Raw genomic sequence first — 72,089 nt, forward strand, 5'->3', positions numbered from 1 at the left:
TTCATTAGGTTGAGGGAGGTGAGAGGAAATTTGGAAAGGTGTTTTGCTAGTGTGTATTAAAACATTTCAGCTTATCTATTGCTCTATATATTATGTTCATTTAACTTTCCTGTACTGTACATATTGTGTATATACTGGACAAGTGAGTCTTAATTTTATAATGCCTAATCTCTGGATATTAAAGAGGTTGCCAATGTGTGACAAAAATAGAGTCAGTAGGCCAGGCATGGTGGCTCACACCTGTAATCCCAGCACTTTGAGAGGCTGAGGCGGGCAGATCACAAGGTCAGGAGTTCAAGACCAGCCTGGCCAACATAGTGAAACCCTGTCTCTACTAAAAATACAAAAAATTAACTGGGTGTGGTGGCTGGCGCCTGTAATCCCATCTACTCAGGAGGCTGAGGCAGGAGAATCACTTGAACTCGGGAGGCAGAGGTTGCAGTGAGCTGCGATCATGCCATTGCACTCCAGCTGGAGTGACAGTGCAAGACTCCAACTCAAAAAAAAAAAAAAAAAAAAAAAAAAAAATTAGTAAACGAACATAGTTTGTTAAAAACAAAAAAAAAACAAAAAACAAAAAAATTGAGCATGCTTGGAGTTTGGCATTCTCTGTCATCAAATAAGGGCAGATTCATTAGCTTTCACAATCAGCAGAGTTAAGGGAAAGGCTGACCTCCTTAGTTGAGGAGCACGACTATGACAATGTCTAAAGAGAAGGCTGCACCACCCTTGCATGGAGGTAGACAGAGTGAATACTACATTTAGAATGTAATTTCTAACTAGTTTCCATGTAACCTAGGGAAACTGGGTACAAAGCTATGAAAATTACACAAAACTCTGAGTGCAATCAAAACCTCAAATTTTTATACTGGAGAGTTGCATCTTCGAAAGTTTATTATTCGGAATTCCAGTCCAATGATCTACTCTATGATAAAAAGTGTGTACAGTGTATCTCCTTCACCTTGGACATTCCCAATTGCATTACATATTAAGGTTAAAGAGAACCCACTGATCAAGTCACGTAACTGACATTGTTGCTCTGATTTCTCTAGTGTTATTTCACCATGTAAACTTTTACCTCCTGTCATACTTAATGTAACTAGTGCTGTGCAGAATGCAGCTTGGAAAAAAATTCTCTAACTTTAGTCCAGAATAGTTTTAAAGAGGTTATAACCAAATGACATGTTGGTCATAAAATTATAATAAATATTCACAAAATACTTAAGTTCCTCATGAACTTCCACAATATACCATGTTTAAATCTACCTCTTGGCACATGAAATGAATTCGCTTGCATGTGGGAGTTAGCCAAACTCTTAGAGAACACACTCCAGATATGAAGATTTGGGGCTCTATAATAAGTGATACCAAGCCATCCTTTCTTGCTATAAGTAGAACTCACCAGTTGCTAATTAATGCCATTGTTAGATCTCCAGTAAAACAATTTTATCTGCATGAAAGAAATAGTTATGTTTCTTAGTCAGAAGGTTAAAAGTAAGGAAACAATTCAATTTGTAATTTGTACATGTGGAGAGTTTTGGCTTCATCTTTTCACTGACTTATTTTCTTTATATGTTTACTCAATGAACAAAGTCCACATACTTTTAAGATAATATAGATTGTAACACTGTCCATCCCTCAATTAACTGGGTGTTTGAGTTTTGTCCTTTCTACCTAATGCTATTATGTACAAAAATTTACATAAAGGGACAGTGTTCTCATGTTTATTTTGTTACGATACTATAATTTGTATGGTCATTAATTATTCATCATTTGAGTTCTTTCCAGCTTTTCATTTGTTCTGGTGAAACAATGATGATGTAAACTTTGTTGTACACATTGCTTTTCATGATTTAGGAAAATTTCCTTGGAGTATACTTTGAAGATGAGAGATTAAAAACTACACATTTTTCTAGTTCTAATATTTTATTGCCAAATTGTTAAACTTTTCAAGAAGTCAGAACATCACCTTTTCTGGGTTCCTCTAACCAGATACTAACTTCAATTCCTGAAAACATAAACCTCATTAACAAGGTCCTTGTGGCTTAATCTAGAAAACAGAATCCAGCAATATGAAGGAAATTCTGTTATATTTTGTAGTTTCTTGCAAGTGGCTGGGTTTTGAAGGGAAGACTGATTATGTCAATTATAGAAATAATAGGAGTTATGGCCATAGAATTGGTGTTTCATCCCTGAATGCTCCTTTTCCCTGAGGTCTTTATGGTCTTCTAGAATTGATTTATGGAAACGCCTGTGTGCACCAGTTTTTGAAAAAGAGTTTTGAAGCTCCAGCAGGTTCGTCTGAGGCTTGGCCACTCCAGCTCTAGGAATCCAACCAAGAATAGGTCTTGTTTCTTCGTTGTTTTCCATGTTCAAGACCAACTCTTCTTCTGGCTTACTTAAAAAATGTTCTAAAGTGAAAGCTTCCGTGTCTCGTTTATTTTGTAAAATACTAGGTTTACTAAGGCTAATAGGGTTTGGACCCATATTATACTGATCATGTAGGGGAGATTTAAGATTTTCATAGTGAATCCAGTGGTTTGGTTTACAGTAAGGTGTGGGATGGGTTTTTAATGACAGCTGTCTCCAGTATAAATCTTCTGTGTTTTTAGTATCTGTGATTTTTGGAAATGGCTTTATGTCGTAAGTGCTAGTCAGATCTTTTGTTGGGTAAAAAGATGGGAGTTCACAGGCAGACAACAAGCTCTGTTCTTCTATAATCTTCTCTTCAATATCCTGGTTTTTATGGGTCATACCAGCTGGTGTGTTATCATTAAGTGCCATCATTTCTTTAGAACTGGGTACAAAGGTATGAAAATTACACAAAACTCTAGGAGTACAATCTGGACAAGAACGTGGTCTTTCCTGGACAATAGCCTCCAGAGAACGCCGGTTCTGAATTAATCGGGCAATTCGTCCTTGCAAGGGTCTGGGAGGTTTTAAGACAGGATGGAATTTTTCTTGCTGTAGTTGTGGGATAAAAAGGAGAAAAAAATTAATCAGGGATATTGCCACAAATGGTAGGTCAAAAGTCATACCCATTTTCACTGTCTAAGTACACATGAGATGGGTGTAGAAGTGTACACTGCAACACTCTTTGATAGGATTTAAAGACGTTAATTTAAACACTCTTTGATATTAATTTAAAGAAATTTGGGTCCAAATACATCTTCCTCCTTTACTGGTTTTAGCAAATGTGAAAAGGGCATGTTTTTAATTTAGCTATACAGAACTCTTCTATGTGGCAACTCTGCTTTTAAATTTCAAAGATATAAAGGAATCACTGGAATAAAACTTGTGTCCATCACTAACAGATGGCATTAGCAGTGTGTGCAGTTATTTAATCTCAGCCACAGTCTCCTTTCTTAGGCCGAAGCTGGTGCCCTTAAACCTTGGCTGAATCAGAATCATCTTCAGAGCTGGCATGAAATTTCTAACCTCCTAAGACCCTCCAAGATTGTGAGTCAGAGGGTTTGTCGTGGGTGATAGGAAGCTCAATTTTCTTTCTTTTTTTTTTTTTTTTTGAGATGGAGTTTCGCTCTTGTTACCCAGGCTGGAGTGCAATGGCGCGATCTCGGCTCACCGCAACCTCCGCCTCCTGGGCTCAGGCAATTCTCCTGCCTCAGCCTCCTAAGTAGCTGGGACCACAGGCACGCGCCACCACGCCCAGCTAGTTTTTTTTGTATTTTTAGTAGAGACGGGGTTTCACCATGTTGACCAGGATGGTCTTGATCTCTCGACCTTGTGATCCACCCACCTCGGCCTCCCAAAGTGCTGGGATTACAGGCTTGAGCCACCGCGCCCGGCCAGGAAGCTCAATTTTCAACAAGCATCTCAGGTGATGGTGAGGCTGGAGATTTACTATGGTTTGAGAAACGCTGGTCTGAGGTGTCATGTCTGTGCTTCTTTTTAAGTTGTTTTATAAATATGAACTCGATTATGTCTCGTAACTGCAAACATAGTGAGTGTATTTACAGTGCTATTAACAGATACATGCTGGGTGGCGGGAGAAGGATGGAGTTGACTGGGAAGGGGCGTGAGGAGAGAACTTTTCTTGAATGATAATATGCTATGTTTTGATAGGGTTTGGGTTACAAAGGTGTATGTCAAAACTCAGTGAATGTACACGTAAGATTTGTGCAATTGCATTGAACTTCATTTCACCTTAAAGAAAAAAATGCAAACAAATATTGAACTCTGGTTGATCATATATATACATGTTGAATGTTTAGGAGTGAAGTATACTAATCTCTGCAATTTAATCTAAAATGCATACAAATAATATATTTTTATTATTTCTGGAGGATGGATAGAGGGATGGAAAGACTGATGGATGGTTAGAGAGATGGAAAGATGGATAGATTATGTTATAAAACAAGCACAGTAAAATGTTAGTGGTAGAATCTAGGTGGTGAGTATATGGGTGTTAATTATAAAATTATTTTTACTTTTCTGTATGTTTCAAACATTTTGTAATATGTTAAAGTAAAAAAACTACAAAAGAATGTATGTATAATGATGATAGAATTGACAGCAGAGATAACACAAATGAGAGTGGTGAGAAAATAATCACCATAGCTTGGATAAGAAAATGGACTTAAGAACATTCTTTGGGAAGCTAATGTGTTCATAGTCGGAGAATTTCCATACTGAGGTAACAAATTTGTTACAGTTTGAGTAATCGAGTTTGAGTAAATACTATGATAAAAAAAAAAAAAACTAAAAACTCCAGCTCTTTGACGTGCTTTGTTAAATTTGTCATAAAAATTATCATACCGTCCAAGCACTTTGGAGGCCAAAGTGGGCGGATCGCCTGAGGTTGGGAGTTCAAGACCAGCCTGACCAATATGGTGAAACCCCGTCAAAAAAAAAAAATTATCATTAAACTGTTCTTTGACCAGTAGTATCATATATATTCCTGTGTGCAAGAATCAGTTTTTAGTGCTTTTATTTTACATTACTACAATAAAAAACTTCATACATTTTTTTATTACCACTAAAACATGTTTTCCCAGTCTGTTCTTTATGATGTAAATGGAAAGCAGCAAGATTCACTAAAGCTTTCTTTTATTTTTATTTATTTATTTTTTTAAGATGGGGTTTCACCATGATGGCCAGGCTGGTCTTGAACTCCTGACCTCAGGTGATCCACCAACCTCGGCCTCCCAAAGTGCTAGGATTACAGGCGTGAGCCACCGCGCCTGGCCTAAAGCTTTTTTTTTTTTTTTTTCCTTTTTTTTTTTTTTTTGAGACAGAGTTTCGCTCTTGTTACCCAGGCTGGAGTGCAATGGCGCAATCTCGGCTCACCGCAACCTCCGCCTCCTGGGTTCAGGCAATTCTCCTGCCTCAGCCTCCTGAGTAGCTGGGATTACAGGCACGCGCCACCATGCCCAGCTAATTTTTTGTATTTTTAGTAGAGACGGGGTTTCACCCTGTTGACCAGGATGGTCTCGATCTCTTGACCTCGTGATCCACCCGCCTTGGCCTCCCAAAGTGCTGGGATTACAGGCTTGAGCCACCGTGCCCGGCCAGCTTTCTTTTAAACTTCCAATTATCTTAGGTATATTTATCTTGTTATTCATAAATATTTAAGAGTTTATTTGCTTGCACAATTATTTCACATATATTTGGCAAATATCTTTTTTTTTTTTTTTTTTGAGACGGAGTTTCGCTCTTGTTACCCAGGCTGGAGTGCAATGGCGTGATCTCGGCTCACCGCAACCTCCGCCTCCTGGGCTCAGGCAATTCTCCTGCCTCAGCCTCCTAAGTAGCTGGGATTACAGGCACGCGCCACCACGCCCAGCTAGTTTTTTTTTTTATTTGTAGTAGAGACGGGGTTTCACCATGTTGACCAGGATGGTCTCGATCTCTCATCCTCGTGATCCACCCGCCTCGGCCTCCCAAAGTGCTGGGATTACAGGCTTGAGCCACCACGCCCCGCCCGGCAAATATCTTGTATATAATGAAATACGTATTTTGTATATACCATACAGGGTCGAATCTCTGGAAATCTGGACAGTTGTTGAACACATATGACAACATGTGTCATGTGTTCATCTAATATTTTCTTTTTTTTTAGAGATGGGGTTTCTCCTTGTTGGCCAGGCTGGTCTCGAACTCCTGACCTCAGGTCATCCGCCCACCTTGACCTCCCAAAGTGCTGGGATTACAGGTGTGAGCCACTGCTCCCGGCCCATATAGTATTTTCTATCCTTAGAGAATGTTCATTGCCAAGTTAAACAAAAATCAATAAAAATCCTTTAGTGAATTATAAATCACAGTCTATAAAACTGCTCCTGGTGTTATGATTTTACATCACCTTAGGAAATGATGAAGCTAATGTAAAATAAGTATATTCAGCTCAGTTTTTATTTTATTTTTATTTTTATTTTTATTTTTTTGAGACAGAGTCTCGCTGTGTCACTTAGGCTGGAGTGCGTGGCATAACAGCTCACTGCAACTTCCATCTCCCAGGTTCAAGCGACTATTCCCACTTAGCCTCCTGAATAGCTGGGACCACAGGCATGCACCACCATGCCCGACTAATTTTTGTATTTTCAGTAGACACAGGGTTTCACCATCTTAGCCAGGCTGGTCTTTTTTTTGAGACGGAGTTTCGCTCTTGTTACCCAGGCTGGAGTGCAATGGCGCAATCTTAGCTCACCGCAACCTCTGCCTCCTGGGTTCAGGCAATTCTCCTGCCTCAGCCTCCCGAGTAGCTGGGATTACAGGCACGTGCCACCATGCCCAGCTAATTTTTTTGTATTTTTAGTAGAGACGGGGTTTCACCATGTTGACCAGGATGGTCTTGATCTCTTGACCTCGTGATCCACCCGCCTTGGCCTCCCAAAGTGCGGGGATTACTGGCTTGAGCCGCCGCGCCCGGCCCTGGAGTTCTGCTCTTAAACCTAGGCTGGAGTGAAGTGGCACCATCTTGGCTCACTGCAAGCTCCACCCCACTCCCCTGGGTTCAAGCAATTCTCCTGCATCAGCCTCCTGAGTAGCTAGGATTACAGGTGCCCGCCATCATGCCTGGCTAATTTTTGTATTTGTAGTAGAGATGGGGGTCTCACCAACATGGTCTCGAACTCCTGACCTCAGGTGATCCACCCACCTCAGTCTCCCAAAGTGCTAGGATTACAAGTGTGAGCCACCATGCCTGGCCCAGCTCAGTTTTTAAAGTGTTCAAATTGAAATAATCTTGCAGTTGTTTTTTCCATGTGTTTTTCACAATTTACATCTTTTTAAAATGTTAATTTCGTTTTCAAAATTTGTAGTCATAGAGAATAAAATTTAGGTCCCAAATAAAACAACACATATGCAAACTATTAGGTCATTTCAGGTCATTTACATAATTAAGCCAACAGATTATACCTTTGCTCATTAAAAGGCTTATTTCTTCCAGGCCATTTCGCATAATCAATTTAAAAGTCTCTATTGATATCTACAGAGAATGTATTGGCTTTTAATTGTAATTCAGGCAGCTCTCAATTATTATGATATCAGGAGGAAGCCTTTATCTCTTCAAAAGCCATGGTAATGTACAAGATATATAAATATGCAAAGGGCCTGGTGGGGTGGCTCACGCCTGTAATCCCAGCACTTTGGGAGGCCGAGGCAGGTGGATCACGAGGTTAGAAGATCAAGACCAGCCTGGCCAACATGGTGGAACCCTGTCTCTACTAAAGATACCAAAGTTAGCTGGATGCAGTGTTGCATGTCTGTAATCCCAGCTATGAGGGAGGCTGAGGCATGAGAATTGCTTGAACCCAGGAGGCAGAGGTTGCAGTGAGCTGAGATTGCCCCACCACACTCCAGCCTGGCAACAGAGCAAGACTCTGTCTCAAAAAAAAAAAAAAAAAAAAAAAATACACACACACAGACACACACACATATGCAAAGATCTCATTAAATTAGTTAAATTATTTTGTAAACTGCTTCTTTTGTAAGTTATTTCAGCAAAAGTAGCATACTAGAAAATCTGTTAAAAAAAAAAAAAAAAAGGCACTCTGAAGAAGAAAATAAATCTTGCTTGTTTTTCCAAATAGCAGACAAGGTATTCAAACCAGTTCAAATCAGCTCAGAATTCACTTCTAAAATGAGTTAAAATTTCCCTTTGCTAGTTTGGTTGCCAATACCCATGACACAGAAAGTGGCAAAGCAAGAAGCCCAGTGCTCTCCCCACAAATAACTGAGAGTTGACTGCAATTACTTACAGGCTCTGGGTCAAATCCTATCTGTCCTGATAACTCTGCTACCACCTTTTCATGGTAATCATCCAATTCAAGGTGATCCATGGGCCCCAGACCTTAAATGAAACATCATCTTATTATTTTGTTAGGGTAAAGGAAAAAAGGCACTTAAGTTACCCTTTATAGGAAAACTTACCCATTCCCTTTGTAATACAATTGGAACCAATAAAATGAAAAACAACCTTACCTCCCAGCTACCCATGAAGAAAAATTTAGCACCCACCTTAATTCCTATTACTTAGGATTTAAATATTTAGATTGACAAACAGGCAAAAATATGAGAAGAAAAAGCTTGTCATAGCATTTGTTAAATATTACAATTTTGTTCCAATTTTTACTTGTATGAAAGTGAACTCATACCTGTAAAATCATGGGTGTACGAAGTGAGCCAGTGGGACCGCTCCAGATTTCTCTGTATGTTTGCTTCTTTTGCAGAGCAAATAGGGTCCCACGAATTTAAAGAAGTGTTAGGAGCGAAGGTTTTTGGAGGTTTTGGGTAGAATACTGGCTTATTTTTCTCAATACCTCTAGGAAACTAAAATTTGAGCATAAAAATTACTGCTGTTAATGTCATCTAGTAGAATAAGAGCTGATTCATCATCTCAGCAGGAAAGAGGCAAAGGAAATTCCAGGCTGAAGTCAGATACTGTTTTTTTCCGGCATTAATTACTAGTTAATTACTAACTGCTATAATTGGAACCATATGCAGAGTTAAATAAAATATTCTATCAAATAAATTGTAAGGTCTTTTCTAAAGTCTTTTGCCTTAGCAGGGACTTTGATGTATATTGGAGAAATGTCCCTGAATACTCTTACCTCCAGTGAAATTTTATTAGAAATACAAAGAGCTCTGAGCTGCTCTTTTGGTTAAGTTTAGTCAAAATTGTGTGCCTTCTACTTTTCCTTCCATGCCTGAAATGAACCATTTGATGTCTTTTATGAATTTCCAATGAAATTTAAATCATTCAAATTCAAATAAAATTTTCGTTCTTCAGAAATAACTATAAAATTTTATATTTTCGAAAGGGCTATGCATGTAAACATGAGTGAGTAAATGAGTTTAATTGCAGTGTTTTTGGTTACTTAGAAATTCACCTTTTCTCAGTATCTCTCTTATGTGTGATACTTAATATTTACTGAGCACCAGTATTTGCACAGTAGCATCTGGAAACAAGCAGAGATCTGAAACAAATCTTGCCATCCAGGAACATATCGGCTAGTAGGGGAGATAAAGCTTGAAACACAAATGATAAGAAGACTTTTTTTTTTTTTTTTTTTTGAGACGGAGTTTCGCTCTTGTTACCCAGGCTGGAGTGCAATGGCGCGATCTCGGCTCACCGCAACCTCCTCCTCCTGGGTTCAGGCAATTCTCCTGCCTCAGCCTCCTGAGTAGCTGGGATTACAGGCACGTGCCACCATGCCCAACTAATTTTTTGTATTTTCAGTAGAGACAGGGTTTCACCATGTTGACCAGGATGGTCTAGATCTCTCGGCCTCGTGATTCACCCGCCTCGGCCTCCCAAAGTGCTGGGATTACAGGCTTGAGCCACCGCGCCCAGCCGAAGATTTTAAAAAAGTAATCCTTCATCATAAAAGGAGTAAAGATACTTTTTTTTTCCCTTGAGAGACAGGTTCTCACTCTGCCACCCAGGCTAGAGTGCAGTAGCACAATCATAGCTCACTGAAACCTCTAACCCCTGGGTTCAAGTGATCCTCTGGCCTCAGACTCCTTGACAGCCAGGACTACAGGCCTGCACCCCCACTCCTGGTGTTTTCTTTAAAAAATACGTTTTGTAGAGAGAGGGTCTCATCATGTTGCCCAGGTGGGTCTTAAACTCTGGACCTCAAGTGATCCTCTTACTTCAGTCTCTCAAGCGTTAGGATTATAGACATGAGCTACTGTGCTTGAACATGAGACAAAATTATTTGGAAGTTCAAAGGAGATAAAGGAGATGGGGAGGTTGGGGAAGGATAACATCAGGAGAAATGGCAGATTAGGTGATGGGGGGAATGGAGGCAGCAAACCACCTTTCCATGTAAGTACCTATGCAACAACCCTGCATGATCTGCACATGTACCCCAGAACCTAAAGTACAATAAAAAAAAAAAAAAAGAAAGTTCAAAGGAGGAAGAGAGTGAATCCAGCTGAATGGGGAAGTGGAGCTAGGAAACAGCGGGGGAGGGAGGAGACGAGAGGGGATGTCATGTTATACGCAGAAACTGGGCCTTGAATGACATACAGAGATGTGACGGCCAAAGGAATAGCAGGAGCAGAGGTATGAATAGTGGTGGCAAGTGTAGAACTAGCATTGCTTGGACATTACGCTGCTGGACACTCGCACACCCAGGCCCACCCCTAACACTTGCAGGGGCTGGATTGAAAGTACCGATAGAAGTCCATATTCCATTTGTCTAAATAGTTTAGTTTAGATATCAAGTAAATAAATGTTAAATAAAATATGTTTCATTCACTTGCTTTGACAAAATATCTTTGGAACAACCTGGAAGACCAGGTTCAAATTTGGACTTCTTGGACTACTTTGAGTTCTGCACGGGACAGGGTGGCTCAGGAAGAGCCAGCTGCTGGCCTCCAGCCTCAGCACCCTGACTGCTTTCTTTACCCGCTCCATTTACCCATCACCCTACTTCTAGCAAACAGGCATGCAGTCATGTTTTGGCGACTCCTTTTGCCATGAGGTATATACCAGCTTCGCAGCACTGTCAACACTTGGGAGGATGGACTTGAGGAAGAAACCCAAAGAAGGGCCTAGGATTGGGTTCAAAGCCATTTGGTAAGGAAATTTGTGGTCTGAGATCATGGTCAGGGGAGGGAGACAGGGGAGCATGGGCTCCAGATGAACATATCCTCTTGCTCCACAAAAAGGGCCACAGCCAGAGGAAGGCCAGAACTGGGACCTCTAAAGTATGGGGCCTTCTAAAATTCCTGGGTCTCAGGGTTATGCTATTCATAGCAACCCTGTGAGACTGGAGTGATTCCTATTTTACATATAGAACACTCATGGTAAAAGGAACTGCTACCCCTATAAACCTTTAAAAAATATACGGCTTACTTATTCAGGGAGAAAGCAAGCCCCCTTTGATCTCCTTATCTGTTTCTTTATTTGCAGAGCCAGCTTACTTGGAAATAAGAAGGACTATTTTTTTTTTTTTGAGACAGAGTCTCGGTCTGTCACCCAGGCTGGAGTCTGGTAGTATGATCTTGGCTCACTGCAACCTCTTAACTCCCAGGTTCAAGTGATTCTCCTGCCTCAGGCTCCTGAGTAGCTAGAACTATAGATGTGGGCCATCGTGCCTGGCTCATTTTTGTACTTTTAGTAGAGATGGGGGTTTCACCATGGTTGGCCAGGCTGGTCTCGAACTCCTGACTTCAGGTGATTCGCCCACCTCAGCCTCCCAAAGTGTTGGGATTACAGGCATGAACCACCACGCCCCGCCAAGAAGGACTTTAAAAAAAATACTGTTATCTGGGGCTGAATTAATCTTGTGTCTTACACTGGTTGAACTAACAACAGAGACCTACTGAAATGCATTCAAAGGCATGGGAAAGGAAATAATCAATGTGAAATTTTTTTTTTTTTTTTTGAGACGGAGTTTCGCTCTTGTTACCCAGGCTGGAGTGCAATGGCGCGATCTCGGCTCACCGCAACCTCCGCCTCCTGGGGTCAGGCAATTCTCCTGCCTCAGCCTCCCGAGTAGCTGGGATTACAGGCACGTGCCACCATGCCCAGCTAATTTTTTGCACTTTTAGTAGAGACGGGGTTTCACCATGTTGACCAGGATAGTCTCGATCTCTCGACCTCGTGATCCACCCGCCTCGGCCTCCCAAAGTGCTGGGATTACAGGCTTGAGCCACCGCGCCCGGCTATCAATGTGAAATTTTATTGTAGCCTGTGATGTTTTGAGAAGGGGCTAAAGAACCAGGAAACATTTGAGAGGGGAACTTGTCAGTTTTCAGTATGTTAAGGGGATGTTATTCTGAGAAGACAGTCAGAGAGGGGTGGTAGAAATCATTCACTCCAAAGGGATTTATTGGCTCAATATACATACTAAAGGCAGGGTAGAGTTTGTATCTGATATGGAAGATAAGCCCAAGGCAGAAAGGAATTCTAGTTCCTGTGATGTTAGTTTCTAGACAGACACTCCAGTCTACAAAAAGTGATATTAGCTGTTTTGAATTTGGACTATGTTCTTAGAGGAACAGTACTGTATAAATTGTGGTTGCATTCCCAGCAGAGCTCATATAATCTATGTAACTTATAACCTATTTAATAAACATCTACCGAATGCCTATTACATGCAAAACCATGTACAAGCTTCTGAGAGTTCTGTGCTAGGTACCAAAACTCCATAAATTGTCACGAAAATAACATGGTTATATTAAATGAAACAAAAAAAAGCAGAGTTTTTTGTTTTATTTTAGTCTTGAATGATGAGGCTTAACCAGGTAAAATAGGGGAGGTTAAAAGGTTTACTGTGGAGACCACATTGCCATTTAGAGAGACTTCAGCATTTGGGAATACTGGTTCTTAATTAGATCATATTTTAATTAATTCTATTGTATTAGCACCATTTTTACACTCACAGGTTATGATGAGGCACTTTGTTCATTTACATCTGGAATGAAGAGAGACAGAGATGGAGAGAGGGAGAAAATAAGAGACTGGCAGAGAGAATTATTTTTGGCATCTAGTCAGGGCTTAGGAAAGAGAGAGGGCTGAAGGGAGCAGAGGACGCCGGGTTGGGTAACAGTGCTGCCTGGGATGGAATAGCGGGAACATCGCAGGTGTGAGACAGGAGATGAGGAGAGAGAGAGTTTGTTTCCCATTCTGGGCACTTTGTCTGTCAATGGGCCCGAGCAGGTGGGAGGGGGTGCAGGGTGGTGTCGTCCACAGAGAGGTGCACTGTGGGCTTCCAGGTATTTGGTAAGGTGACTCCTTTCTAAAGGAGTTAGATCACCAAATTCATTAAGGCCACTTCAAAATGAGTGTGGAGTATGGGTGCTACACTGGAGAGAAAACTGTCCCTGAAATGAGGAAAGTATCTCGAGGATGCGGATGGGCATTTTAGATTGGAAAGATGGCAGGTGGATCAAGAAGAAAAACTGCTCCCCTTTGAAGGGGTGATATCGGTGAGCTATCTTTCAAAGGGAAGCCAAGGGTCTGTTCAAATATTCAGGTTTGCAAAAAACTGGGTTGTAATGAACACTGTGTTATTCTCAGTGAGGCTTTGAAAATGGTACTGTTAAAAACATTTCAAAAAGTCCAAGGTAAGGAGGTTTTTGGCACTTGACTTTTGTGATTATATCTCATCTGATCAAAAAAATGATTACAAAGTAGATTTCATCCTAAACACTATTCTCATATCCTAAAAACTAAGGCTAGACATTCAAGTTCTTTTTTTTTTCTTTTTTTTTTTTAAAGATGGGGTTTCAGCATGATGGCCAGGCTGGTCTTGAACTCCTGACCTCAGGTGATCCACCTACCTCAGCCTCCCAAAGTGCTAGGATTACAGGTGTGAGCCACCACGCCGGACGACATTCAAGCTCTTGAGAAACAGAACAAAACTCTTTAGCCACTTGAGTAAGCAATGACATAAACAGCCCAGAAGAATCAAGTATTAAAACCTATTTATGGGCTGTGCACAGTGGCTCACACCTGTAATCCCAGCACTTTCGGGGGCTGAGGAGGGAGGATCACTTGAGACCAAGAGTTTGAGAGCAGCCTGGACAACATTGTGAACCCCTATCTCTATTAAAAACACAAAAATTAGCTGGGCATAGTAGTGCATGCCTGTGGGCCCAGCTACTCCGGAGACTGAGGCAGGAGAATCACTTGAACCTGGAAGGCAGAGGCTGTGGTGAGTAGAGATCATGCCACTGCACTTCAACCTGGGTGACAGAGCAAGACTCAGTCCCAAAATGAAAATAAAACCTATTTATGTTGTAAAAGAACAAGGAATGTTGATTGGTTTCGTAATGGTTGGAAATGGTCAGTGGGAAGAGATCTCAGTGGGAAGAGAAGGGTAGCAGGAGAGGCCCCAAATAGAGTGATAAGTGCAATGATCACAAATGACTCTAGTGGGGAAAACTGGGCCAGTCCAAAGGGACAAAGCTAGGGCAGTTCTGGGGTCTGGGTAGGAAAGGAGCGCCTGATCTCAGTAGCTGCTGAAGGCACAGCTGCTGCATCCACATGCGATGTGAAAGGAGGAGGGAAAAACGACATTTAACACATTCTGTCAACATGAAGCCCTGGATCTTAATTTTTAAAATGTTAATGTTCTTATGTGAAATATTCTCCCTTCCAGGGTTACCCATTTCTTTATGTTGCTAGGTCAGCAAAGTATTATAACCATTGGAATAACAATACTGATAGCAACTAACATTTATTATGAGATTATCATGTACAAATACAGTGCTGGGTGCTTCTGTATGTATTTCATTTTCAGGACAGCACTATCAGGTAAATTTTATTATGATTCCTGCTTTATATATGAGGAAACTAAGGTACTGAAGGATTAAGTATGTTACCCAGGTCACAGAACTGGTAAGTGTTACAGCAATATATTATACATATTTTCTTACTGGCTTGGATGGAAAGTACTAACATATGGTTCCTGGAGTTTTCTGTTTTGCAGGTAGGCAACGCATTTTTGGACCTGCTTATCAGGTTAGTAGTGTCCCTTCTCCTTCCCTGGGTAGAGTAGAGTAGGAGGAGACAGAAAACTATTATCTCAGAAATGCAAGTGACAAGTCCTTAAAAACCAGGCATTATTGGTATGAGTTCCATTCTCAGAGAATGATTTAATTGATGTGGGCTGCAGCCTGCACTCCTGGTGATTCTAATGTGCCACCAAGGTTGAGGACCACTGCTCTGGCAATAGGTGTGGTAAACACTATAAAAATCCTCCTGAGCCTGGTGCAGTAGTGCACACCTGCAGTCCCAACTACTTAGGAGGCTGAAGCAGGAGAATGCATAAGGCCAGAAGTTTGAGGATATGGTGTGCCACGATCGCAGCTGTGAACAGCCACTGCACTCCAGCCTGGTGTTAAATAATAAATAAACCTGAGAAAGTCAGCATGAGACAGAATCTGTCTCTCACTTTCTCTCTCTTTTTTTTTTTTTGAGACAGAGTCTCACTCTCACCCAGGTTGGAGTACAATGGCACAATCTCGGTTCACTGCAGCCTCTACCTCCCAAGGTTAATGTGATTCTCCTGTCTCGGCCTCCTGAGTAGCTGAGATTATAGGCATGCTGGATCACGCCCAGCTAATTTTTGTATTTTTAGTAGAGATGGGATCAAGTAATGTTGGTCAGGCTGGTCTTGAACTCCTGACCTCAAGTGATCCACCTGCCCTGGCCTCCCAAAGTGCCTCCCGAAAGGATTACAGGTATGAGCCACTGTGCCTGGCCATCTTTTTTCTTCATTTCTCTTTTAAAAAAAAATTTTAGCTGGGCACGGTGGCTCAAGCCTGTAATCCCAGCACTTTGGGAGGCTGAGGCGGGTGGATCATGAGGTCAGGAGATCAAGACCATTCTGGTCAACATGGTGAAACCCCATCTCTACTAAAAATACAAAACATTAGCTGGGCATGGTGGCACGTGCCTGTAATCCCAGCTACTCGGGAGGCTGAGGCAGGAGAATTGCCTGAGCCCAGGAGGCGGAGGTTGCGGTGAGCCGAGATCGTGCCATTGCACTCCAGCCTGGGTAACAAGAGCGAAACTCGGTCTCAAAAAAAGAAAAATTTAGAATTTAAAGCATTTAAGTAAACAAAAACCAATTCATAAATCAGGCAGTCACCAAACCAAAATAGGTTCAGAGAGACTGCCACTGCCACTGCCACGTGGTGGAAGAAGGTTTATGGACAAAAAAAAGAAAGTGTCCTATAGGAAACAGAATTGAGATACAGAAATAGCTGGATTGGTTACAGCTTGATGTTTGTCTTATTTGAACACAGTTTGAACAGTTGGCTGCCTTTGATTGGACAAAACTAGGTGACTGGCACAAGAGTAGGTTACAGTCTGTTTGTTTACGCATCCAGTTAGGTTACAGTTCATTCGGTATGGAGAAATCTTTAGGCTAAACTTAAAAGATGTGAGGAGGGAGCTGTAGGCTAAACTTAACAATTCCCTCTTTCTGGTTACTGGGCAACATAAGACCTTGTCTTTAAAAAAAAAAATCCTCCTTTAATGAGAATAGAACATTGTAGATAAAGACTCTGATTACCTCCCCCAGTTAAATGATGAAAGGCCAGAAAAATAGGAAGGACAAGTATAGGGTATTATCCCAGAGATTAGAGAAGAAAAAAGTGAGTCATGAGTTACTCCCATGAAGCTCAATTATTTTTACTTCTTTGTCCAGGGAAATGTAAAGAAAATCTGAAAGGCTGAAAATTAAGAGCAGTTAGCACAGATTAAGAAAGTGGGATTAATCATCAGATATAAGAAATAAATAAACTGAATAAATCAGCCAAAAATATTTATGTACAATGCACTGTGGGGAAATACATATAACATATTCTGTTCTCAAAGAACTCATAATTTAGTTCATAAAATATGAAATCCATGTGAAAAGTTACTGGTATGTGTGGTAGAAGTCAGACGAGGGAGATATCACTTCTGCTGGAGTAATAATAATGCCTTATAGGCCGGGCGCGGTGGCTCAAGCCTGTAATCCCAGCACTTTGGGAGGCCGAGGCGGGTGGATCACGAGGTTGAGAGATCGAGACCAACCTGGTCGACATGGTGAAACCCTGTCTCTACTAAAAAAAAATACAAAAAATTAGCTGGGCATGGTGGTGCGTGCCTGTAGTCCCAGCTACTCAGGAGGCTGAGGCAGGAGAATTGCCTGAACCCAGGAGGCGGAGGTTGCGGTGAGCCGAGATCGCGCCATTGCACTCCAGCCTGGGTAACAAGAGCGAAACTCTGTCTCAAAAAAAAAATAAAATAAAAATAATGCCTTATAAATTACAGTATTTTCTAGGTTTTGAATCTTTCATATGATCCTCATATCTTGTGAAATTTATAGGACAGATTTTAGTGAAATTACCCAGATATGTTTTATGAATTAAAGCTCAAAAATGGGAAATAATCTGCCTAGTATCACTTACATAGCAAATGGCAACAGATGACTGACCAGGAAGGTCTCCTAACCTGGTTCTCTTTGTTACACAGCAGGAACAGGGAGGACTGAGCTAAGCCTTGAATTAGCAAGCGTTTGGCAGAGAAGCCTTGGGAGGAGGTCATTCCAGGAAGGGAAATGGCATGAACCTGTTTGGGAAGCAGCAGGTGGGGCCAGGCTGCAGGATGGAGGTAAGGCTAGATCCTGAGGGGTCTCTGTACCTCAGTTAAAGCATTGGGATTTACACTTAGGCAGTGGGGTGCTATTTAGGATGGCTGCCTGCCAAGGAATGTGACATTAGGAAAACAGGATTTTAATGACTAGGAAGAAACTTAGCTACAGATCTGGAGCCTTTGGCTGTAAGATAGGATGGGTTCTAGAATAACATCTCATATTTCTGGGTTGCTTAGATATAGATTATCCTTAAAAACTGAAAGAGATCCAGTAAAGCAGATGCTTTGTTAGGAATTCTTCTTGACATTTAACTTTAAAAAACAAACAGGAAGGCCGGGCGCGGTGGCTCACGCCTATAATCCCAGCACTTTGGGAGGCCGAGGCGGGTGGATCACGAGGTCAAGAGATCGAGACCATCCTGGTCAGCAAGGTGAAACCCCGTCTCTACTAAAAATACAAAAATTAGCCGGGCATGGTGGTGCACGCTTGTAGTCCCAGCTACTCGGGAGGCTGAGGCAGGAGAATTGCTTGAACCCAGGAGGCGGAGGTTGTGGTGAGCCGAGATGGTGCCATTGCACTCCAGCCTGGGTAACAACAGTGAAACTCTGTCTCAAAAACAAACAAACAAACAAACAAACAGGAAATGACTTACTTTATAGATGACTGTGTGACATGGCGGTGACCAATGCTGGGCCTGGGCCTGCCATAATGGTTTGCCAAGTAAAATTCAAATGTTTTTAACCTTCCAAAATTATGATTTGCCTATCTCATGGATCGCTGGCTGACAATAGACAATACATGGAGAACACTTGGCACTGCTTTCCACCAACCATGTTAGCTATTATTATTTTCAAATGTCTAGATATTTTTCCATTTGATTTATAATTTTCTCTTTTTATCCATGTGGAGTTATGGGACAGAGGTTAAAGTCAAGAGACTAAAACCACACAAACGTGAGTTCTGTGATCATGACATAGTAACTAACTCTGGGTCACAGTTTCCTTATCTATAAAATGGAAATGATAATGCTAACCTTAGGAGCTTATTGAAAGGGTTAAATGATGTATTGTATCAAGAGTTGTTTGGTGTGTACCAATATATCAATAAATGGTGGCTACTGTTTTATTTCATTTTAGACTTGACACCAATGTGCTAATGAAGAGGGAGACCTAGGCATCTCAGATCAACTTCCCCTTTTCATTCCTAAGACTGTTAACCAAAACCCTTTTCATATGTAATTCCTAAGACTGTAAACTGAAACCCTTTTCATATGTAATTCCAGAGACTGTAAACCCAGACCCTTTTCATATGTTAAGTTATAAACCTAAGATTCTTCCACATGTAACATCTAAAGTATAAGCTTGGCTGTTAGGCAACTAAGCCTCCTTGCTCCCGGCAGAATAAACTCCTTCCTCCTGTATTCCGTGTCCCAGAGATCCGCTCCTGCTACACTAATAATGGTTGGAACAATAATAGCTTGTAAATCTTTAAGGAAATCTCCCATTTACTCTATGCATATTTGGAGCTACTGGATGTATTGTAAGTCTTAAGAATAGGGTTGGAGGAACACAGTGTGAACAATGCAGCCCTTCCCCGACCATCTTCCTGGGGGCAATCTTTTTTTTTTTTTTTTTTTTTTTGGTAACTGTGGAATGTTCCATAACTACCAAAGTACATGAAATCAGCTAAGAAAATTAAAAAATATAAATCATAGTCAAAATCTCAAAATTTTTCATTCAGATAGAAAATAAAAATCTTTTAGTTTTTTTTTTTTTTTTTTTTTTGAGATAGAGTCTCACTCTATTGCCCAGGCTCGAGTGCAGTAGTGTGATCTTGGCTCACTGCAACCACCACCTCCCAGGTTCAAGGGATTCTCTGTCTCAGCCTCCCAAGTAGCTGGGGCTACAGGCATGCACCACCACGCCTGATTAATTTTTGTATTTTTTAGTAGAGACAGAGTTTCACCACGTTGGTCAGGCTGGTCTCAAACTCCTGATCTGAAGCAATCTGCCCACCTTGGTTTCCTAAAGTGCTGGGATTACAGGCATGTACCACCATGACCAGCCTAGATTTTTATAAATATATTAACTAAAAATATTTTTTACTTTCCTTTAAACACACATTTAAAAAAAGATACTTACATCATAATATACACCCTGACCTGGCCAAGTCAGAGCTTTCTTCTTTGAATCCATGGGAATATCAAGCAGTTCATATCTGTAAGGATTACCTGAAAATTTCAAGATAAGCAATAAATAACAACAGTCTTTTAAGGGATTAATAGGTACAATAAATAGAAATGGGATAATATAAGGTAGAGATGGATGTTTGTACATTTTAGCTACATAGTTACAGCTTTAGAAATTCAGTTTGCTCTTTGTTAGGAATAAGCTTCCTCAGAAAACCCCCTGGGGCAAGTTGATGCAAGTTGATGCCCACCCCCTCCCCCCCACCTCCAACTAACCAGCACTCTGATTGCTCTGCAGCTGCATTCCTAAACTCCTATCTAGGTGTTATAATTAAGCCATTTTTGGCAACTCCGGGGAGGACAGGGAAAACAAATGTTTGTTATCCGTATTTGTAAATTCGTTTTACACATACCCATAAAAATCTTGTTTTTTTAAAACTGCCACCACAAAAGTCATATGATGATGATTTGTAAGTCTGTCACAAGTTAACAAACTATCTCTGCCTGTTACAAGCTGATAGATTATCTCAGTCCTGAAACTCCCTTATGCCCCTCTCACCCCACACAAACCCTTCGTTTTGTAAGCTTGGGGCTGCCTCCTCTGATTGTTATGGGACAGCCCAGCAGGTTAATAAAACTAGCTTGCCTGACTTTGGGTCTATTCTCCTTTCTAGGCTAACCTTACATATTAGTGCCGAAATCCTTGATGGAGTAGGTTCTGGCTGGGCACCCTTACAGGGCTCTTTTTCTCTCCTTCTATCCCTCCCTCCCTCTTCCATCACTTCTCTCCCGGCCACCCTCCCATTCCAGAACCTGCCAAGGATCTCCTAGACTCTCCCATTGCTAGCCACCACATCCACTATCAGAGCCTCCACTGGGGTAAGAGAGACTCTTGCCGCTTACCCGGAACCCCTGACCCTCTTTGCCTCCCGAAAGAGCCAGTGCTGGGCCAAGGGCTTCCTCCGGCCTCCAGGTTTCTGGTTCCTCCATTTCAGGGACTCAGCGGCTACCTCCTCTATTCCAAACAAGGCCTGAGAGACAGGCCTTGTCAACTGGCAGTCTCTTCTTCCTCTACCTCCCTCTCCCATCCGATGTGGGTGCCTGTCAGTCTACCCCTTCCAAAACGAACCCCCTTGGGTGTCTCCTATGTAATCTCAATGCTCTTGGCCTCTGTTCTAAGGCCCATCCTAAGAGGCTTATTTTTTTTCTGTAATACTGCTTGGCCTCGATACAAATGAGACAATGGCTCCCAATAAATGGCACTTTAAATTTTAATATACTTAGAAACTTAGACAACTTTTGCCATCGCAAGAGAGTCCTTATGTTCAGGCTTTCTTCACCGTCTGTAGCCGTCCTTCCCTCTGTCAGTCCTGTTCTACTTTTCAAATTCTCCCCGCTCGCTCCAAACCTGACTCTCCCCGTCACCCTCCCCATGGCCCCACTGACAACTGGTCTCCTGCCACACTCCCCACAGCCCCAGCCGACGACTCCTCTTTGACCCCGTCGATTTTCCTCCTCGACAGCATCATAATCCCCCACCAGAGCATCATGATCCTCTACCGTATGCCCCCGCTCCAGCCCTACCCCTTCTCTCCTTCCAACCACCCGACTTCTGACTCCGAGTCCTCCCTGTCTCCACCCCTTACCTGTTCCTGAGCCCAACAGGCCCAGCAACCAGCTCCCTTGCTTCCGCACTGGGAGATAGCAGGGGCCAAAGAAATCGTCTGTGTCCATATTCCCTTCTCCCTCTCTGATCTGTCCCAGATTGAAAAAAGTCTTGGATCCTTCTCCTCTCATCACGATACTTACATCAAAGAATTAAAATAGCTCACCCAGTCTTATAAACTCACTTGGCATAATCTCTATATTATCCTCTCATCTACCCTCCTTCCAGAAGAGAATGGAGAGTGTGGCTTCCAGCCCAGGCACATGCCGACAATCTTCATTGGCAAGATCCTACTAAGCCCATAGGAGCCCCTGCCGTCCCCCGGGAAAAGCCTTCCTGGGGGTACCAACCCACAGACCCTGGCCGGGCATCCTGTAACCACATGATTACTTGCCTTATTGAAGGCTTTAACAAAGCTGCCCATAAGGCCGTAAATTTTAAAAACCTCAATGAAAGAAATTTCCCAAAAAGCAGATGAAAATCCTGCCAATTCCTTTCCTGCCTTACAGAGGCTCTCCAAAAATATACTCGCATCAACCCTGCCTCCTGAGGAGGAACTAGTGTTCTTTTTGAAAATATTTTTTGAGGTGAGTTTCACTCTTGTTGCTCAGGCTAGAGTGCAGTGGCGCAATCTTGGCTCACTGCAACCTCCGCCTCCTCGGTTCAAGCTATTCTTCTGCTTTACCCTCCTGAATAGGTAGGATTACAGATGCCTGCCACCACGCCTGGCTAATTTTATTTTTGTATTTTTAGTAGAGATGGGGTTTCGCCATGTTGGGCAGGCTGGTCTCTAACTGCTGACCTCAGGTGATCTGCCCGCCTCAGCCTCCCGAAGTGCTGGGATTACAGGCATGAGCCACCGCATCTGGTGGAACTATTGTTCTTAGTACCAATTTTATCTGCCAATTTGCTGCCAACATCCGGTGCAAACTTAAAAAGGCTGAAGATGGCCCTCAAACCCCACAACAAGACCTCCTTAACTTGGCTTTCAAAGTCTTCCATAACAGGGATGAGCAGAGTAAATTAGATAAAGCCCAGAAAGATCAGGCTAAATACCAGCTTCTAGCTGCGGCTACCTGTCAGCCTAGCCATAGTACCCAAGGTGACAAAAGACCCCATAGCAGCGGCCCTCCTGGGCCTTGTTTTAAGTGCCGCAAAGAAGGCCACTGGGCGTAGGCATGTCCTAACCCACGAGTGCCTAAAAGCCCGTGCCCAGTCTGCCAGCAGACAGGCCACTGGAAGTCTGACTGTCCTCTCAACACATGGACAGAAAAGCCTGCATGGCAGAGCCACCACCGATTCAGCAAGACAAAAAGTGAACACTCACTCACACTCCCGCAGCCCTTCAGCCTAGCCACTGAAGACTGACAAGGCCCAGGGCCCCCGGCCCCATCTGCCATCACTGCACTGGAGCCTAGGGTAACTCTACTAGTAGCAGGTAAACTGATCTCTTCTTTTAAATCGATACCGTGGCTTCGTCCTCAGCTTTGCCTGAATTCTCAGGACCCACTCATCCCTCTCAGGTCTCAGTTGTGGGGGTTGACGAACTCATCTCGCGCCCACACACCACCAGACCTCTTACTTGTTCCCTATTTGATACTGTTTTCTCACACTCCTTCCTTATCATGCCTCGTTGCTTTACCCCCAACCTAGGCAGAGACCTCTTAACCGAATTCAAAGCTTCCATCACCTTTTTCTGTTTCACACAATCAGATTCTCTCCTACTCTTCTCTGCCGCCCGCCAGTCCTCTACCCCTCCCCTCAATATCCACTCCCCGCTTCTCTTGTTAATCTAATAGTGTAAGATACCATTATCCTTTCACTAGCAGCTCACCATGATTCCATCAAAATCCAGCTAAAAGACCCCTCCAAATTTCCTAATGTCTCTCAGTAGCCTATTTCATTAATACACTTAAAAGACGTATGACCCATCGTAAATAGACTCCTCTTGTCAAGGCCACCTTAGGCCAACTCATTCTCCATACAATACCCTTATATTCCCAGTCACAAAGGCGGATTGCTCATATTGGCCAGTCCGAGATCTCTGGGCTATCAATCAGGTGGTCCTTCCTATCCATCCAGTATTTCCTAACCCTCATAAGCTCCTTTCTGCCAAATACAGACTCTAATTCTTCCTCAAGTTCCTAACTCTTTTGGGACAGAGTCTCACTCTGTCGCCAGATGCAAGGCTGGAGTGCAGTGGCGCAGTCTCGGCTCACTGCAATCTCCGTCTCCTGGGTTCAAGCAATTCTCCTGCTTCAGCCTCCTGAGTAGCTGGGACTACAGGCACGCACCACCATGCCCAGCTAATTTTTGTATTTTTTAGTAGAGATGGGGTTTCACCATGTTGGTCAGGATGGTCTCGATGTCTTGACCTTGTGATCTGCCCACCTCAGCCTCCCAAAGTGCTGGGATTACAGGCATGAGCCACAGCGTCCAGCACCAAGTTCCTAACTCTTTTTTTTTTTTTTTGAGACGGAGTTTCGCTCTTGTTACCCAGGCTGGAGTGCAATGGCGCGATCTCGGCTCACCGCAACCTCCGCCTCCTGGGTTCAGGCAATTCTCCTGCCTCAGCCTCCTGAGTAGCTGGGATTACAGGCACGCGCCACCATGCCCAGCTAATTTTTGTATTTTTAGTAGAGACGGGGTTTCACCATGTTGACCTGGATGGTCTCGATGTCTTGACCTCGTGATCCACCCGCCTCGGCCTCCCACCTCTGCTCCCTCAAAGTCCCTTCTCACTTCTACAATACTCAAACAATCTCTCAATCTCACTCCCTTCTCACTTCTACAAGCCTCAAACAATCTGTCAATCTCACTCACTCCTTGTTATTATGCTCCAACTCTAACCTTGCTTCCCGTTGCTGGATCTGTTTTTCCTTTCCCTCTGCTGCCTACTCAGCCATCCCAATTTCTCAGCCCTGGTACCACATTCCCATTTGCTTTTCATACACTGTCCAAAAAGGCTCTGCCTTTGCAGACATAGACCTCACCCTCACTGGGAACTATTCCACTGCCCTCGCTAACAGAGCTATTAAACTTCTCTCCACATATACTGCCAATTACAACGGCATGCAACTCCCTTACCCTGCTATCCAAGGTCCCATAACCCTCCACACCACAAACATGGCCCAGCCCTCTTATGTGTCACCTCTTCCAATGGACATTTAGGCACCATCCCTCCCTCTGCCTGTGGCTCAGCTCAAACCATCTCTCATCCCTCTTCCCATAACTCACTCTGAGTAGATTATTCAGTTTCCCCTGAAGCTAATGGTTTCTTACCCAGCCCCTATGAATTACCTCCCCTTCTGCCTCTCAAACATGGAAACCCCCTTCCCTAGACAGGAGTTCTCAAAGGGTCACTCTGGGTTGCTGAAGCTAAACTGACTCCCTCCAAACGAGGAAGCTACACCCTCCAACACTTATTCTCAATTCATTTGTCTGTTTGCATTAATGCCGAATGTGCCGCCCACGCCCCCCTCCAAAAAAAACCAGTTCATTCTCTTATTAGTAGCCCTTGGAGTCACAGTTAGTGTCGGGGTTTTTTTTTTCGTTTGTTTTTGAGATGGAGTCTCACTCTGTAGCCCAGGCTGGAGTGCAATGGTGCCACCTTGGTTCACTGCAACCTCTGCCTCCTTGGCTATTTTTTTGTTTTGTATTTTTAGTAGAGATGGGGTTTCACAATATTAGCTAGATGGTCTTGATCTCCTGACCTCATGATCTGCCCGCTTCAGGCTCCCAAAGTGCTGGGATTACAGGTGTGAGCCACTGTACCTGGCCATCAACTAGATTCTTCAGCAGCAATCACCCTACAAAACCGCAAAGGCCTAAATCTCCTCACTGCTGAAAAAGGATATTTATGTCTCTTTTTAGATGAACAATGCTGTTTCTACCTCACTGAATCGGAGTTGTCAAAAAACTCAAAGCACAAAAACCAAGCACAAAAACTTAAAGACAGTCAGTTCACCTGGCCCCAGTAGTTCTGTATCTCCTGGACACCCTGGCTACTGCCCCTCCTAGGTCCTGCCATAACCCTTTTCCTCCTTCTAGCATTTGGCCCCTGCCTTTTAATTCCTCACCCGGTTTTTACAGGACTGTATTAAGCTTTCATCCATGGAACAACAGAAGATATGATGCTGTTCTAAGAATACCGACAGCTCCAGGAATGACAATCCCTACTCTCTAGCTCCTCCTAAATGTTGCCCCTATCCAGCAAGAAGCAGCCAGATGACAACAGAGCCCCTCCTCTATTACCTATTAAAGGCTGGAATGTTAGGGACAAGCTGACCCTCTCCCCACCACTCTGATTGCTCTGCAGCTACATTCCTGAACTCCCATCTAGGTGCTACAATTAAGGAAAGCCTTATGACAGCCATCTGGGCAGCTCGGGGGAGGGTTTGGAAAACAAATCTTTGTCATCCATCTTGTAAATTCCTGTTTTACACATACCTGTAAAATCCCGTTTATTTTGAGACGGAGTTTCGCTTTTGTTACCCAGGCTGGAGTGCAATGGCGCAATCTCGGCTCACCGCAACCTCCGCCTCCCGGGTTCAGGCAATTCTCCTGCCTCAGCCTCCTGAGTAGCTCGGATTACAGGCATGCGCCACCATGCCCAGCTAATTTTTTGTATTTTTAGTAGAGACAGGGTTTCACCATGTTGACCAGGATGGTCTCAATCTCTTGACCTCCTGATCCACCCGCCTCGGCCTCCCAAAGTGCTGGGATTACAGGCTTGAGCCACCGCGCCCGGCCCCAAATCCCATTTTTTTAAAAACTGCCACCACAAAAGTCACAGGATGATATATTGTAAGCTGTTACAAGTTAACAAACTATCTCTGTGCCTGTTACAAGCTGATAGATTATCTCAGTCCTGAAACTTCCTTATGCCCCTCTCACTGCATATAATCCCCTTTTTTTGTAAAGCTTGTTTTGTAAACTCGGGGCTGCCTCCTCTGATTGGGTTAATAAAACCTGCTTGCCTGACTTTGGGTCTGCTCTCCTTTCTCTCGGCTAACTTTACACTCTTGAATTCTCAATCTCTCTCTCTCTCTTTTTTTTTTTTTTAAAGACACAGTCTTGCTGTGTTTCCCAAGCTGGACTTGAACCCTTGGGCTCAAATGATCTTCCTACCTCAGCCTCCTGAGTAGCTGGGACTACAGGGGCAGGGCAGGCCACCACACTTGGCTTGTTGCTCTTGAATTCTCTTTTTTTTTTTTTTTTTTTTTTGAGGCGGAGTTTCGCTCTTGTTACCCAGGCTGGAGTGCAATGGCGCAATCTCGGCTCACCGCAGCCTCCGCCTCCTGGATTCAAGCAATTCTCCTGCCTCAGCCTCCTCAGTAGCTGGGATTACAGGCACGCGCCGCCATGCCCAGCTAATTTTTAGTATTTTTAGTAGAGACGGGGTTTCACCATGTTGACCAGGATGGTCTCGATCTCTTGACCTCGTGATCCACCCGCCTTGGCCTCCCAAAGTGCTGGGATTACAGGCTTGAGCCACCGCGCCCGGCGCTCTTGAATTCTTGAGCCTGTACAGGAACAGCACGTTGGCCACACAGAATGAGAATGAATCTTTAACCCCAGGGCTCTCAGTAGTAAGAGACTGGAGTGCAGTGGTGCGATCTTGGCTCACTGCAACCTCTGGCTCCCAGGTTCAAGCCATTCTCCTGCCTTAGCCTCCTGAGTAGCTAGGATTACAGGCCCACACCACCACGCCCAGCTATTTTTTTTTTTTTTTTTTGTATTTTTAGTAGAGACAGGGTTTCACCACGTTGGTCAGGCTTGACCTCATGATCCACCCACCTCGGCCTCCCAAAGTGCTGGGATTACAGACGTGAGCCAATGCACCCAGCCTCACCTTTCTTTTTAATGAGAGAGATTTTAGGTAAATATTAAGTGTTCCTGGATTCTCTTTCTGACCTTTTTTTCTGGTTTCTGGAGGCTCAACAAATGCATTTCTATACTACCTGTTTTGGCTTTTCTTTGCCTAAATATCAAGTTTTCTGAAACTAAGTACTTGCTTACCAAAAAGGTACTGAAAGGGAACTTAAACAATACAGCTTCTTAGATTTTGTCTTATAATTTGATAAGCTTTACCAAACAGCATGGCTTGTTTTCCTCTTGTGATAAACTTTAAGTTAAAGAATGTTCTGAACACCCATCTTCATATGTAATAAAAACAAAGGCTGGCATTTATTGAAGACTTACCATGTGCCAGTCACTGTACTGTCTTAGATATATCATCACATACATTTTTAACATTACTATAAGAAAAATACTGTTATTCCAACTTTAGTGGATGAAGAAACTGAAGCAGAGAGAGAATAAATGATTTGTCCACATCTCAAAGTCAAACTCAGGCCATCTGGTTCTAGAGCCCGCACTCCCACCTACCCTCTCTCCCTCCCTCCCTCCCTCCCTTCCCTCCTTCTTCCTTCCTTCCTTCCCTTTCTTTCTTTTCTCTCTTTCTCTCTGTTTCTCTCTCTCTCTCTCTCTTTTTTTTTTGAGACAGAGTCTCTCTGTCACCCAGGCTGGAGTGCAGTGGCATGATCTCAGGTCACTGTAACCTCTGCCTCCTGGGTTCAAGTGATTCTCATGCCTCAGCCTCCCAGTTAGCTGGGACTACAAGCATGTGGCACCATACCTGGCTAATTTTTGTATTTTTAGTAGAGACAGAATTTTGCCATATTGACCACGCTGGTCTCAAACTCCTGGCCTCAAGTGATGTGCCCACTTTGGCCTCCCAAAGTGCTGGGAGGCCACCACACCTGGCCCATGCTTCTTATTTCTAATAAAGAAGAATTAAAATAAGTGAAACAGTAGAAACGTAATGCTGTACTAGTTCCTGGAAAGATTTTTTTATAAGGGTTATTAGAGTATGCTCATCTTTCAAAAATTCTCTAATAGTGACTGAATGGTTGGAGAGAGGCAGAGGCTTTAAAGAGCAGGAAATTAAGAGGACAACTTATTTTTTCAGTCCCTTATCTACTCTATCTACTGCTGCATTGAAAAGCGTTTTTATGGGTTGGGCATGGTGGCTCACGCCTGTAATCCCAGCACTTTGGGAGGCTTGCGAAGTTGAGGTGGGCGGATCACTTGAGGTCAGCAGTTTGAGACCAGCTTGGCCAACATGGCAAAACCAGTCTCTACTAAAAATGCAGAAAGTAGGTGGGTGTGGTAGCACATGCCTATAGTCCCTGCTACATGGGAGGCTGAGGAGGAAGAATCACTTGACCCTGGGAAACAGAGGTTCCAGAAAGTGCCACTGCACTCCAGGCCTGGGCAACAAAGCAAGGCTCTGTCTCAAAAAAAAAAAAAAAAAAAAAAAAGTATAAGCCAGGCATGGTGGTTCATACCTGTAATCCCAGCACTTTGGGAGGCTGAGGCGGGCAGATTGCAAGGTCAGGAGTTTGAGATCAGCCTGACCAACATGATGAAACCCCGTCTCTACCAAAAATACAAAAATTAGCCAGGCGTGGTGGCGCACACCTGTAATCCCAGCTACTCAGGAGGCTGAGGCAGGAGAATTGCTTGAACTCAGGAGGCAGAGGTTGCAGTGAGCCAAGATTGTGCCATTGCACTCCAGCCTGGGCAACAGAGCAAGATTCTGTCTCTCAAAAAAATAAAAATAAAAAAAAAGAGTTGTTATGAATTCAACACACATTTATGTGATTTCTTGCTAACTATATGTATTTCATATAATTTCAGAAATGAATTCAGGATTGAGAAAAAGAAATAAAGTGTTACTTTGACAATTTACCTAACAAAATCAAAAACATTTTACTTGTTTAGGTCACATATTTATCATTTCATTTAGAACATTCATCGTTCTTTTGCACAGCACCGTCTCTCCCCACTTCTGCTATATAACTAAGCACAGTGCTCAACAGTAACAGTCACTATACTTGATACAGCTTTCACTGCCTTTTTCCAATGCTGCATGTTCTGAGAGGGAAATGGGAAAGTTCAGCATGGTGCACACATACTGCAGTCATTATATGCTAGCAGGGTAAGAGAATAACTGCTAATGTTTCTATCTGTTATTTGTTAAGTGGGTACTATTCACAGTATCCCCATTTTGCACACGGGGAAGCAGAATAGAGAAGTTCAGAAACTCTTCCATGGACCACAGGTGAGTAAGTAGCAGATTCAGAATTCTACTCATGCAGTCTGACTCCAGAATCCATGCTTTTACACGTTCCACTATACTAGCTCTCAAAACATTACTGTCTGCCAATAAGACACTGAGGTTGAGGCTGATGATGGCAATATACTCTTGCTGCATTTTGGTCCAAATATTCATGCATAGAGGAACTGTGTCACAGAACAATTCTTGAGTCTTTCCTACCTCACCTAAATGCACTCAACAAATATTTACCTTTGCCTACCATGTACCTTTTCTGTCCTTCTCTCGAGTGTTTTCTTTTTCTTTTTTTTTTTTTTTTGAGACGGAGTTTCGCTCTTGTTACCCAGGCTGGAGTGCAATGGCGCGATCTCGGCTCACCGCAACCTCTGCCTCCTGGGTTCAGGCAATTCTCCTGCCTCAGCCTCCTGAGTAGCTGGGATTATAGGCACGCACTACCATGCCCAGCTAATTTTTTTTGTATTTTTTAGTAGAGACGGGGTTTCACCATGTTGACCAGGATGGTCTCGATCTCTTGACCTTGTGATCCACCCGCCTCAGCCTCCCAAAGTGCTGGGATTACAGGCTTGAGCCACCGCGCCCGGCCTCTCGAGTGTTTTCACTTTTTCTTCAGAGATGGTCTGTTTACACACATGTGCAGGTCTCCTCAGCAAAGACTGAGGTGTCTAGTGTGGCAAAGATCTGATGACTAATGCATGGGATTACCATCCTCTCTGATAAAAAACATTCACAAAGACTCGAAGGTGTGCAGCTGGGAGAATGTGCTTCGGGGTGTTAAGAAGGACTGAACAAACTACTCCCATTGCTTTCTGCATCTTATTTCAATAAGATCAATAAGATCTTTCCATTCTATCACTGCTGCTGTACCCACGTCCAGACTCTCTGACTGAAACAAACACTGCTGATCGCCTGGGCTAGGAGGAAATTTTCAAAAGCAAAACCCATGAGAGCAGGAAAGAAATAAAAATATAAAATATTAATGGAATAAAAGCCACCAGAGTTTTGGTTTCTGATTCTAACGTGGGAGGTTGTGTCAAGGAGAAAGTTTGGGAGCACCTGCAGAGAGTCTGATGGGATGGGTTGGTGGTGGTGCTCCAGCTGATTATAAAGTCACAGCTGAGAACAAGTTTCCTGATCTATTGAGTCACAGGTTTGTGACTTGAGTCCTTTGTGTTTCTTGCTTTAATTTTATTATTGAAGAAAGCCCAATAATAAGAATTAATACAGTTCTGATTCCAAATGACATTTTACCTCTTGTCTTCAAAACTGTTGAATCATAAGCCTTGGTTGGCACGGTGGGAGGAAAGGGCTGCTGGGTGCGGGCTTTAATGCCAGTGTAGAGGTCCTCAGGCGACGTGAAGGTGGGGAACATGGCACCGCGACAGGTGTGTGTGTGGTAGGGGTGTTCAATTGGATATGGCAAGCAGGTCTCTCTAAGATTTATTGAGGAAACAAAACAAAATGAAAAGAACGGAAAGAAATATGATTGAAATAATTAATCACCAAATATTTATTGGGACACTTTTTTAAACGTCAGAAACTGTTCTAATCCTGGGGGACAGGACACTGAGCCAATGTCCCTGTGTTCATGGAGTTAGCATTGTCTTGGATATATACCATAAAATAGGACATTTTCTTAATTTTGCTAGACAAAACTAAATTTAATTTTAAAATAAATCATGCCCAATTCTTTATCAGTGAATAAGTTTCATAAATGGTATAAAAATACAAAGCAGAAAATAAATGAGTTTTGTGTTTTTAGAATAGTACAGGAAGAATTTCTAGTTGCTTTTAATTACTGTGTCTTATTTTAAGATGCTCCCAGGAATTGTTTTGGGCATTCTGCTTCAGCAAGGTGATCTCTAACTATCTTGGAATAAACTTTTCAACCCAGGCTCTGTTTCTTTAAGCAATAAATCAACAAAATATACTGTCTGTTTATATACAAGTACTGCTTCAAAACCAAAAAGCCAAAAACAGCTAGCACACTGAAGGAAAAAAAATAAACTTGGTAAAGAGACCATAGGGATATAATTTTTCTATCATTTGGAGAATTGGCAGAGGTTAAAAAAATTTTTGTTTTTTCTAGACAGTCTCCTTGTGGGAGCTGTCTAAACTAGAAGAAAAGCAAAATTAGGAAGTCCATGGGATAGAGAAATGTTATTTATGTACCCTTGCTATGAAGCAATGAAAACAGCACTTTATCTCTGTGGCCCCAAATACATCACCCCCATCTAACCATAAGAAAAACATCAGTCAAAGTCCAATTTGGGAGGATTCTACAAAATATCTGACCAATAATCCTAAAAGTTGTCAAGGTCATTAAAACCAGGAAAGTCTGAGAAACTGTCACAGCCAAGAGGAACCTAAGGAGAGATGACTACTACATGTAATGTGGTACTCTGGATGGGACCCTGGGACAGAAAAAGGACATGAGGGAGAAACTGAGGAAATCTGGATAAAGCATGGGACTTTGGGTCATAGTAAGGCATTGGCAGTGGTTCATTAATTGTGACACATGTGCCATATTAATGTGAGATGCTAACAACAGGGGAAATTGCATGTGATGTATATGCAAACTCTCCACACTATCTTCTCAATAATTCTATAAACCTAAAATCATACAAAAATAAAACATTTACTAAAAAAGATTTGTTGGGAGAGAAATCAAAGTAATGTTATGTTAGACTTGCACCAGCCTTTCCTTCCAACTGTTAAAACATAGTTTTCAGGCCGGGCACTGTGGCTCATGCCTGTAATCCCAGCACTTTGGGAGGCTGCGGTGGGCAGATCACTTGAGCCCAGGGGTTTGAGGCCAGCCTGGGCAACATAGCAAGAACCCATCTCTACAAAAAAATTACAAAAATTAGCCAGGCATAGTGGTGCACATCTATAGTCCCAGCTAGTTGAGAGGTGAAGGTGGGAGGATCATCTGAACCCAGGGGAGTCAAGGCTGCAGTGAGCTGTGACCACGCCACTGCACTCCAACCTGGGTGACAAAGTGAGACTCCATCTCAAAAAAAAAAAAAAAAGTTTTCATGGAACATCTCACTTGTTTTCACACTTCTAAGACATAGGAAATGCCAATTTTTTTTCTTGGTTATAACAGAGAAGGAAAATATAAGTTGTTTACTTACCCTACTGTTGAATTGGGCGGCTTGGGTATCCTAGAATAAAAACAGGAAACAAGTTCTATATTAAAGATTTTTAGAAGTTTATATTCCTATTAGAAATCTGATTAATGATATAGGCCGGGCATGGTGGCTCACGCATGCAATCCCAGTACTTTGAGAGGTCAAGGGGGGCAGATTGCTTGAACTCAGGCATTTGAGACCAGCCTGGCCAATATACCAAATACAAAAAAACAAAAAATACAAAAAGTACCAGAAATACAAAAAAAAAAAAAAAAAATTAGCTAGGTGTGGTGATGCATGCCTATAATCCTAGCTACTCAGGATTACCTAGGAGGCGGAGACTGCAGTGAGCAGAGATCTTGCCACTGCATGCAGGCCTGGGCAACAAAGAAAGAGTCTGTCTCAAAAAAAATAAATACAATAAAAATAATTATGATATACCCTATTTCAAACTGTAATGCCATTAAGATAATATTCTTGATTAACTTTCTGGATCCCTGAATACTGATATGACAGAGATATGTTGTTTCCATGTCTCGGTTGTCTGTTGATTAATTTTTCCTTCCATTTATTCTAACCTCAGTCCTGCTCACTACTGCTTCTGCATTTTCCATTTGCAGTGAAGGTACAAGGGATGACCACTTCTCATGGTAAGAGGGCTCTGGTTCTTTCTGACCTTTACTCTCATAATCAGGCAGTAGCCAAAGTGCTCTGAGAAAACCTGACATTATACATGTGGTGCAATTTCATGGCCTAAAGTGACCTGAGTGTGGCCTGGCTGGAGAGAATACGTAAGTACCATGTGTGCCTTCTACCTTTGCTCAGGGTTGCTGATCTTTCATGATAGTAAATGTTGCCTAGTTGGCAGAGACAGGATAGAACAAAACTGACCAAGTTCCTGGAAGCATGCCTTTTCTGAAGCAGTTCATTCCAAGGCTGTGCGTTTACTAATTACTCCAAACCTTACCAAGAAATAATCCTGTAGCCCTGGAAAAAAAAGTCGACTAAAATCTGGTAATCATCTATCTACACTGGATTTCAACAATTCGTTTCAGCCTATGCAAATAAAAATTCTGGAAGATTTCAGGCATGAAAAATGAACAGAATGGTATCAGTTTGATAGTAAAAGTCAGTAAAATGGAATATACTGTTTAATTTTTTAGATGTTCCTCCATGCTAGCAGATATTCCCTAGAAAGTGGTATGTAAGCCATATAAATTTATTATCCTGTAATGTATTATAAACACGTGATTTCTGTGAACTATAAAAGTTTATATCTTTTTAAATTTCTATTCTAAATCTGTGGGCATGAAACTGAAAAAAGCATGTTCTGTCTTACGTCGACATCTCTGAGTTGGAGAGATGGTAGGGGCACGGGGGCAGGGAAGTGATGAATATATGAATCCAAAGAATCTAGAGTTGTTATTAGTAGATTGGCAACTATGTATAATACATTAAGCTAGCATCTAAAATTATTCTCATGTGACAAATTCTACTACAATATTAACAAGCATTTGCCTAAAATTGATTTGATTCAAAATAAAAAAAAATGAAATTTAAAATATAACATTTTTAAGACTTGAAGATTTGAAAAGATAAAAGTAACAAATGCTGAGACACCTCTTCCTTAACTTAAATCGGTTCATTAATTTTACTGCCACCCATCACATCTGCTTTGCAAAATTCACCAAAAATCCCAGGATAAACTCAGACAACCACAAATTTTGCCTTTTTGGCGCCATCTAGTGGCTAACTTCTATATTAAATTTTTACCTATCAACAACTAGTACTTCTTTTTTTTTTTTTTTTTTTTTTTTTTTTTTTTGGGACGGAGTTTAGCCCTTGTTACCCAGGCTGGAGGGCAATGGTGCGATCTCGGCTCACCGCAACCTCCGCCTCCTGGGCTCAGGCAATTCTCCTGCCTCAGCCTCCTGAGTAGCTGGGATTACAGGCACGTGCCACCATGCCCAGCTAATTTTTTGCACTTTTAGTAGAGACAGGGTTTCACCGTGTTGACCAGGATGGTCTCGATCTCTCGACCTCGTGATCCACCCGCCTCGGCCTCCCAAAGTGCTGGGATTACAGGCTTGAGCCACCGCGCCCGGCGCACAACTAGTACTTCTTAATAAAGAAGTGATTGTTTCATTATTACTTCAATGCTGTTTTATTAATTTTTAATTTTTAATTTTAATTTTTTTTTTGAGACGGAGTTTCGCTCTCGTTACCCAGGCTGGAGTGCAATGGCGCGATCTCGGCTCACTGCAACCTCCGCCTCCTGGGTTCAGGCAATTCTCCTGCCTCAGCCTCCTGAGTAGCTGGGATTACAGGAACGTGCCACCACGCCCAGCTAATTTTTTTTTTTTTTTTTTTTTTTTTTTTTTTTGTATTTCTAGTAGAGACGGGGTTTCACCATGTTGACCAGGATGGTCTCGATCTCTTGCCCTCGTGATCCACCTGCCTCGGCCTCCCAAAGTGCTGGGATTACAGGCTTGAGCCACCGCGCCTGGCCCTATTTTTTATTTTTTGAGACAGAGTTTCACTCTTGTCACCCAGAATGGAGTGCAATGGCTCGATCTTGGCTCCCTGCAACCTCCGCCTCTTGGGTTCAAGTGATTCTCCTGCCTCAGCCTCCCGAGTAGCTGGGATTACAGGTGCCCGCCACTATGCCTGGATAATTTTTGTATTTTTAATACAGATGGGGTTTCACCATGTTGGCCAGACTGTTCTTGAACAGCTGACCTCAGGTGATCCACCAGCCTCAGCCTCCCAAAGTGCTGGGATTACAGGTGTGAGCCACTATGCCTGGCTGTGTTTTATTTTTCTCTAAAAATAAAAATGTATGCTTTTGTAATGTACATGAAAAACTACTTAAAAGTATAAAAATACTACACTTGAAAAGAATACCTTTAAGTGATGAGTAAATTAACAAGTATGCCTCATGTAAAAAAAAATACTTAGGAAGTAATTTTATTAAGAGTTATTTGTAGATGAGAATAAAAACCTATATCCTAATTAAATTCTGGTTGAAAATTTGTTGAGGGCCACCATGGCATTTTATATTGATATTTTAAGAAATGTAGCAGATTCTTACTGGACTGGGTAAGTAGGTCAAAGGCAGGGAAAATGGACCAAGATTAACCTTTAGGAATCCCTTCGAATTTTACTATTCATCAGCTCCTGTTTTTCCTCTTGATTTCTTTAAACATGAAAAACTACTGGTTTATTATTTATTTGCTTTTGTTTGTTTGATCTTGGTTTTTGGTATTAATTGTCTCTATTTTAAAATGGGAATAATTTGTTTCTCTAAAAGTCCCCATCTGGGGCTTTAAAAATGTCTCATATAACTCATTTCCACTTAAAATGTTATTTGATTTTATGTAAGAAAAAAAAAACACTCAGACTTACAAAGAATCATTTCCATAGACATCACTTTTTTTGTTGTGAGTCAAATAATAAAATTGTTCAATAGGAAGCTTTCTGAAAAGAAAGAAAAGATTAAATTAAACACGTTTTAAAATTAACACAGTATAATGGTGAGAGTAAAAGACAAATAGATTAATAATATATCCATGTATATGTAGAAATTCAATATATGAAAAGATGTCATTTTATTTCATTCATTATTTTTTAATAAACAGAGACGAGGTCTCGCTATGTTGCCCAGACTTATCTTGAACTCCTGGGCTCAAGGGATCCTCCTGCCTTGGCCTCCCAAATTGCTGTGATTATAGGCATGAGGTACTGTGCCTGGTCAAAAAAACACATATTTTTCTTTTTAAAATTTTTAAATTTTTTTTTTTTTTTTTTTTTTTTTGAGACGGAGTTTCACTCGTTACCCAGGCTGGAGTGCAATGGTGCGATCTTGGCTCACCGCAACCTCCACCTCCTGGGTTCAGGCAATTCTCCTGCCTCAGCCTCCTGAGTAGCTGGGATTACAGGCATGTGCCACCATGCCCAGCTAATTTTTTTTTTTGTATTTTTAGTAGAGACGGGGTTTCACCATGTTGACCAGGATGGTCTCGATCTCTTGAGCTTGTGATCCACCCGCCTCGGCCTCCCAAAGTGCTGGGATTACAGGCTTGAGCCACCGTGCCCGGCAAAATTTTTAAATTTTAAATTAATTAATTATAGGGATACAGTCTTGCTATGTTAGCCAGGCTTGTCTCCAACTCCTGACCTTAAATGATCCTTCCACCTCACCATCCCAAAGTGCTGGGATTACAGGCATAAGGCACTATGCCCAGCCAGGATGTATTTTTTAACACAGAAAAAATTCAGGGCCAGGCACGGTGGCTCAGGTCTGTAATCCCAGCACTTTGGGAGGCTGAGGCGGGCGGATCACCTAAGGTCAGGTGTTCGAGACCAGCCTGGCCAACATGGTGAAACCCTGCCTCTACTAAAAAATACAAAAATTAGTCAAGCATGGTGGTGGGTGGCTCTAATCCCAGCTACTTGAAAGGCTGAGGCAGGAGAATCACTTGAACCCTGGGAGGAGGAGGTTACAGTGAGTCCAGATCGTGCCATTGCACTTCCCAACCTGGGAGACAAAAGTGAGACTCTGTCTCAAAAAAAAAAAATAAAGAAAGAAAAAGTTCAGTATTCATTTGAAAAATAGTCCATCTCTATTTACACTATTCAGAAAGACAATTTCAGATGGATTTAAAACTCTAAAGAATTTGGGGAAAAATCTATATAAAAATTGAAAGAAAATGTATAGGAATATGTTTTTTTCTTTGGTGGTAGGAAGGACCTTCAAAACAATAATTCTCTTTTAAAAGTCAAAAGCCTGAACGAAAATTTGATCACAAAATTTAATTATAAGGCTGGGCACGATGGCTCATGCCTGTAATCTTGGCACTGTGGGAGGCCGAGGTGGGCAGATCACTTGAGCCCAGGAGCTGAAGACCAGCCTGGCCAAGATGGTGAAACCCCATCTTTACTAAAAATAGAAAAAATTCGCTGGGCATGGTGGCACCTGCCTATAATCCTAGCTACTCGGGAGGCTGAGGCATGAAGAATCAGTTGAACCTGGGAAGCAGATGTCGCAGTGTGCTGAGATTATGCCACTGTACTCCAACCTGGGCAACAGAATGAAACTCTGTCTCAAAAAAAAAAAATTAAAAATAAAATATGAAAATACCCAAATTTAATTATAAGACAAAAGACATCATAAAAGTTCAAATAAAATAAAAATTAGAAGAAATACTTGCAAATATAAATAAAGATAACACATAAAGAATTGTTTTCAGAACACAGAATCAACAAGAATCTATAAGATACAAACGATAAAAATGGGCAAAGAATAAACATAGAAAAGGAAATGTGAATGGCCTTATATAAAAGATAAGAAAAGTACTCAACACAATAAGCAGAGAAATGCATTCTCATAACCATGATACCCTTTATACATATTAGATGGGCAACAAATTACACATTTTCATAATATAGATGGCCGAGAGTGTGAGGAAATGAATACTTTTAGACACTACCATGAGACTATAAATCATTTGGGCCACAAGCACTAAGATTTTAAAAAAATCCCTATACTGTAACCCACTTAGGATTTGCCTTTTTATTTATTTATTTATTTATTTATTTAGTTATTTAGAGACAGTGTCTTGCTCAGTCGCCCAGGCTGGAATGCAATGGCACAATCTCAGCTCACTGCAATCTCTGCCTCCTGGGTTCAAGCAATTCTCCTGTCTCAGGCTTCTGAATAGCTGGGATTACAGGCACCCGCTATCATGCCTGGCTAATTTTTGTATTTTTGTACAGATGGGATTTCACCATGTTGACCAGGCTGGTCTCAAACTCCTGACTGCAGGTGATCTGCCTGCCTCAGTCTCCCAAAGTGCTGGGATTACAGGTGTGAGCCACCACGCCCAGCTGAATTTGCCTTTTAGAAATCTTTGTGCATGATCTGAAGAAGTCCTGTACAAGGATGCTTACTGAAGTATGGTTAATGTAAAAAGAGAGAGAGAAAAGAAACAATATATGATGGCTAAATGTAATGCATTCATATTGTAGAATACTGTGAGAAATTAAAAAGAATGATGTATATCTATGTTTATCTACACTTACAGACATGTGACTATTCCTAGATTACAGAGAGAAAAAACCAAATTGCCTAATACTACGTGTCAAGTGATTCCACACATGTATGAAATAACACCGTACATTTTCAGTGGGTGCATGTGTAATAGTGTAAGTGCATAACAAAAGGCATGGAAGAGGCACCAAAGTGGTGACAGTGGCTCCTTCTAGGAAGGAGAGTCAGACTGTGGGGTAATGGTCAAAAGAAAATGGACCTCATCTGTAACCTTTTTTTTCTTTTTATTGAGAGAGTTTTGCTCTGTTGCCAGGTGCCAGGCTGAAGTGCAGTGGCGCGAGCTCGGCTCACGGCAACCTCCGCCTCCTGGGTTCAAGCAATGCTATTGCCTCAGCCTCCCAAGTAGCTGGGAGTACAGGCACGCACCACCAGGCCCAGCTAGTTTTTGTATTTTTTAGTAAAGATGGGTTTCACCATGTTGGCCAGGATGGTCTTAATCTCTTGACCTCGTGATCTGCCTGCCTTGGCCTCTCAAAGTGCTGGCATTACAAGTGTAAGCCACTGCGCCTGGCATCTGTAACCTTTTTATGTATGTTGTGCTCACCTGTGACTTGTGGCTGCCCAATATCTTTTGAACACGGAATCTATCTATCTATCTATCTATCTATCTATCTATCTATCTATCTATCTATCTATCTATGGAGTCTCACTCTGTTGCCCAGGCTGGAGTCTAGCAGAGCAATCTCGGCTCATTGTAACCTCTGCCTCCCAGGTTCAAACAATCCTTCTGCCTCAGCCTCATGAGCAGCTGGGATTACAAGTGCCCACCACCATACCCAGCTAATTTTTTTGTATTTTTGGTAAAGACGGGGTTTTACCATGTTGACCAGGTTGGTCTAGAACTCCTGACCTCAGGTGATTCACCTGCCTTGGCCTCCCAAAGCGCTGAGATTACTGCTGTGGGCCACTGTGCCTGGTCCCAGCCTACATTTTTATAGTGCATGTACTGTGAATCTCATCTACCCAATGTGGATTCCAAGAAACTTGCTTTTTCCAGCCTCCAAATGGCCCTGGAGTGTGAGGTTTATTTGTACCCCACAAGAATGCTCACCTAGAGACCCCCAGCATTGAGGATGTTCTCAATATTCAGGCAGACACAATGACTAGCTCTATGCATGTCAGGTTTTTCCCAGTCACCCGGTGCTTGTTCAGTGACTTTATAACGAAGTGATCATGGTAGCAGCACAGAAACGATCACATATGGATTGAGCAACATGAACTTCCCTGACTAAGACTCACCTGGCTATTGGCACATTTGAGTTTGCCAGCAGAAGTGGCCAATCCTAAGCACTTGATAGGGTGATCTATCCCTGGATGTACTAGTCAGTCATCTGGTGATAGGATGATTACATCAAACCCCTTCCATCACACTTCTTCAAAATAGGGATTTCCCTTCCTTTCTCACCATGCTTCTGCCAGTAACATCAACAGTAAACTTACTAAATGTCTCATTTGTTGCCATGCCATTTTAAACAACAGTACTTTTGACTAAGGAACTCAATTTACTACAAAAGACATTGAGCAATGGTTGGCTGAGTTAAAATGATTCACCATATTTATAGAATGTTATATTTTCCCATATTTATGGAGCATTAGAACGGCCTACTGAATAATCAATTATGGCTGAGTGTTGTCCTAAAGAGTGTGGGACATGCTCTGAAACAGTGACCAATAAATAGGTTCCCCCTCAGCCAAATGCATAGTCTGAAAACCAAAGGGTGGAAGTGGGAGTGGTGCTTCTTTCTGTTATACTTATGGTTCCACTTGAGAAAATGTTACTCCCTCCCCAGCCACCTTGAGCTTTGGTGGTTTAGAGGTCAAGGGAGAAGCGCTTCCATCAGGGGATAAAACTATGGTCCCAATTGCATTGGAAGCTGAACTGATGATGATGTGGTAATTTTGGGCTAGGATGACTGATCCTGCATATCAAGGCTCAGAGGCTATTATACAATGATGGGGGAAAGGAGTATTTCTGGAACCTGGGGAACCTTTTAACACCTAGTATTGTCTTCAGTAGCACGAAGTTAATGAAATACTATAGCAGCATTATACAGGCAGAACCACAAAGAGCTAAGATCTCTCAAAACATGATTTCGCGTTGTTCTATCAAGTAATGTACTCCTACCAGCTCAGGTATTGGCTGAGGGCGAGGGAACTTGGAACAGGTAGTGGAGGAAGGAAATTATTATTATTATTTATAAAAGCATTTTTTAATTTCAATAGTTTTTGGGGAACAGGTGGTTTTGTTACATGAATAACTTCTATAGTGGTGATTTCTGAGATTTTGGTGTAATAATCACCCAAGCAGTGTACACTGTACCCAGTGTGTAGTCTTTCATCCCTCACCCCTTTCCCATGCTTTTTCCCTGAGTCCCCAGAGCCCATTGTATCATTCTTACGCCTGTGCGTCCTTATAGCTTGGCTCCAACTTATAGGTGAGAACATACAATGTCTGGTTTTCCATTCCTGAGTTACTTCACTTAGAATAATGGTTTCCAACTCCATCCATCCAACTCCATTCCACAGCATCCAGGTTGCTGTGAATGCCATTATTTCATTTCATTTTATGGCTGAGTAGTATTCCACGGTATGTTATATCTATGCCACACTTGCTCCATCCACTCGCTGGCTGATGGGCACTTGGGCTGGTTCCGTATTTTTGCAATTGCATATTATGCTGCTATAAACGTGTGTACAAATGTCTTTTTCATATAATGACTTCTTTTCTGGAGGAAGGAAATTGTAACACCAATGACAGCCTCATGACCAGGTGCAGGAATGAGACTATTGTCACTTATATTTTCTGCCCTGCTGTTTCTTACATATTTTTATATATTTTCTTTTTTTCTCTCCATTTTCCTTATTATTTTATATAGGATACATTGGTGATGGTTAACTTCATTAAAGAGCATAGGTACAGAATATTGGGACAAGATTACAACTGAACTGGACAGGAGTGAGTGCTTCGAGTTGGATGCAGCAAAGTTGGAAACTGCTTTCTTTGGGCCTCTGCTTTTGGGGAGGTAAGTTTATTTTCTTTTTTTAAGATGGGGTTTCACCATGATGGCCAGGCTGGTCTTGAACTCCTGACCTCAGGTGATCCACCCACCTTGGCCTTCCAAAGTGCTAGGATTACAAGCATGAGACACCACGCCAGGCCGTGTATTTTCATTTGTACGAAAATTGTTGCAATTTCTTACACTGTAGCAACGGTTTTCCAACTTTGCTGCATGGTTGGAATTACCTGAAGTCGTTTGTTAAAATGCAGATTCTGTTTCAGTAAATCTGGGGTGGAGGCTGAGATGCAGCATTCACCATTTCCTAGGTGATGCTGATGCTGCTGGCCCAGGAACCACGTGTCAAATAGAAAAAGCATGTTATTGTTGCTGCCGTTGTTTAGAGTGACAGTCCAATGGCACTCATGACTATCACCTTTACAACACCCTCTCTACATTATGCTAGTTTCCCACATTTGGAACACCCCATTTCCCAGCCTTCCTAGCATCCAGGGTGCAAATGTGCCCGAAGTTCTGCCAAGCATCCACTTCTGCACTACACTTTGATTTGACTGTGAGGAGCCTGAGAACACCAGCTTCATGAGGGGCATGCAAACTGCCATTAAGGTGGCAGTAGAGGTGTCCAGTTAAGAGGCACTTCCTCCCTGACAAGGCCAGTCCTGGGAGTGAGTCTGGCCACTATTCCTGGATGCCGAGCAATAAGCCTGTTTCTCTAGGCACCCCACAGTTTTGTGAGCTAATCTGGTATCCTCTCATAATCCTGTTCTTAAACTAGCCAGGGGGGATTCTGTTTGCAACACAAAAATCCTAACACATACAAATAACTGTGTACTTAAAATTTAAGTTTAAAAAGAACAAAAGTAGTTTTGTTTTTTGTTTTTTTTTTTTTTTTTTTTGAGACGGAGTTTCGCTCTTGTTACCCAGGCTGGAGTGCAATGGCACGATCTCGGCTCACCGCAACCTCCGCCTCCTGGGTTCAGGCAATTCTCCTGCCTCAGCCTCCTGAGTAGCTGGGATTACAGGCACGCACCACCATGCCCAGCTAATTTTTTGTATTTTTAGTAGAGACGGGGTTTCACCATGTTGACCAGGATGATCTCAATCTCTTGACCTCGTGATCCACCCGCCTCAGCCTCCCAAAGTGCTGGGATTACAGGCTTGAGCCACCGCGCCCGGCCACAAAAGTAGTTTTATGGAACAAATGAACTTTTAAAAAAGTAAATTATTTAATTTAAATGAGATGTTTTATAAAGCACTTAGCACAATGTGTGGCATATAGAAGTACTTGATAAATGCTGTTGTTTTAAAAAGAGATTGTTTTATTATTTTTATGGAAATGACATGTCCTCATGAAAGTTTGAGTAATTACAGAAAAATATACCCCACCTTGTAGAACATGATTCTAGAATCTTTGCCTAAAAATAGATGTAAGAAAGTAATAATAAAGAAATGGACGGCTGTAATCAGAACTAAAATTGCAAGAATAGGATCACAGTTAATGATATTTTTAAAATAAAATTTAAAAAACTAATTTTATTAGCATTTAATAAATGAAAAAGAAAAAGTAAAACCAAAGGAATTCTTGAAACAGAGATAAATACCTTTTTACTACATAGACCTTTCTGGTCTATAGAAAATTAAGAGGTATGCCAAATATAATTGGCATTCTAAGTGGAACAAGTATTTTCTCTCTCCCTGTCCCACTCTGTAAGAGATCACGCACAAATCTCATTTTGAAGAAGATTGCCCTTAAGAAACAAGTCTTGCCAGGCTCGGTGGCTCTTGCCTGTAATCCCAGCACTTTGAGAGGCAAAGGCAGGTGGACCATGAGGTCAAGAGATCAAGACCATCTTGGCCAAATGGTGAAACCCCGTCTCTACTAAAAATACAAAAATCAGCTGGGTGTGGTAGGCACATGACGGTAGTCCCAGCTACTCGGGAGGCTGAGGCAGGAGAATCACTTGAACCCGGGAGGTGGAGGATGTATACTGCATTCTAGCCTGGTGACAGAACAAGACTCCATCTCAAAAAAAAAAAAAAAAAAAAAGTCTTTGGCTTTCTTTTTACACACTGTAAATCTGTATGAATATCTTCAATTCTTATAAAATATTGCACACTTTTTAAAATTTAAATTTTGGGAGGGCAATAGCTGTAAACTCTATACAGAGCTATCTCCCCAGTCTCTAGAAAAATGTTTCCTATACTTAAATTACTGAGCAGATAAATGAATAAAGAGAAGCATAAATAAAATGAACAGATGAAAAGAACTTGGGTGTTAGAGTCAATTAATCTGGACCCAAACCCCTATTCCACAATTTTATAATTGTCTGACCCAAGGAAAAGTACTGAATCTCTTAGGTTGGTTTATTCATTGTAAAACAAGGATGGCAATATCTGCTTCACAAAGACATTACAGTTCCATGAGAGTGTGAGCTTAAAAAAATCTATTGAGTGAATGAATGGATGTGAGGTCCTCACTATATATGTGTGTTGATGTCTGAATGTAATTGGCCTGTGACTAACAGGCCTTTTTATTTATCTGGTTTTTACTGCTTTTCTGCAGCTTTGATAAGGTCTTTGGTGGCACATGTCCCTGCTGTTAATGTTTCTCTCTCTAGCTGTGGCTTGTCTTTCCTAATTTATTTCTTTTACCTGCTTTAGAACAAAAAACCAGTTAACTAGAGTGTTCATAAACCAGATAATCAGGATTGTTAGATAAAGCAGGAGGAAGTAGGCTCTGTGCAAAGGTCTGATAGATTCTGCTCTCAGTAAATGTCTTAATCCTTAGGAAATATTTATTTTTTGGTTTATAAAATGTAATTTAATTTTATGTTACTCTGCTGTTACATAGGGCATAACATTTTCACAAGGCTTTTTTGGGACTACGGTCGATGATCAGCAACACACGATGGTGGTCCAACTCTCTAAATAACAATCACTAAATGAACTGGACACACTCTCACATGTGCATAAATCTGCACGAAAAAGTACTGAAGTTGTAACTTGGACTTCTGTATTTTAATTTATTCCCCCTTTCTAGTGTATTAAGAAATGACATGTACTTTAATTTGCCAAAAGCAATGTTTGTATTCTGGTAGCAACATGCTACTTCCATTTACATAGTAAAGTGAATATCAGAACTTACAAAGACAGGAGGTATATGTGAATTTTTATTGGGAATGGAGGTTAAACAGCAGCAAATAAAGAGTGAATAAGGAAACTCCCTGTTGCTACAGATTTACATGACCTCCTTATGTGATATAGGAGGCATTTCAATTTGTGACTCCTAGCTAGAGATGGCAAATACTTTTCCACTCAATCTAATACTTCTAGATTCCTACTAAAAAGGAATACATTAAGAGCATGGAAAAGCGGCCTATCTAAAGGAAACCCCTGAAGAGTAAGGGAGGGAATGTAGAAATTAAGAAGTTATGTGGAACACTCTTCAAAGTAGAATTAACTACATTTTCATATCTTCACCAATACAAAACACAGTCCCTTGCTGAACGGGTTCAGATTACTTAAATACCAGATTTATATGAAATGAAGCTACTAATACTTTTCTACAGCAGTAACTGCACTCCAGGTGAAGGCCAAGACAAACACAAATCAAGGAATGAAGTTTTCCCAAAGCTGCAGTGTGAAAAGACTATAAACAGTTGATTCCATACATATGAATGGTTTCTTTGCTATAGGAAATCCAAGTGGAATAAGGAATGGAGATGTGTAAAAAGGTTTCTTGAAGGAAAGAAGGATGACACCCTGTATGGATTTAGTTTTCAGTTCCTTCTGCTGCATCACATGCTTCTCCTGCACTGTCTGATGTCCAAAGTGTTAGGTTGTCTCTAAGCAACTGCATGATGAGGGTGCTGTCTTTGTAGGAGTCTTCATTCAGTATATCAAGTTCAACAATGGCCTCATCAAAAGCAGTCATAGCCAGCCTGTAGGCAAGCTCTGGGTTATTAAGAGTCTCATAGTAAAATACAGAGAAGTTAAGAGCAAGCCCCAGGCAGATTGGGTGTGGGGTTGCATCTCTCCTGCATATATCAAATGTCTCTTGCTAAGCTCCTTGGGAATTATCTATCGTTTATTTTTGATCATCACCACATGCAACTTCAGCAAGGTACCGGAAGTAATCACCCTTCATTTTCAGATAGAAGACCTTACTCTCTGGTTTAGTTGCATTGGCTATTAAGTATTTATCCAACAATTCCAGGACTACGGTGCAGATGATCTCAGCTTGGCCTCCACCTTCTCCAGATAGTCCTTAAACAGCTGCAACTTCTTGTCCGAGGTGTGGGTCTTCTGCTCAATGCTCAAAATGACCCTCCAGGCGGCCCTGCGGCCCCTAATCACATTCTTGTAGGCCAGGTTAGTGGGGTGGGGGAGGACGAAGGGTGAGGGCGAGCACAGACCCGGAGCGGGAGGAGCCTTCAGAGCTTCATGTCTCCGTGGCTATGACGCGAGTCCCACCACTTATGTCTGCTTTTGGCTTTTAGGAAATATTTAATTTGACATTCACTACTCAGATATTTTGTTTGTTTGTTTCTGTTGAATTTTAATGTGTTTTGAAGAGTTGCTGAGTGACTAAGATTTATAAACTATTATTGAAAGATTTTAACACTTGAGAACAATGCCCAGCAGATTCTAGTGACTATTAAAAAGACTGATAAAAAAATTACAAATCAAAAGTTCCAAAAACCAAGAGCATCTATACAAATTAGGCCAGGTCTTTGCTCAAACAAAAATATTTAAAATTTAATTGTTCGCTCTCTTTCTATCTTGGGAACATTCCCATTTCGTTTTAGATAAGATATCGTAAGTAAAGGAATTAATAGAATCAAAATTTCTGATCACGATATTTTAACATCTCTAAGGACAGCAAAAACCATTCATAAACACAGGCTTTTTACTATTTCCCAATTAGAAATTAGTTTTTAATTCTGTCTTTTCATAAATAGTAAAAGAAATAAGTTTGAAGACAGATTTAAGCAAACAAAGGACTCACAATAGAAATAAAGAAAAATGGATAATAAAGACCTTTATGTGAATGGCAGAAAGTTTATTTACCTTGGCCAGGTTTCTCCACCAAATCCGTAATGCTGATGTCCTTTGCCCATGACACGAGGAGGCTCACACTTTGGCCTGTGGTCCTCAGGGAGTGAAATCGGTATTATCCCACCATATTCTCTTTCAGCGCCCCAAGGAAGCCTACATTGTTGAAGTGACTCCCGTAATTCCTGATACCTGTTAAAAAAGAGACTTTAAACAGCTTCAGCAACATAATGGATGAACAATTGCATAAAATTCCTACTGCTTCGTAAGTATTTTCAGATTAAATCTTCAGAACACAGAGTTTTCAGGGTCAGGTAGAGTATGATACTGGTTATTTAGGCATCATGGAACTGCTGGAAGAATGAGGTTAAATTTCTGAGGACTTACAGATTATCCTTTTTATGGCCATGAATTGTAGTGTGTTATTTTTTGTCTTTTTTTTTTTTTTTTTTTTGAGACGGAGTTTCACTCTTGTTACCCAGGCTCGAGTGCAATGGCGCGATCTCGGCTCACCGCAACCTCCGCCTTCTGAGTTCAGGCAATTCTCCTGCCTCAGCCTCCTGAGTAGCTGGGATTACAGGCACGTGCCACCATGCCCGGCTAATGTTTTGTATTTTTAGTAGAGACGGGGTTTCACCATGTTGACCAGGATGGTCTCGATCTCTTGACCTCGTGATCCACCCGCCTCGGCCTCCCAAAGTGCTGGGATTACAGGCTTGAGCCACCGCGCCCGGCCTGCAAAAAAGTTTTTTAATCTTGATGAAGTTCACTTGATCTGTTTTTCCTTGTTTTGCTTATGCTTTTGGAGTCATATCTAAGAACACAGTTCCAAATCCAAGACCATGAAGATTTGCTGCTATGTTTTCTTCTAAGTATTTTACAGTTTAGCCCTTATGCTTAGGTCTTTGATTCAAGAGGAATTAATTTTTGGATACAATATGAGATAAGGGATCTCATGCATTTATTCTTTTGCATGTGGATATGCAGTTGTCCTAGCTCTATTTGCTGAAAGTCCTTCTTCCTCATTAAATGATCTTGGCTACAGACTAACTTTGGATTTTCAAAAATGGAGAGTATTGTAAAGGAATATTTCTAATTTTGTACAGGAGCTACTTGCTCCTAACTACTATAACAATGAATCTCAAAGAATGGTCCCTAGGCTAGTAGCATAAGCATCTCCTAAAAAATTCTTAGAAATGCAAACTCTCAGGCTCCATCTCAGGACCTAAGAATCAGAATCTCTGGGGATGGGGCCCAGTAATGTTTTAAGAAGCCCTCCGGGTGATTCTTGTGCATGCTAAAGTTTTAGAAGCATTATCCTATTCAAGTTACCTTCCATGGTCATCATGTCTTCAAGTTCCACCCCTTACAACAGTAGTATGCAGAGGACTGGAGATATGGGTGTTTCCTAAATTGGTTGGTAAGGCTTATCTAATCTTGAAACTGGTAGCTCAGATGGTTTTATCTGCTTTTTCTTAACAAAGGAGTAAAGGGCAGGGACTCTATTGGTTCACTGTTGTCACCATGCTTTACTCCAGTGCCTGGCACACAGGAAGTACCCAATGAATACCATTGAATAAATGAGTCAGGCCAAAGAGATGGATTTGTTTCCTATACTGCTTTCTGTGAAGGAATGAAATCTTCTGGTTAGGGAGACAGCCTCACAAACACACCTATAAACATATCTGGCAAAAGTTCTGCTTCCTAATTAGGAAGGATTTACTGACTTTCAGTTTCCAGTAATCGTGGTCTAGGTTATTTGGGCCAAACTTCCCACTGAAAACAACTAAAAATACTGGGAGGAGAAAAAAAAATCTTAAGAACTAGTTTTTTGACAAGACAGAAAGGGATGAATGCTACAAAGAGGAGAAATAGGAACCCAGTGAAGTAAACAAGCATGGAAGCCCCCTCTGCCCTTAGGTCCGGGTCAATCCTGGCAAATTTACATTTTTGTTTTAAGGGGCTCAAAAGGTGAGGGATACGGAAATCAGCCAAGTGAAGATCTAAAAAAAATCATCTACACAAGAAGCTGGGACCGTAAAATGCTTACCCTCTCACGTTCAAGGTGAGTCAGAAGTTAACCAGCTCTCCTGTGGCACCAGTTTGCATCTACCCTAACCTTGCACTTGGATTTAAGTGGTCCTGGATTGGTATTATAGTACATATTGCTCTAAGGTACTTTGTAGGACAAACAGAAATCCTTTCAGGAGGAAGGATTCTTAGGGGAATCACAAGATGAGTTCTAAAGGATGACTAGGAGTTACCTAGAAGAAAGGGAGGAAATACTGGGGCATGCAAGGGAATAACAGGTAGAAAGGCCTAGAGTTTAGTAAAGTTATAGATTTGAAAGTTCCTGACAGTGTTGGCTCCAGCCTAGAATCTCTCTTAGGGAAGAAATTACTTTTGTTTTGTAAAATAATTTTCCTAGGCCACTGGTGTAGACACAGAGACTCTGAAAGTACGGGTGTTGGTAGGAGCTCAAGCAAGCTCAGACTGATTAAATTGCTCTGCAGTGGTAGAAACTTGCTTGTTTGCTCTTGAAAGAGAAAGAGGAGAGGAAAGGGGAGTAAGGAAGAGGGAGAAGAGAGGAGCCAGCAGGATGGTGAGGCTGCTGGGGACTGCAGTGGTTGAAAACCCAGTGAGAAACCCTTGGTGACAGCTGGTTAAATACTTTTTTTTTTTTCTTTTTGAGATGGAGTCTCACTCAGTTGCCCAGGCTGAGGTGCAGTGGCACAATCTGGACTCACTGCAACCTCCACCTCCCAGGTTCAAGTGATACTCCCAGCTCAGCCTCTGGAATAGCTGGGACCACAGGCATGTGCCACCATGCCCGGCTAATTTTTATATTTTTGGTAGAGATGGTGTTTCACCATGTTGGCCAGGCTGGTCTCGAACTCCTGACCTTGTGATCTGCCTGCCCTGGCCTCCCAGAGTAGTGCTGGGATTACATGCATGAGCCACCATGCCTGGCCTAAAGACCTTTTAAGAATGTGGAAGTTATAGCTAATAACATGTTTTGGTTACATATAGCATGGCATGGTGTGACTCTCCCCTCTTGAACCCCAACAGTTCAGTAACATTTACTAGGCTCACAAATGCTCTGCCTGGACAAGGTCTTCAGAGGAAAATGAGGGATGACTGACTTTCACATCTGGGTCAGTGTGTCGCTTTAAGTGGAACCAGGAACAAAAAGTCAAAAGTGACCGTGAGGTTTTCAAATGCTATCCCTATCCTTGTCCTGGGAACTTGGATAAATTTGGAGGAATTCCACAAGGCATGGAAGAAAGATTTGAGTAGAACTTACCCAGATCTTAGGGGCTGAGAAAACAGAGTTGAATTTTGAACTATATTAGAAGAGTTAATATAGAATTCCAGAAGTTGGGGCATGTAGAGAAGGGCCATGGTGAGAGGTGGAGCATGAGAGGAAAACAAGGACAGCATCCTGTGGGGCCTTCTAAAACCTCTGGACTATACTGTGAGAATAGTGGGAGCCAGTCAGAAACATGGGGGAGAGGAGGGGGGTGGGGCAGGGTTGGGGGAGGAGGGTGAAAGGAAGAGGGGAGAAGAAAGGAGGAAAAAAAGGGAGGGACAGAGATAGAGAGGGAGAGAGAGAAAGAGAAGGGAAGAAAAGTAGATAGATGGGGAGAGAGAAAGGGAGAGACAGGAAGAGAGAGAGGGAAAGAGAAAGAGAGGTACAAACTATGGAGCTACTTTTTTCTCTTTATCAGTACTGTACAGTGCTTGGCTTAACCTAACCCCGGCCCACCCATAATTATTATTGAACAGAACGAAGAAGCAACTCTCGGGACTGTCTTATAAGTGGAATGTATTACCTTGTGAAGTCACTACACTGAGGATTGGCAAAGCATGGCCCATGGGTCAAATCCAACTCCCTGCCTGTTTTTGTAAATAAAAGTCTATTGGAATACAGCCATGACCGTTCATTTATGGAGTGTCTACAGTTTATGGCTGCTATTGGCCCACAATGGCAGAGCTGAATAGTTGGACAGAGACCGTAAAGCCTAAAATATTTAAAATACTTACCATCTGGTTCTTTACAGAAAAAGTTTGCTAACCCCGAACCAGCTAGTCAAGGAGAGTCCTGGCCCACTGATTTGGGGTGCTGCAGAAGGGATGCTGGCATTCAGCTCTTAGACCTGTATGTCCTCCCTAGCTCTCTGACAACGATCAACAGACATGGGTTGGGGGGTGGAGGAGCATGACAAGTGAAAAATATTTAAGTGGATTTGATTAATGACAACCTAAGCTTTAATATCTAAGTTTGTAAAAGTTACATTCAAAACCTAAATGAGTCAATTTCTCAACATCTGACCCCCATATATTACACTGTCCCAGGAAGATGAGCCGGTAGAAAAAGTTAATCAATCATTTGGGATGGCATCCACCTAGAGCTGGAAAGTTGCAGGAAATCATTTAAAATAAAAGACAATGCATAAATAAGTCATATTTCTCTCTTACTTTAGGGTATCATGTCTCCCTCCCCTTAGCCTTAATACAGAATTGTAGAGAAGAAACCAAATTAAAATAAAAATGGACATTTTAGGATGTAATAATTTTAGGATTTCATTATATGATTTCATTATAGGTTCCCATTTGTTTCTGGATTCACTTCATTGCTTTGTGATCTTAAACATTTTTCAAAAATGATAGTTATCTGCCAACTAAAAATGAGGGTTATGTTTTAATAATTCTAATGAAATCTTAAACCTCTCTTTCCCTTTCCCTCTCGCTTTCTCCCTCTCTGTCTTGCTCTTCCCGTCTCTCTCTCTCTCCCTGTCTTCCTTTCTCTCTCACCCTCTTGCCCTCCCTTTCTCTCTCCCCCCTCTTCCAGTATCTCCCACCTCCCTGTCCCTTTCTCTCACTTTCTGCTAGCCCAGTAGTTCTCAACGTAAATAAAATATATCTCCACAAGAAAATAATTATCAAATTATTAATGCTACCATCTCTAGCAATAGAAAATTATTTACTTATTTCTGAAAAAGATACATTCCCTGTAGATGAACCAATATTTCATTTTAAAGTCACTGTACAAGGTTTTGGATATCAAATCCCATATTCACTAATTTATCCAGTAATTACTGGCAAACATGATTAAAGAAAAGCTCGAAATAACATAGCCCTCATTTTTAGTTGGCAGATAACTACTATTGTAAAAAAATAGTTTTAAGAGTCAGAAAGCAGCCAAGTGAATCTAGAAACAAATGGGAACTAAGAACTAATAACAAAATTCTATAATGAAATCCTAAGCAATTCTCAAGGTACTTCCTTAATGGATATGTTTGTTTGTCCTGTGAGCTAAGAAAACGTGCTAGAAGTATGGCGAAGTCAGCTGAATGAAAAAGGGGACAGGAATCTTGATGATTTTGAGTAGCTCTTCCTGCCACAGTTAAATTTTCAACAGAAAAAATGAAAAAAAAAAAACAACTACCTGTTTATTTACTTAGTTTTTTTTTCTGAGACGAAGTTTCACTCTTGTCACCCAGGCTGTAGTGCAATGGCACGATCTTGGCTCACTGCAACCTCAGCCTCCCAGGTTCAAGTGATTCTCCTGCCTCAGCCTCCCCAGTAGCTGGGATTACAGGCACCCGCTACCACGCCCAGCTAATTTTTCTATTTTTAGTGGAGACAGGGTTTGGCCGTGTACGCCAGGCTGGTCTCGAAACCCCTGACCTCAAGTGATCCACCTGTCTCGTCCTATTTACTTAATATTTTTAACAGAGATAAAGTGAGTTTATATAAAATCGTCGCTAGGATAATTGTTCCAAAGAATTCACTTGAATAAAGTAATGAAAGCATAACAACTAATGTGCTCTTGGTCATCAGAGAAGCCACAACCACAGTCCTGGTTTTCTCACATTTTCAGTGCTGCTAGCCCAGTAGTTTTCAATGTAAGCTGAAAACCTAAAAAATGCAGATTCCCTTGCCCTGCCTCAGACCTGGGGAGTCAGAAAGTCCATAGAGGAAGCCTAGGAATCTGTATTTCTAGAAATCTCCTCGGGTGATTTTGAAGTACCCTGTCTGTAGACCAGTCCTGGGTAACAGTGGAGCTAGACCACGTTACCTATTGTTGTACTGTTTTATTTTGTTTTGATTTAAAAAAAAATTATTATTATTATTAAAGACGGGGTTTTACCATGTTGGTCAGGCTGGTCTTGAACTCCGGACCTCAGGTGATCCGCCCACCTTGGCCTCCAAAGTGCTTGGATTATAGGCGTGAGCACCATGCCCGGCCTTGTTTTGATTTTTGAGACAAGGTCTCGCTCTGTTGCCCCGTCCGGAGTGCAATGGTGTGATCTCGGCTCACTGCAACCTCTGCCTCTGGGCTCAAGTGATCCTACCACCTCAGCCTCTCAAGCAGCTGGGATGATAGGTGAGAGCCAACACACCGGCTAATTTTTGTATTTGCCTCATCTATTGTGAAAAGAAAAAAAAAAGTAGGCTGATGTGAGGAAATAATTTTGCGTCACTGTTAAAACTGCCAAGTGAGTGCCATGCTGGCTTTATCTAGGATGCAGGTACAGCCTACGTGATCTAAGTTGTACCTAGATACATCACGATATTTAAAAAGCGTGTCCCTTTAAATACATCCTTGTTTAGAAAATTAAGCTGCTGAGCGCAAACGTATGCTAGGGCTCATGTTCATCCTTACCATTAAGAAGGTAATCCCTAAAAACCAGGGGCTTTCTGTTTTGTATTGTTTTGTTTTGCTGTTGAAATACCTTGTGATTCGAATTGGGAGCTATGGACCCTGCATCTGGTCTGAAGAAGTGAGCCTCAGCAAAAAGACTTCTCCCAAAAGAGAAGTACCACCAGTATCCTGATGACACCATCTGGAGAAGCTCCATCACTAACAGAGAGGAAAGAGACTCTTCTGTAAGCTGCTGGGCTGCTTTTTAAGAAGGGGTTCAGAGGAGGGCTTCTGAGAACAGATGATCATCCCGGTTTTCACAATCTGGGGATTGTGAAAGGAAAGAATTCAGGTGAAATGAAAGGGAAAGCAAGTTTTAGTTATTAGGAGCCAGGAACATGGTTGTACCAGATAAAGCTTCAAATAATACCTTTTTGTAGTTTATAGTTGATCATATAGCATGTTGAATTTTATAGTATGTTAACAAAAAATTTACTTCCCTTACATTTATGTCAGTTAAAGGGTTTTGGAGCCAATCACTAACCAACTGTAGTACTGTTTAGGTAGAGGGGATCAAAAGCTGAAAAACTAAAAACTAAAAACTAAAGCATTTTCAGTGAAAACCCTTTGACAGTGCTTTTTGACGGTGCAGTCACACATGGCAGCCCTAAATTCTTAGATTCCTTAGGCCGAATATAAAACCTCACATTGCTGTTTCCGAGCCAGGGACAACTGCCAGATCTCATGCAATCTGCTAAGGGTTTCATTTGACTCATGGAAGCTCTGTCTAATGTGAAAGCCCTTGGAGTTAAACAGGAATTTAGGGTTGAAAACCACTCTAGTGAATCAGGTCAATGGTAGAGGAGTGCGGGCAGCAAGGACTGACCCAGCAGTGACAAGAGCTCTCTTCCCTCAATATAAGAATATTTCTTTTAATTAAGTGAAAATAGCAATTGATCTTAAAAATACTGAATATGATCTTTACATTTAAAAAAATTGGAAAGGACACACATTGAGCTGTTAACACAGTAGTTATTATCTCTGGATAAAGGAAGTACAGAGGGTTTCTTTCCTGTGCTTCATTTGCATAATTTTTCTGTTGGAAAATAAAGAATTTGTTTTTCTTACAGATTTCTACATTATAAGGAAAGTGTGTTAGTTTTATAATTAAGGAAAAATCATTCTTTTTCTTTTCTTTCTTTTTCTTTTTTTTGGAGTACGGTGGCTTTATCTCAGCTCACTGCCAACCTCTGCCTCCCAGGTTCAAGTGATTCTTCTGTATCAGCCTCCCGAGTAGCTGGGATTACAGACTCCTGCCACCATGCCTGGCTAAGTTTTGTATTTTTAGTCGAGATGGGTTTCACCATTTTGGCCAGGCTGGTCTTGAACTCCTGACCTCGTGATCCACCTGCCTTGGCCTCCCAAAGTACTGGGATTATAGGCGTTAGCCACCACACCCGGCCCATTCTTTTTCTTTATTAATATAAAGAGCATGTTTATAAACTGGAAAAGATCTGTGAAAGCCTGATCAGGACGGTGAAAACCTAAGTGCAAGAAGGAAAAGGAGCAGAATCTGTGATCAGTGTTGAGTCTGGCAAACAGCACTCTCAGAGGGGCCAAGAGAATCTTCAGATCTTGAAGGGCTGCTAGCATGGGAAGGATGAATTATGATTTTGCAAAGCTTCAGAGGGGGGAACCAGAATCAGCAGGCAGAAATTATAAGGGAAAAAAGTATTCTCATTAGAAAGAAAATTATCTAACAATCAGGAGTATTCAAAAATGGAATGGACTGCCTGGTATGGAAGTGCTGTCCTTTTTGGAAGTGTTTAAACTGAGTCTGGGTGACTTCCTGTCTGGTTTCCTAAAGAATTCTTAAATGAGAGACTTGACCAAATGAACTTACAAAAACACAAAACACACAGTAGACAACCACACAGGCTATTTTTTCACTGGCCAGGTGTTTTGAGGTGTTTTTTTCCTTTTTCTTTTCTCAAAATGATTCAAGTAAATACAATACAGGAAGTGCTGGCACTAGGATCTTGGCAAATTACTTGTCTGTTATCTGTTATTTCAAATGCAAAATGCAGGTAACAAGAGCATTTATCTTCTAAGGTTCTCATGAGGATTAAAATAACTACTATATACAAAGCATCTGGTAGAGTGCTAACGCACAGTAATCACTAGATATGTTAGATGCAATTTTTTTCCTTGTAATTTTTTTTAAAAAAACTTTCCTTCTAGGTTCAGCAGTGCATATGCAGGTTTGTTATACAGGTAGCTTGCATGTTGCAGGGGTTTCGTGTACAGATCATTTTGTCACCCAGGTGATAAGCATAGTACCCAAGAGGTACTTTTCTGATCCTTGCCTTCCTCCTTCCCTCCACCTTCAAGTAGGCTTTGATGTCTGTTATTCCCTTCTTTGTCTCCATATGTACTCAATGTTTAGCTCCCACTTTTTTTTTTTTTGAGACAGAGTTTCGCTCTTGTTACCCAGGCTGGAGTGCAATGGCGCGATCTCGGCTCACCGCAACCTCCGCCTCGTGGGCTCAGGCAATTCTCCTGCCTCTGCCTCCCGAGTAGCTGGGATTACAGGCACGTGCCACCATGCCCAGCTAATTTTTTGTATTTTTAGTAGAGACGGGGTTTCACTATGTTGACCGGGATGGTCTCGATCTCTCAACCTCGTGATCCACCCGCCTCGGCCTCCCAAAGTGCTGGGATTACAGGCTTGAGCCACCGCGCCCGGCCAGCTCCCACTTTTAAGTGAGAACATGTGATATTTGGTTTTCTGTTCCTGTGTTAGTTTGCTTAGAATAATGGCCTCCAGCTCTATCCACGTTGCTGCAAAAGACATGATCTCATGTTTTATGGCTGCATAGTATTCCACGGTATATATGTACCATGTTTTCTAATCTAGTCAACCACTGATGGGCATTTAGGCTGATTCCGTATCTTTACTATTGTGAATAGTGTTTTGATAAACAGACCTATGCATGTGTCTTTTTATATGTAGACTAACTTATATTCCTTTGGTAGAACAACTTATAAGAACAATTGAGAATCCAATAACGGGATTGCTAGGTCAAATGGTAATTCTGTTCTGAGTTCTTTGAGAAATCACTAAACTGCTTTCCACAATTTAAATAATGCATAATTAATGTGTTACAGGGAATTTGGTAAAGCAAAAATTTAGACAACTATAAGCAGCAAATTCTGGGAGTATTTTTGGGCAGATGGCAGAAGGGCATGTTAGAAACCAAGAGAGTACTCTTTTAAAAAAGTCTTTGATTAAAAGATTAATTTCCCAATGGAGGAACAGACGATTCTAAAATTTTATAATGTGGTGGATGAATTTGATGTCTGCCTTTTATAGTTCACAGCCACTTACTTCTCAGGTTCCTTATAGACACTTGAAGGTTCAGTTAATTGCCACGTTTTGCCTTCACTGTGATGTGATAAACAGAGGAGCCTGGGCCAGGTGCGGTGGCTCACGCCTGTAATCCCAGCACTTTGGCAGGCTGAGGTGGGTGGATCATTTGAGGTCAGGAGTTCAAGACCAGCCTGGCCAACACGGTGAAACCCCTTCTCTACTAAAAACACAAAAATATTAGCTGGGCACAGTGGCGCATGCCTGTAATCCCAGCTACTGGGAAGGGTGAGGCAGGAGAATCACTTGAACTTGAAGGCTGAGGTTGCAGTGAGCTGAGATCGCGCCATTGCACTCCAGCCTGGGCAACAGCAAGACTATGTCTCAAAAACAAACAACAGAAGAGCCCCAGAAAATGTTTTTCCTCTCATAATAAAATACACTAATACATTAAAACTGCTTTTTCTTGTTTGCTTTTTCTAGTTTTTGTTTTACCTGTCCTCTGAGGCAGTTGGGCGAGTAGCCGTTTGGAGGGGGGTGTGCAACTCATTAGAGTAAAAGGTGTTGGACAGAATGTCAGCTCCTTCAAGCTCCCTGCAACAGTAGGGCCTGCCGTGAATGACCTCCATGCTTCTTGGCTAAAAAGGCACAACCTGGAAAAGAAATGGAGGGCATATTTGGCTTATCGAGTTAAGGCAGGCAGAAAACACATTTTAGCATGCTGCACAGAAATCACGGGCTTCCCTCCTCGCTTAAAGCCGTCAAATCAGTAGCAAATAGAGACCTAAATAAATTCTATGGAAATACATTTCAACAGAAACAAATCCACCAAGTGGAAGGTGTCTCCAAGTAGTCACCAGAATGACCACCACCCAGCAGGTTCGTACCAGTCCGCTTTGTGGACATCAACTGAAATTCAATTCAGTTGATGAAAAAGCCTGTGGCCTTTCCGAAAATTAGACTCTTCATTTCACGGAACCAAGAGCTGTCCTAAAGCATTCGGGGATTCTGGACAAGAATCCCTTTGCAGATGGTGGAGTCAGCGGTGCAGCACGAACCGTACCCTAAAGGGGATTCCCAGTTCCCAGCTTCGTCGGGAAGAATCTCACCTCTCCCTCGGACTTGGGGGAAGGCCAGGAGGGGGTGTAGCTGGGACCAAGGGTACCGGGGGCCGAGGCCGAACCTCGCGGGCCGTCAACGCCCTGCGAGCCGTGCCTCCGGGGTCCGGACGCACCTGGGGCATGAACCTGGGGGCGCCGCGGGACTGCGCCTTCCCTCCCCTCCCCGGAGCTGACGGCCTCCGGGGGCCGAGGAATTTTGCGGTCGTCCGCACTGCGGCCCGGTGGAGCTGGCAGGCAGGTGCCGGGGCGGGAGACGGACGGCGGGCAGGCCGGGGTGGGTGGGGCTGGGGGCGCTTGTGACGGTAGCCGTGACCGCGGCACTAGGCCAAGCGTCCAGGAGAGGCTGGGGGCTTCCGCGTGGCGGGCGGGGCGCGGTAGGCGGGTCTTAGAGGCCTCGCAGGAAGCCAGCCCAACGCTGCGGGATAAGCAAGAACGCGCGTCAGCGCCGAGAGTGAGGAGAGCGCCAAGCGCTGGGTCGGAGGTGAACGGGCCTCTTCCGCCTTGCGGCCCCGGGCCCTCCTCTCCGCCCCTCGCTCCGCCCCCCTCGGCTCACCGTCCCGCCTCCTGCCGGACCCGCCTTGCCCCACCCTCTCCCCGCCCCCAGGCGCCCTCTGGCGGCCGCGGCGGCGAAGGCGATCTCAGTGTCTTCTCCCAGAGCTGTCAGGTCTGCAGCTGTCTGGGGCCGGCCAGGAAGCTCTCTCGTGCGGACTGGGCGGAGGAAGAGCTCCGGTCCGGCGAAGTCCCTGGTGAGGCCCGAGCATCCGATCTGTCCTCCCTCCCCAGGTCACCTCGCAAAAATTGGGAACACTGCGGCCAGATCGGGGGTGGAGTCTGCAAGATTCTGCAACTGCAGCCCGTGGGATGGCGCCCTAACAGAGCCTCTGCTCCTTCCCTAGTGGGTGCAGACGTGGCAAAGTCCTTACTTGCCTCGTCCCCAGGGCCTAGCGCCACCTTGATTATCTCAGTTTTCCCCAAAAGAAACAAATGTGAGCCACTTCTCTGCACCTACAGGGTCATGAGTGCCTGTGATGACTGAGAACAGGGGTGTCACCCCTCTTCCCACCGCCCCCCCCATCAAGGAATGGGATGTGGGAAGGTTAGGTTGTGTGATATGGTTAAGGCTTTGTGTCCCCACCCAAATCTCATCTTGAATTGTAAGCCCTATAATCTCCACATGTCAAAGGAGAGACCAGGTGGAAGTAATTGGATCATGGGGGCAGTTTCCCTCATGTTGTTCTGGTAATAGTGAATGAATTCTCACAAAATCTGATGGTTTTATAAGGGGTTCTTCCCCTTTCTCTCAGCACCACTCCTTCCTGCCTCCTTGTGAAAAAGGTGAGTGCTTCTCCTTGGCCATCTGCCATGATTATAAGTTTTCTGAGGCCTCCCTAACCAAGTGAGGCTGTGAATCAACTAAACCTCTTTCCTTTATAAATTACTCAGTCTCAGGCAGTTCTTTATAGCAGTGTGAGAACGGACTAACACAGTGTGGGAGCTGCAGGAATTAGAAGGTGAGGGTGAGAATGACCACCTCTGAGAATAAGGTCATCGAAACTATCTGCCAAAGAGTAAAAACAAAACAAAACAACAAAAACGACAAAAAAGCCATAGAAATTCTTGTGTTTACAGAATGGCAGATAAAAGAAACAACTTGCTGAAATGCTGAAACTGCCTGGGCTTTTATGTTAATAAAACTGGCCAAAATCCAGTGAACCAATATGGCCAACTGGAGTCTGCACAGACCCAGCTTGCTGACCTTACAGCTCAATTTCTACTGCATGTTTCATACTATCTCCTCCCTGATTTTGCACGCGGAACACTTAGGTAGCACAAAGAGATAAGAGCAGATGCCCAAAGACTTTCCAGACCTCCTCTTTCCTTCCACCAAGCACCTGATGATCCCAGAATCCACACTCAAAACGTTTTCTTTTCTTTCTTTTTTTTTTTTTTTTGAGGCGGAGTTTCACTCCTGTTACCCAGGCTGGAGTGCAATGGCGCCATCTCGGCTCACCGCAACCTCCGCCTCCTGGGTTCAGGCAATTCTCCTGCCTCAGCCTCCTAGTAGGGATTACAGGCACATGCCACCATGCCCAGCTAATGTTTTGTATTTTTAGTAGAGATAGGGTTTCACCATGTTGACCAAGATGGTCTCGATCTCTTGACCTTGGGATCCACCGATAATGCAGGCGTCCCCAAACTACGGCCCGCGGGCCGCATGCGGCCCCCTGAGACCATTTATCCGGCCCCCCGCCACACTTCAGGAAGGGGCACCTCTTTCACTGGTGGTCAGTGAGAGGAGTACAGTATGTGGTGGCCCTCCAACGGTCTGAGGGACAGTGAACTGGCCCCCTGTGTAAAAAGTTTGGGGATGCCTGCCGTAATGGATTGCCACTTGCAGTCTGCATAAGGCCAAGGAATATTGGGAAAGGCCACTGCTGTGTAATGGATGCAATTTTCTGCAAGGAGCATAGACCATTAGAGGTCTTGGCTCTGAACATTAGAAACTGAGTTTTCTCTGAGCACTTGGACCTCGCTAGCCCTCAGTTACTGAATTCTGTCAGCAGGAGATTGTCTCAGATTTAAATCTTGTGTAAATATTGAGAACAAATTTCCCAGTCTGTGAATTTTTTTTTTTTTTTTTTTTTTTTTTTTTTTTTTTTTTTTGTGTTGTTCAATGCATTTACAGCAAGGAACTGGAACTGGCCTTGTGAAATGAGCATTAAATGTCCAGCTGGGGGCCGGGTGCAGTGACTCATGCCTATAATCCCAACACTTTGAGAGGCCAATGTGGGCAGATCACTTGAGGTCAGGAGTTTGAGACCAGCCTGGCCAATATGGCAAAATTCCGTCTCTACTAAAAATACAAAAAATTAGCCAGGTGTGGTGGCATGCACCTGTAATCCCAGCTACTGAGGAGGCTGAGGCAGTAGAATCACTTGTACCCAGGAGGCAGATGTTGTAGTGAGCCAAGATGGCACCACTGCACTCCAGTCTGGGTGATGAAGTGAGACTCTGTCAAAACAAAAACAAAAACAAAAAATTTTCAGCTGGGGCTGCTGGACCTGGCTGGGGCACACTCTGTGAAGTGTGCATGGAGGAGGTCTTTGGTGTCACCTAGGTCACAGGTCCCAGCTTCCAGATGCAGCTGAAATAGACCTGCGGATTCAGAGCCTCTGACAGGGCCCATGAATTTATCCTCTTCCAGCACAGTGACTGTGCTGGTCTCCAGGCTGGGAAGCCCTTGCTTGAGGAGCAGACGGTGCCTTCATGGTTCACACACACCCCTCCTGGGGGCCACCTTGGGAGCCAGGACAGGTCGGGTACGAGCACTGGAGCACTGCTGCTCTTGATCCATCCCACCATCCCAAGTGTCAGTGAGACAAAGGGCACAGCAGGGAAGAGGTGTGGGCAGCCTCCTCCTCAGGCTGCCTCTGGAGCTGGGAGGGCATCAGTCCTCATGGGCATTGTTCCCCCTCTTTGCTTCCAGCAGAGTTTCCACTACTATAGGCCACTTCTGGAGCGTCAGCTTGTATCTGCCTGGCTCTTCCACCCCATTCTGGCCCCTAAGCCCAAGGAGCAAGGACAGTGTGGTGAACAGGGAAAGCCACATGTCTGGGACCCACTGTGCTCATCGACTGCCTTGAAGGTGAGAAGCCTGCCCTCACCAACATGGCAGGGGTACATCTTCCTGATGGGAAGGCTATACTTGATCAAGACCAAAGAAGGGCTTTTCTCTCACATGCCCAGGACAGAGCCTGAACAAAGATGCAGCGTTAGCCTGGGGAGGCTGCAGTCTCTCGTGCTAGTTTGTCTTTTGTTTGGGCCAGATGACTAGATCTTTCTGTTCCCCAGCTTTGCATGGTGCTGGGTGTTGGTGACAGCAGCTGCTATTCCAACCTCCTCATGTAAATGAATCGAAAGCCAAACTCCGTCAGCTTTTGTAGTAATCACCTACCCTGGAGCATCAGCTGAGAAATGTCCAGCCCTGTCCCTGTGGTCCACAGCCTTCTCTGCACCTGATGAAAACTTAGTTGTGATATTCTGTGCTTAGGGCCATTTTTGAAATTGTTCATTTACTGCTTTAGTTGGGATACATAATAAGATTTAGGAACTGTATATTTTTTAAAAATGTATTTAAGTTCCTGTAGCATACAATTGCAGAATGAGCAGAAAACCTCCCTAACCTTTGTCTAGTGTTTTACAGTCTTTGTTTTATTTGCATTAATTAAAGGTAATGCAGAAGAGTCCTTGTTGAGTGGAAGTGTTCCCTAGAAGAGGTACAAGCTTTTGGTTTCTGTTTAGCTGCATAGTCAGCAGGACCGAAGTTGCATGTTCATTTTATTTTTTAAGATAGGGTATTCTTCTGTTGAACAGGCTGGAGTGCAGTAGTGTGATCATAGCTCATTGCAGCCTCAATCTCCTGGGCTCACACCATCCTCCTTCCTCAGCCTCCCCAGTAATTGCAATTACAGGTGCATGCCACCATGCTCCGCTAATTTTATAATTTAAAAAAAATTTTTTTGTGGGGGAGAGACAGAGTCTTGCCACATTGCTCAGGCTGGTCTTGAACTCCTGAGCTCAAGTGATCCTTTCACCTTGGCCTCCCAAAATGCTGTTTTACAGACATGAGCCACTATGCCCTGTGGAAAGTTTTCATGTTTAGAGTTTTGAAAGCATCAGCTTCATTACACTAAGTCCACATAATAAGATGGTATTTCACATTTTTAATTCAGAAAACTAGCAAATAAATGATGGAAACCAAAACCTCCTTAAAGAAGGTCTTTGCAACTAAATTAAACTTAGTCATAATTTCAATAAAATGAAAGCATTGCAAAAACAGTAGGCCACGAGGGAGAAACCGCACTTCTCAAACCACAATGTGTAGGAGGCCTGTGTTGTTAGGAGAGATCCGGCGTGGTGGGCGCTGGCTCCCGGCAAGGGGGAGGAGAGGTAGAGCGCACCTTTCCCCACTTTGTCCTGCAAGCAAAGGCTCTTTTTGAGTCCTGTGGAGAGCAGATCCCAAAGCTGGCAAGGAAACAGGCACCACTTTGCCCAGAGGTCTTCTCATCTTGCCCTAGGTGAGACAGCAGAATTCATCCAAACCCGACACCCTCCTTGGTTGGCTGGTGTTGTTCCTGAAGTAGCTTCCTTGGCCAGCGTGAGTGAGGCTTGAAGTAGAATGGAGCAGTCACCAGATGTCTTGCTTCCTACCAAAAACTGGATATCTTCCTGGTCCCTGAATAATCCTTGGAGGCTGACCCTATAGAGATGTCTGGTCCCTGACCCCACCTGCGTCCAGGTGCCCAGAACAGCCTATTGTGGGCCTTCATCCTTGGCAGGTGGATGCTGTTGTCTCAGCTGAGGTTCAGAAGTACCAGCCTGGATTGTATGAGCAAAATATTGAGGACCAAATAAATACGGCTGGGAGAAGTCTCATCCTCATCCATCTCCTTCATTCCAAAAATAAATTTTGAGAAGCTTCCAAATCATATGTCATGTGGTAAGATGTTTGCACTTTTATGGGATCAGGGAGAGGGGACACTTTAGAAAGAGAGGGTAACCTTTGAACTGATTGGAGGACAAGGACTATCCCCTCTGACCTGAGTGAGACTAGAGGTCAGGGAAAAGCCCTGCAAAGCCCTCAGGGCGGGAGGGAGGAGTGGAGGATTTCTCTGGGAAGGAGCCTTATATGGCCTGGGGCAGTGGCCCTTGGAGAGTCAGGAGGGCTGAGGTTGAGAGGACGCCAGGGGCCAGGCTGAGTGGAGCTTGAAAGCCTCCCTGCACCACATGGAGATTTCATTCTGATGGTGTTCACCATGGTTTTCAGCAATGAGAAGATGTGATTTGATTGATGTTTGCAAGTATTGCTCTGGCTTCCACTTGCCACCTAGGAAGTAGAAAATCAGAAAGGGCCCCACTCCCCTGGCAACACTAAAACAGCAGATGATCTACAAGATCATACCTTTCCCTGAACCCATCAGAAGCTGAAGTCACAGGGTAACCACTTAGCCTGAGGTTGAAGGAAAGCAGGGGCCTCTGAGGAGAGGAGGTGTGAACGTGGCTGCCTGTGGCCAAGCACAGGAAGGAGACAGCACTGCCACATAGTTGGGCAAGATGGGCTCAGTCGGTGCCTTTAAAGAATCACTGAAGGCTGTGGTGAGTCCGCATGAAAGTGTGGACCTCCTGGGATCTTTGGACAAGTAGAGTCCACACTTGCTTGCAGGTGCCACTGAGCCCCCCTCACACATGAACGCATTGGGTACAGAGTGGGAGACCAGAGAGAGCCTCCCACAGCGGTGCCAGCCTGGGGCAGGGGAGCAGCTGCCGCTGCAGTAAACGCACAAAGTTCCTCCAGACTCTTCTTCCCTAACAAACAAAAGCCATGCCTTCTGGGGAAAGAGCAGCAAACCCTGCTGGCCTCAGGCTACAGGAAAATCCCACTGGGGTTGGTGGTGAGAAGCGAAAAGAAATCTTGGTGCCCCAGAATCACTAAGTTAAAAGGAAAAGTCAAGCTGGGAACTGCTTAGGGCAAACCTGCCTCCCATTCTGTTCAAAGTCACCCTTCTGTTCACTGACATGAATACATATCTGATTGCTGTATTTGGAGAGGCTAATTGGAAACTCAGAAGAATGCAGCCATTTGTCTCTTATCTACCTATGGGGACCTGGAAGCCCCCTCCCTGCTTCCCACCTTCATCTTGAGTTGTCCCACCTTTCCAGACTGAACCCATGTATACCTTACACATACTGATTCATGTCTCAAGTCTCCCTAAAATGTAGAAAACCAATCGGTGCCCCTACTACCTTGGGCACATGTCATCAGAACCTCCCGAGGCTGTGTCGAGGGCGCATGTCCTCAACCTTGGCAAAATAAACTTTCTAAATTAACTGAGACTTGCTTCAGATTTTTGGGGTTCACAGTCGAAAGGAAAAGAAAATACCCTCCACTGCAAGTGGGGGCAGGAAAGGAAATTGTTCCAGTCCATGAGAGGGCCCCTCCTCCTGGGGAAGAAAGAATGGATAAAAAAGCCCCATTCTCCGGGCCCTGGAACACTGGGCCTGCCTCACACTGAGACTGGAAAAAAACGACAGACAGTGGCCCTGAACCCACACCAGGTCAGCAAGCACCAGGTGACAAGTAATAGGGGTCTACAGCAAGGGATGGCCAAAAAGTGGGAATGGGCACACAGGGAAGATATAAAGCTGAGCGTGGAGCATGAAGATGAGCCCAGCCCTTACCTAGGAATGCAGCAGCACTAGGGGATTAGAAGTTCAGTGGTGCACTGAACTAAAATGGCAACAGCTAAACCCAGACCCAGTTCAGCTCATCACTAGATCAAGTCAACCCCTCACACCAGGAGGTAGTAGAAGGAAAGGCATTCCCATTTCCAGGCGTAAATACGTTTTGCTTCAGTCTCTACTGTCCCACACATGTCTAACATTCAATCAAAGATCACAGGACACACAAAAGAGCAACCAAAAACGAACTACTGTCAGGAGACAAATCAATCCACAGAGCCAGACTCTGGCGGAGCACATGCATGAATAAATGGGAGACGTCAACAGAGAGATGGCAGTTGTAAGAAAGAGTCCAATGGGAATGCCAGAAGCAAAAAAAGAAACCAATGGTAGCAGAGACGAAGTATGCGTTTGACAGGCCTGTCAGCAGACTAACACTGTGAGAATTAAAGAAAGAGGAACGAAACATGCAAGGCGGCTTGGCAGTTAAGGACACGTTTACTTTAGAGAAAACAAACTTGAGAGGGCCTTTCGGCCGAGTTCAGTCAGAGGCATATTTTTTTTACAGAATGAGAGTTTTTAAGGATTTAGGGTGTGAGAGTTTATTAGAGACTTGGACTGCTTTGTGTTTCTTTGTTGTGCTTATTTGGGAGGGAGAGCTGTGTGTTTGTTTCCGTACATTTTTATGCAGCTGCAGCCATACCCATCGGAGTTTGCTTTCAGCTTTCCTATCTTAGGGCACCTGAAGTGAAAAGAATATGCTTCTGAAGGCCCACTGTTTTACTGGGCCTGTCGTATGAAGGTGAAGTTAGACAGTTACCCAAGAGACCTTCCCACTTTCCTTTGTGCCCGAGCTGTCTTGTCTGTGTTTTACTGTCTGCCCTTTCTGGCTGATTGCAGTTAGAAGAGAAGGGATTTCCTCGAAGCACATAAGGCTAGAAAGGGAGCTGGAACCGAACGTGGCGGTGTTTGTCTGAGACGATGGTGCTCCTGCTCTGCTAAACACAGCTGGAGAACAAAGCAGTGAACGTGGAGGCTGACTGAAGTTACTTAAACTGTGACTGAGTAAGACCCTGTCTCAAAACACTAAAAATCAATCAGTCCATCACCTACACTGAGACACAAGGAAAGGAGTGAAAACAAAACAAAACAAAAAAATAGGGCACTAAAGCTGACAATATAAACAGTTTGAAGAGATGATGGCCGATGGCTAACAGTTTTCTTTTCTTTTTGAGACGAAGTTTCACTCTTGAAATCCAGGCTGGAGTGCAATCGTGCTATCTCTGCTCATTGCAACCTCTGCCTCCTGGGTTCAAGTGATTCTCCTGCCTCAGCCTCCCAAGTAGCTGGAATTACAGGTGCCCACCACCACGCCCAGCTAATTTTTGCATTTTTAGTAGAGATGGGCTTTCGCCATGTTGGTCAGGCTGATCTCGAACTCCTGGCCTGAAGTGATCTGTCCGCCTCAGCCTCCCAAAATGCTGGGATTACAAGTGTGAGCCACTGCACCTGGCCTCCAATAGGTTTTTCAACGAGAAATATTATGCTACAAAAATCTTGCAGAGTCTCAAGTAGAAGTAACTCCTAGACACATCCTATTCAAACTGCTGAGAAAGTAAGAGGAAGAGAAAAATTTAAAGGCACACATTGTAGAGGAATTACAAAGTATGTCTTGTCTGAAGCTATGCAAGTCAGAAGACAAGGAGTGATATAGCCTGAAAATTCTGAAAGGAAAAATAAACTGGCAACCTCAAATTTTATGAACAGAAAAAAACTCTTTCAAGAATGAAAGAGAAATAAAGATTTTTCAAACAAACAAAAACTGGAAGGATTTATTACCAATAAGAAATGTTAAAGGAAGTTCTTCAGATGGAAAGAATGTGATACCAGACAGAGACTTGGATGTACACCAGGGTAAATATAACAGACATGAGTTTTCTCATTTTTACTCACTCTGAATATTGGCTTTCGAAAGTAAAAATAGTAGCAATGTGTTATCAATTTATAGAACACGTAAAAGTAAATGTATGACAACAGCGTAAACGATGGGTGGGGGGAGAGTCACTAGTGTAGCTCTGTTAGGTTCCTACACTATGTGTATTATCTGAGTGTTGACCGTGATTAATTAAATGTGTTTCTTATAAACAACCATTACACATACATACACATGCACTCACAAATATATACATATATACATACATACATACACCTATATCTATATTGAGACAGGGTCTCAAAATACATATTCAGCATGCGGTTGGGTCTCTGTTTCCCATGCTGAAGTGCAGTGGTCCAATCACAGTTCACTGCAGCCTTGACTTCCCAGGCTCAAGTGATCCTCCCACTTCAGCCTCCTGAGTAGCTGGGACTACAGGTGTAGACCTCTCCATGCCCAGTTACTTTTGACATTGTTTCATATAGAGACAGGATGTTACTATGTTACTCAGGCTGATCTCAAGCTTCTGGCCCCAAGCAATCCTCCAGCCTTGGCCTCCCAAAGTTTTGGGAGTACAGACATGAATCACTGCACTCGATTTACACCTATTTTTAAGAGGCATAAATACAAAGATCAGTGTTGCCATGAAGTCAAGCAGGGGTTGGCAAACTATGGCCCACAGTCCAGATCCAGCCCACCACCTGTTTTGGTGAATAAGGTTTATTGGAGCCACAGTTCCTCCCCTGTGTTCACCTCCTGTCTGTGGCTGCTTTTGGGCTGCAATGGCAGAGCTGAGGAATTGTCAAGTAGGTGCAACAAAGGCTGCATGGCATGGTCCATGAAGCCCAGGATGTTTATTATTGGGTCCTTTGCAGAAAAACCTTGCTGAGACCTGAGGAGGGGGACAGGGTTGCAGGGAGAGGCCAGTGGAGACGCTGATACAGTAATCCAGGTAACAATGAGGGGAACTCAGATTAAGGAAGTTATGACAATGGCTGGAATCACCAAGACATGAGGGCCTGCAGGAATGCTGTGTATTTTCTTCCTAGAGCCCACTGGTAGCTGGACTCCAAAGATGGCCCCAGGGAACCATGTCTCCTGTGATTCCTGCTCATGTGCAGTTCCCTCCCACATGGTATACGCTGGTCTGTGATGTGTGTTAACCACTTGAATACAGGAGAAGTGACGCCGTACCAGTTCTAGACCCAACCTTTCAGACAACTGGTAGCATTTGCTGTCTTCCTCTTAGAACCCTTGCTTTTGGGGTCCCTAAGCCACCACAAAATGAGTACTGTCTTGCAGGAGAGACCCTGTATAAAGAATCATAAAGACAGAGACTGTGATGTCAGAGTGTCCCAGTCATCTGAGGAGATGACTCCCGCCCAAGCTGCCATATGACTGCAACCCCATGAGGGGCCACAAGTGAGGCCAGCAGAACTGCCCAGATGATCTCAGCTAACCTACCTAATCTCGAGAGATAATGGTGTTTAAAACCACCAAGTTCTGGGGTGATTTATTCTGAAGCAATAGATAACAAACACTTGTTACATAGATGTTCGTAAATATCACATGATTTGTTCTGTCTTGTGCCTTTCCTCTGTTTTTATACTAGGATGGTTGTCGGCAGTTGACTTTACCATTTAGTATGTAGAGTTCAGAATATTTTGGTGAGATTGTAACTAAACTAAACAAGAAACACTCAGAAATGGATATGGTTACTATGAGGACCTTCTGGGGAGAGGACAATAGAGTTGGCCTTTGTGTGAAAAAATAATGACATGTTTTTAGGTGGAAGCTTGTTATATCGTTGCACTGACATTTAAATATGGCGGGAAGATTTGTATGGATACTGAGTAGCCAAGGGAGTGGGCTATGCTAGTTATTTACCTATGGATTTCACTTTGAAGCCCACCCTTCTGCAAGTCTTGGGCAGAGATTCTGTAAATTACATTTCTCATGCTCTTGTTAGCCAAGCCAGCCTTCCATTAGATTCTACCCATGAGAGGAACAATGGAAGAGTGTGTAAGGCAGGAGGAGAGGAGAAAGGATTTCTTTGCTGTTTCCTCCAGCAGTAGTATATTGCTATAGTGCCAGCCTCCAGCTGCTTCTGGCAGTGCCCTGCATCACCTTTGCTGTGCACATCAGTGCTACTGGCAGCAGCCAGCAGCCAGGTTACATCATTGATCGAAGGGTACCAGTTATGCCTCACCCTTCATCTGCTGGGCCTTGCCCTTGGGTCATCTGTATACCTACTGGGTCATGTCCCCTTTCAGAGGACCATGCACTGGCTACACAGTGTCCCTTTCTCAGAAATGTAAAATCTAGATGTGACAAGCCTTTGTCCCTGGAGGTCTGTGTACCAACCCACATGGGAACCCTCCTGTAAGCTCTTGGGTTCTAGAAATGCCACTTCTTTCTTTTGGCCCCTCTGTTCTAGGGCTAGCAGTTTCTTTTCAAGTTATAAATGCCTGGGTTATTTCACATTTCCATTTTGCTTTTTTAAACCATGTGTAACTCATTTCCTATTAAATCATCGGTGCATGGGGGAAATATCCGTCAAAGAACATTTCAGACAGGAAAAAATGCAAGAGATGCATATTACATCATGGTGACCAAAGTTAGTAATATAGCCGTCCCTCCATATCTGCAAGGGATTCATTCCAAGATCCCCTGCATAGACCAAAATCAGTGCATACTCAAGTCCCCATGTTATCTCTAGGGAATCCATGAACACAAAAAGTTGGCTGTTTGTATAGGTGAGTTTCACATACCTTGAGTACTGTATTTTCGATTTTGCATTTGGTTGCAGATGTGGAACTTACACTGAGAGCCCACTGCATTTATTTAAAAAACTCACTTATAAGTGGACGTGGGGGGCAGAAGCAGCTCCCAGCCTAAAATATGGAGTTATAATCCTTCACCCTCTGCCTAGAAGGGCTCATTATCCTTGAAGATCCTGAGATGCTGGAGGAGACACTGATGGATCAAGAACACGTTTTCCCATGAGGATACATTCATATTTGGCATCATTTTGAAATATATATTTGCTTTGCTGGAATATATATTTGCCTTAAAAGTAGAAACAAGCAAATGAGTTAAACTGAGAAAAATTAGCATAAATTAGTAAATTTGAGCATAAAAATATGGCAGAATGATGGGTATATCATGTACTAACTACTTAGACTCTACCAGCTTTAGGTAAGTCTACACCGCTTAAACCTGTGTTAAGGGTTAGCTATAAAGTGGAAACAACCCAAGTGTTCATCAGTGGATAAACAATGTGGTATATAAGTACCATGGAATATTATTCAGCCTTATAAAATAAAAACATTCTGATGCATGCTACAACATGGATGAACCTTGAAAACATGCTAAGTGAAAGAAGCAGTCACAAAAGAACATATACTGCATGATTCCACTTATACGAGGTACCTAAACTAGTCGAATTTAGAGACAGAGAATAGAACAGTGATTGCTAGGGTCTGGGTGAAGGGAGGATAAGGAGTGACTGGGTAATGGGATCAGGTTTCCCTCTGGGGTGATGAAAATGTTTTGTAATTAGGTAGGGGTGGATGGTTGCACAGCATTGTGAATATGCTAAATTCTACCACACTGTTCATTTTAAAATGGTTACTTATATGTTATGTGAATTATCTGACTTTATCTGTTTATTCTACCAGGCATTCAAGTAAGAGCTCAATTGAAGAAAGGTGTCCAAGGCTTAGAAAAAGTATGCCAATCTCCGTTTTAGGGTATTCATGTACCCTCCATTTCTATTGAACTTAAATATAAGGTAGCCTCATCTCCTAAAACTGCTAAACATTCAGTCAAAGTTCTCCAACTAATCAAAGAATCTCAGAAGGTCCTTTTGCCCTTAACCTGAATGTGAACTTGAAATGGTTGAACAATAAAGTCTCAAGGAGGCAGCAAAGTACAATCTTATCAGCAGGAGGGCAGCCTGACCCTACTACCAGATGGAATTTACCCCAGCATGGTGCCTCTCAAACTGACATTGGCGAAGGACTGGTTTTTAAAGTTTCCAATGTATTGTAAATTGGTACTTCTGTAAAATATTTAAAAAGTGATTGTGAGCTTAGATATTGCGACAATGTCAAATTTCTGTAAAAGTTTCCAAACATGTCAGCTCAATTTCTTATCTTGTCATGGATCTGTGTTTATTCCTGGACAGAGACCACAAGTTGAATAAGCAGTGCTCTGAGGACAGTGTTTGTGAGCTATGGGGGAAATTGTTTTGACAATACTTAGCTTGGATGATTTTTTTGCTTTCTTGAAGTTAAAGCTGTCTGTAAAATTTTTCTCACAATAACAAGTGAAACATACATATATATGTGTACATAGAGAAGATAATATTCAGCTGTTGTGGATCACCAGTATTTGATATTTGTGTGAATTCATGTGATGGCAAATGATGATAACAGTGGCTGAGTTAAGGCTGTGAAGTGCCAGGCAGCTGGTGCTTACTCTTTCAAGACTGGTTTTTCAAGACTGGTTTTAGTTGTGTGCCCCCCTAAGTTCATAGGTTGAAGCCCTAAACCTCCAATGTGATTGTGTCTGGAGACAGGGTCTTTAGGAAGTACTTAGGGTTCAATGAAGTCATAATGATGGGGCCCTAATCCTAATGGACTGTGTCCTTATAAGAAGAGGAAGAGAGAGATAGCTATCTCTTCATGTACATGTGCCAAGGAAAAGATGTGCCAACATATAGTGAGAAGGTGGCCATCTGCAAGCCAGGAAGACAGCCCTTGCCAGAACTCCACCATGCTGGCATCCCAATCTCAGACTTCCATTCTCCAGAATGGTAAAAAACAAAAATATATAATTGTCTGTTGTTTCAGCCACCTAGTCTATGGTACTTGTTGTGGCAGCTCAAGCTGACTCATACA

The 72,089-nt window shown here is 42.8% G+C and overlaps 1 protein-coding gene and 1 pseudogene across 3 annotated transcripts; both read right to left on the bottom strand.

Annotated features, from left to right (window-relative positions):
• Positions 1–679: 679 nt before the first annotated feature.
• On the bottom strand, positions 680–58,510 carry SPMIP4 (sperm microtubule inner protein 4). Of its 3 annotated transcripts, none has more exons than XM_003935140.4 (10): positions 58,124–58,509; positions 57,385–57,542; positions 46,889–47,065; positions 36,098–36,169; positions 32,696–32,725; positions 30,810–30,991; positions 19,706–19,794; positions 8,613–8,787; positions 8,217–8,308; positions 680–2,964 (listed from the first exon to the last, which is right to left on the bottom strand). In XM_003935140.4, the coding sequence occupies exons 2-10, from the start codon at positions 57,516–57,518 to the stop codon at positions 2,143–2,145; spliced, it is 1,773 nt and encodes a 590-aa protein (XP_003935189.2). In that variant the 5' UTR covers positions 57,519–57,542; positions 58,124–58,509; the 3' UTR covers positions 680–2,142. The 3 variants fall into 3 exon arrangements, with proteins under 3 accessions (XP_003935189.2, XP_074235728.1, XP_010343993.2); XM_074379627.1 differs by lacking the exon at positions 58,124–58,509 and adding an exon at positions 57,999–58,102; XM_010345691.3 differs by lacking the exon at positions 36,098–36,169 and having other exon boundaries at positions 58,124–58,510.
• Positions 44,613–46,529, bottom strand: LOC104652511 (14-3-3 protein theta pseudogene; annotated as a pseudogene).
• Positions 58,511–72,089: the final 13,579 nt, after the last annotated feature.

This window comes from Saimiri boliviensis, chromosome 10 (genome assembly GCF_048565385.1).
Source record: "Saimiri boliviensis isolate mSaiBol1 chromosome 10, mSaiBol1.pri, whole genome shotgun sequence".
NCBI classification, from domain to species: domain Eukaryota; kingdom Metazoa; phylum Chordata; class Mammalia; order Primates; family Cebidae; genus Saimiri; species Saimiri boliviensis.

Coding starts and splice junctions, on each gene's coding strand:
- SPMIP4 (XM_003935140.4), bottom strand. CDS start 57,518: ATGGAGGTCATTCACGGCAGGCCCTACTGTTGCAGGGAGCTTGAAGGA. Junction 47,066..57,384: donor CCAACTGCCTCAGAGGACAG/GTAAAACAAAAA, acceptor CTTTTTTAACAG/GTATCAGGAATTACGGGAGT. Junction 19,795..30,809: donor AACAGTTTTGAAGACAAGAG/GTAAAATGTCAT, acceptor TGAAATTTTCAG/GTAATCCTTACAGATATGAA.